At 45.9% G+C, this 60845-nt stretch overlaps 1 protein-coding gene across 4 annotated transcripts; it reads right to left on the bottom strand.

Annotated features, from left to right (window-relative positions):
- Positions 1-8871: 8871 nt before the first annotated feature.
- LOC136620449 (spectrin beta chain, non-erythrocytic 5-like) lies at positions 8872-57747 on the bottom strand. 4 transcript variants are annotated; one of them, XM_066595221.1, is made up of 31 exons: positions 57518-57747; positions 54286-54808; positions 47193-47324; positions 43969-44085; positions 43352-43543; positions 43143-43226; positions 42384-42502; positions 41778-41892; positions 40323-40400; positions 40115-40230; positions 38320-38455; positions 38164-38240; positions 37997-38057; positions 35903-36165; positions 34319-34436; positions 33820-33993; positions 33388-33543; positions 32937-33157; positions 29650-29824; positions 29394-29537; positions 26697-26987; positions 26317-26424; positions 16374-18026; positions 16072-16149; positions 15754-15840; positions 15409-15500; positions 14976-15061; positions 14767-14836; positions 14347-14450; positions 13956-14072; positions 8872-10698 (listed from the first exon to the last, which is right to left on the bottom strand). In XM_066595221.1, the coding sequence occupies exons 2-31, from the start codon at positions 54754-54756 to the stop codon at positions 10490-10492; spliced, it is 5844 nt and encodes a 1947-aa protein (XP_066451318.1). In that variant the 5' UTR covers positions 54757-54808; positions 57518-57747; the 3' UTR covers positions 8872-10489. The 4 variants fall into 4 exon arrangements, with proteins under 4 accessions (XP_066451318.1, XP_066451320.1, XP_066451321.1 ...); XM_066595223.1 differs by lacking the exon at positions 57518-57747 and adding an exon at positions 57337-57459; XM_066595224.1 differs by lacking the exon at positions 26317-26424 and having other exon boundaries at positions 57518-57746.
- Positions 57748-60845: the final 3098 nt, after the last annotated feature.

The raw sequence follows: 60845 nt of genomic DNA on the forward strand, positions 1-60845 counted from the left end.
TGTTCAGTTTATTGTAGCGGTCACTACAGATACCAAATACATGGGACTAAATTTTGTTTTTATGCAAAAAGTGGAAAGTGTACAAAAAAGGATTTTTTTAGTGTTGTTTTTTTACATGTTTTTTTCCCACAATTTTGAATTTTTGTAAAATTTTTTATGTCCCTGTAGTGAACCATAAGATCTATGATTGCTATGATACTGCATTGCAGGACTTCTCGCTTACAATAGTGATCATAGGCAACGTCATGCCGGGGCGCCAGTACTACATCGCGGAGGGCCGATACAGAGGGAGCACACTCCCCCTGTCAACCCTAGGGGGTTGCCAGCGGGGATCGCTGTGCTTATTTATCCCCAGTGGGAGTCCGGCTATTAGTGACAGATGACTCCGGCTGTGGGATGGCGTGGGCTCAGCTTCTTTACGTCCTGTTGCGTTAGGTACCACTCTGCCAAAATGTAAACTTACGCCCTGTAACGTTAAGGGTTAAAAATGAGGATATATCATTATTGGCGGGTTGGGCGATAGAACCTCTCTAGAGATTTCTACTCGTTCGCTAATACATGCACAATGTCTTGCGGATCAGATATCCCAACACCCGGAGTATCAGGAAGGACGGCTGTGCGGGTTTTGGCTGGACGGGTTTTGCTTGTTTCGCTAGTACAGATCCAGGATTATCGCTCCGCCAACCGTACATCATTTTTCATTTTCTCGGAGTGAAGCCGTGTCCTCAGATATGGAGCGCATGAAGTGAAGACGGATATCTCCTTGGCTCTATCTAAGGAACTAGGCCGGATACCCGGTACAGAACGTGTGCAATACAAAACGGGATGAACCTGGTCTGTTCATTCGGCCAATAGAAAGCTGGGGAGACCCTCGGAGTTATTGTCTGCATTGTATCTAAAAGCTTCCCCTCCAAGAATTTCTGAGCTGTTCTTCTCAAAATGGAGTCTGTCTCGGTCTGAAGAATGTCGGGCGTGCTTCGCTTTGTCAGTTTCTACAATTCGAGCGGCCGCTTGTCGCTAGCAGTGATTCTCCAGTCGGCCGTTAGTTTGCTCTCAGCTAGTCGAGCGCGTTGGTTCTGGAGTTGGGCGTTAGTTTGCTCCGGCGCTGCAGCTACGCGAGCGGCTGATACTTGAAGAGCGGCTGTTGTCCTTCGTTGCTTGGGATCTTATATCTAAAACAAAATATCTGTTTGCTTTGTGTCGTATACAAATCCCCAGTTCTGGTCCGATTTGAGCAAAATTTGGCTTTTTTTGTTACCAATAGCAACCAATCATAGCTCAGCTTTCATTTATTATTCTGCTGATGTAAAATGAAAGCTGTGCTATGATTGGTTGCTATGGGCAATAGTATTTAATCCTCTTAGTGCTGAGGTAAAATGAAAGCTGCTCTGTGATTGGTTGCTTTGGGCAACAGTATTTAATCCTCTTAGTGCTGAGGTAAAATGAAAGCTGCTCTGTGATTGGTTGCTATGGGCAGCAGTATTTAATTCTCTTAGTGCTGAGGTAAAATGAAAGCTGCTCTGTGATTGGTTGCTATGGGCAGCAGTACTTAATCCTCTTAGTGCTGAGGTAAAATGAAAGCTGCTCTGTGATTGGTTGCTATGGGCAACAGTATTTAATCCTTTTAGTGCTGAGGTAAAATGAAAGCTGCTCTGTGATTGGTTGCTTTGGGCAACAGTATTTAATCGTCTTAGTGCTGAGGTAAAATGAAAGCTGCTCTGTGATTGGTTGCTATGGGCAACAGTATTTAATCGTCTTAGTGCTGAGGTAAAATGAAAGCTGCTCTGTGATTGGTTGCTTTGGGCAACAGTATTTAATCCTCTTAGTGCTGAGGTAAAATGAAAGCTGCTCTGTGTTTGTTTGCTATGGGCAGCAGTATTTAATCCTCTTAGTGCTGAGGTAAAATGAAAGCTGCTCTGTGATTGGTTGCTATGGGCAACAGTATTTAATCCTCTTAGTGCTGAGGTAAAATGAAAGCTGCTCTGTGATTGGTTGCTATGGGCAACAGTATTTAATCCTCTTAGTGCTGAGGTAAAATGAAAGCTGCTCTGTGATTGGTTGCTTTGGGCAACAGTATTTAATCCTCTTAGTGCTGAGGTAAAATGAAAGCTGCTCTGTGATTGGTTGCTATGGGCAGCAGTATTTAATCCTCTTAGTGCTGAGGTAAAATGAAAGCTGCTCTGTGATTGGTTGCTATGGGCAGCAGTATTTAATCCTCTTAGTGCTGAGGTAAAATGAAAGCTGCTCTGTGATTGGATGCTATGGGCAACAGTATTTAATCCTTTTAGTGCTGAGGTAAAATGAAAGCTGCTCTGTGATTGGTTGCTTTGGGCAACAGTATTTAATCGTCTTAGTGCTGAGGTAAAATGAAAGCTGCTCTGTGATTGGTTGCTATGGGCAACAGTATTTAATCGTCTTAGTGCTGAGGTAAAATGAAAGCTGCTCTGTGATTGGTTGCTTTGGGCAACAGTATTTAATCCTCTTAGTGCTGAGGTAAAATGAAAGCTGCTCTGTGTTTGTTTGCTATGGGCAGCAGTATTTAATCCTCTTAGTGCTGAGGTAAAATGAAAGCTGCTCTGTGATTGGTTGCTATGGGCAACAGTATTTAATCCTCTTAGTGCTGAGGTAAAATGAAAGCTGCTCTGTGATTGGTTGCTATGGACAACAGTATTTAATCCTCTTAGTGCTGAGGTGAAATGAAAGCTGCTCTGTGATTGGTTGCTTTGGGCAACAGTATTTAATCCTCTTTGTGCTGAGGTAAAATGAAAGCTGCTCTGTGTTTGTTTGCTATGGGCAACAGTATTTAATCCTCTTTGTGCTGAGGTAAAATGAAAGCTGCTCTGTGATTGGTTGCTATGGGCAACAGTATTTAATCCTTTTAGTGCTGAGGTAAAATGAAAGCTGCTCTGTGATTGGTTGCTTTGGGCAACAGTATTTAATCGTCTTAGTGCTGAGGTAAAATGAAAGCTGCTCTGTGATTGGTTGCTATGGGCAACAGTATTTAATCGTCTTAGTGCTGAGGTAAAATGAAAGCTGCTCTGTGATTGGTTGCTTTGGGCAACAGTATTTAATCCTCTTAGTGCTGAGGTAAAATGAAAGCTGCTCTGTGTTTGTTTGCTATGGGCAACAGTATTTAATCCTTTTAGTGCTGAGGTAAAATGAAAGCTGCTCTGTGATTGGTTGCTTTGGGCAACAGTATTTAATCCTCTTAGTGCTGAGGTAAAAGGAAAGCTGCTCTGTGATTGGTTGCTTTGGGCAACAGTATTTAATCCTCTTAGTGCTGAGGTAAAAGGAAAGCTGCTCTGTGATTGGTTGCTATGGGCAACAGTATTTAATCCTCTTAGTGCTGAGGTGAAATGAAAGCTGCTCTGTGATTGGTTGCTATGGGCAACACTATTTAATCTTCTTAGTGCTGAGGTAAAATGAAAGCTGCTCTGATTGGTTGCTATGGGCAACAGTACTTAATCCTCCTAGTGCAGAGGTAAAATGAAAGCTGCTCTGTGATTGGTTGCTATGGGCACCAAAAATAGATTTTTTTTACTGTTTGTTGATTTCCTGTTAGACAGTTTTGATAAATGAGGGCCGCTGTTCATAATTTTCTCCATGTATTCCTGTCTGAGGACAGATCATTATCCACACGGACATCCAAGGTGGAATTAGGAAGGACAAGATGGGCCAATGATTGGTGGCTCCACCAGGGTTACACGGGGACTAAAAAGCAGTTGTGAAGCCCAAATTTTCAACGCTCAGGCTTCATTTCCACGAGTGCATATACAGCACGTGTTCACGCCCGGGTGTATATACACTACCATGTGAGGCATTGGTTCGCAATGCATTCGTTCACATGGGCAATTATATGGCACGTAAATACGCTGGCAGCGTGAAAAATAGAACATACCGTATTTTCCGGCATATAAGACGACGGGGCGTACAAGACGACCCCTGACTTTTCGTCTTATATGCCGGCAATACAGTGTGAAAAAAAAAAATCAATACTCACCTCCGGCGGTGCTACTGCAGGCTGTCGCTTCCCCGTGCACACTTGCAGAGCATTACTTTGTGCAAGCGGGGCTTGAATGCCCCGCCTCCAGAAAGCTAATGCTCTGATTGGCTAACTTAGTCTGGCGTTAGCCAATCACAGCCATTCAATGACGTCATGAATATATGACGTCCACAAATATATAGATGATAAGATGCTTTCTTTAATCCATGCCATGTACATCGTTGCGTCAGCGAGGACGGCGGTGAGGCGTTTCTACGCTTTTTATCGTGGGATGCTTGTTTTTTAAAGTGACCCCTAATAAAGGCTTTGTGGGCGCAACACAAAGGGGTAGCGCATCCTTAAAGGGGTTTTCCAGGATAGGTCAGCAATAGTCTATCGTCTGGGGTCCAACACTCGGGACCCCGACCTGCAGCCCATATGCAATTAAGATTGCACATAGGCTACGGATACGATGCCGCGGGAAATAAAACAAACAAAAGGCTAATATCCACGGGCATTTTTTCACCGCGTATTTCGCGTGCGTGACGTGCACGCGCGATACGCAGTGAATGGAGGCAACGAAAGTCAATGGACTCTCATTTTTCTTTACACACGAGCTTTTGGACACTGCGTGTCGATACGCACGTGAAAAAAATCTCGTAATGCGCTCGTGCAGCCCCCATTGAACTCTACGGATGCGTAAGCCTTGCGTGCGAAACGCTTGTTGCCTAGCAAAATGCTAATTAATCACTGTATATGCTTATTTCCCAGCCTGCATTTTTTTTCATGCGCATATGTAAACACGGTTACATACGCAGCCATATGCGCGCAAAAACCCACGCATATGCACTCAGAAGCAGGGAAATACGCAAGGAAGGCTTTGATACGCAGCATTTTATGCGTACGCCCGTGGACATAAGCCGTTGACTATCATAGCCCCCATTCACAGCGTGTCACTCACGCATAATAAGCGGTGAGAAAACGCCCGTGGACATCAGCCCTAAGTGAGCCTTCTATAAATCCATGTGTCAGTGCGAGTCACACGGGCCTCGTTCCACAACATCGCTGGAAGGGTGAATTTGGACAGTTTGCATTAATTTACTATCATTTTAGGTACCATAGTGTAAGGCGTTAGGTTCGTTCAAATCAGAGAGGGACCTAGAGGGTCCAGGAGACGCCATCCCCACTCCGCGGAGTCCCCCACCTGCCACTGTGCAGCCACAAAATAATTATGCATAACTGCATCCCAGACCAATTAGTGAAAGATCTTATTATACATTCAATAGAACAAACAGCTATGGCCCTTTTACATGGGACGATTCTCATTTAAACGAGCGAGTGAGGTCATCGCTAGTTGTTTGCGCTAATGCAGAATATTTAGTTAGGCAGATCATTGCTGAGAATCGCTCACTTCTTACTAGCGGGGAGCGTTAAGACGGAACGAGAAGTGAGTGAGCCAGTGATGATTGTTATGTAGGCTGAAACGGAGCGACAAATGAAAAGCAAACGAGAAGTGCAAGATGGCTTCGTGTTTAGACGTAACGATTATCACGCTAAAAGCGCTCACCGCTCCCCCCATCCACTCTCGGCTCGATTATTACAACTCGTTGCTGATCGGCCTCCCCCGCACCAGACTCTGCCCTCTCCAATCCATCCTGAATGTGGCAGCCAGGCTCATCTTCCTGTCCAGCCGCTACTCGGACGCCTCTGCCCTGTGCCAGTCACTGCACTGGCTGCCCGTTAAATACAGAGTTCAATTTAAACTCACTACCCTCATCCACAAAGCCCTCCATAGCAATGCCCCGCCCTATATTGCCTCCCTCATCTCAATCCATCACCCAGCCCGCACCCTCCGCTCTGCTAATGAAACCAGACTGAGTGCCCCTTTAATTCGAACCTCTCCTTCCCGCCTCCAAGACTTCTCCAGAGCAGCACCGGTCCTCTGGAACGCACTACCAAAAGCTACCCGAGCAATCCAGGAGTCGCAGAACTTCAGGCGTGCTCTAAAAACGCACCTCTTCAGGGAGGCATACCGCATTCCCTAAACAAACCCCTCTGTACTCCGCCTGATAACATGCTTCCTGACCTACTGACTGCAATCCCTTCTACCCATCATAAACCGCTCCTGCAGTCATACCGATTCTGCCGTCACACGGCTAAATGTCTGACCATTGTTTATGTGTATAACACCGCTCACTCTCCACCCCGCCATACAGTGCACATCTCCAGCCCTTTACCCTCTGTATCCCCCCATTACCTGTAGTATGTAAGCTCGTTGGAGCAGGACCTTCACCCCTATTGCTTCTATCAACTGATTACTATGTAACCGTGGTTTTTATATTTTTGTACTTTTCTCCTTCTGTATTCCCCCTGTCTATGTAAGCGCTGCGGAATATGTTGGCGCTATACAAATAAATATTATTATTTTGAGTGACAATTATTACGTGTAAATGGGCTATAACACAGACCTGAAAAGCCAACATAAATAAGTTAAATGACACGTATTACCAGCGGGGGACTGGATTTACTGGAGAGTCGCATGCCTGGTGGGCAACTTTATGAGAAAGACAACCTAAGTTAAGGAGAAGTCCTCAAGGTTAAAGGGCTGCAGAGTGTTGTGTTAGCAGGGGACTTGAACTTGTGAGCATTTCATTGCTTGTACTACATACTGCAGTACTTCAGTATTGCAGTGTGTGGCAATTTTAAATGTTGCCTAAGGGCTCCTGCACATTTGCGTTTTTTTTAGCTTTTTTTTTTTTTTAAATTCTTTATTTATCACCATTTTCAACTTAGTTAATCATACATTTGTAAATTATCTTCTGAGTAAACTGTTTACACGATATTGGGTATAACAACATAACATTAAGGTAATTTCCTTATTTTCCTGTCGTAACTTTGTCTATTAACGTTTAAATGAGCATTCAACTTTCTAGTCTAATTACGGACATGGGGGGGGGGGGGGGACACTAATGCCCTCCTTTAGTCCGTGATGGGCCTATTGTCCTAACTAAAATCAACATATTCTTCTTACTCACTGACGAGACACATTAGGGAAGCGTACATCCGTTTGGTCTGCCTGTGGGGTATGATGGAGGTGGGGAGAGAGAGAGAGAGAGAGAAAGAGAGAGAGAAAAGCAGAGGAGAGAGAAATAGGGGGAAGAACAAGAAGAGAAGAAAAAAAACCCCACAAGGGGGGGGGGGGGGGGGGGTAGGGTAGGGCATAGGGCAATGAGATTCCTCAGGCCTTATGGATTAATCAGGGATTTGAATTCACCTGAGTCACGGAACTGTATCCAGTGGTACCATGTTTTCCGGAACCTTTCTTGTGTACCTTTTAGCGAGGCTGTAAGGTCCTCCATCTCCATAATCTGGTCAATTGTGTTGAGCCACATTGTTATCGTGGGTGAGGACGTTTGTCTCCAGAGCCTCGGGATGCACGATCTCGCTGCGCCCACCATGAAGCATACCATAGATTTTTTGTATGTGGTCAGGGGAATATCGCAGTGATGCAGGAGGAAGAAAGCTGGTGTTTTTGGCAGCGGGTAGTGTGTAAACTTGGAGGTGATCCGCCACACCTCTGACCAAAAGTTGGTAAGCTCCACACACTCCCAGAAAATATGCAGCAAGGTCCCTTGTTCTGTTCCGCATCTCCAACACAGGGGGGAGACCGCAGGGAATATCTTGTGTAGTTTGGAGGGCACCCTGTACCATCTAGAGAGGACTTTGTAACCAGATTCCTGTACTTTACTTGATATGGAGGAGTGATGTGTAATAGTGAATATTTTTTCCTTTTCCTCCTGTGTCAGTGTCATCTTGAGATCTTCTTCCCATCTTTTTATGTATCCTAGCGGCTGGTTTTTATTTTGTGAATTAAGTATGTTATAAACCCTGGACAAGGTATGTCTGGTTGGGCCCTCTCCGCTACACATTATTTCAAATTGTGTTTTTGGTCTTGCGAATGTGTTGGGTCTAGGGAGTGATAGAAGAAAATGCCTTAGTTGGATTGTTTGCCACAGTGATATTGAGTTTGGTTCTGTTATTCCTCTCAGCGTGTCTACTGATAGCCACTGGCCCTCTTGTAGGAAGTGTTCCGCTCGGGATCTACCTCCTGCTATCCAGTTTCGGAAGGCTTTGTTCTCGTTCCCTGGCGGAAACGCCGTGTTGCCTAGGATTGGGTACATGGGGGATGGTTTAGGGGAGATGTCTGCGTTGGTGCTTATTTTGTTTATTATGCTCATTGTCGGGCCAATTGTAGGGTGTTTCGTGTAGTCCGTTGATGCTTGTCCCTGTGTTCACGTGAGGGCTGTCAGTGGCATTTGTACAAATGATTGTTCGATTTCCACCCATAGCTTAAGGTCAGAGTGTCTGTGCCAATCTACTGTTCGTACCAAATGTGCCGCTTGGTAGTATTTCAGGAAGTTTGGTAGTCCCAAACCTCCTTTTTTTGGGCTTGGACAGGGTGCTCCTCGCTATGCGAGCGGGCTTGCCTGCCCATATAAATTTAATCATGAGCGAGTGTAAGTTTTGGAAGAATTGCCTCGGGACCTGAATGGGGAGGGCCTGGAATTTTTTAAAGCAGTTGTCAATGGGACTTTCTAATGTTAAAAACGCATTGCAAGTATGTGCTTTGCGATTTTTGTGCAATGCGTTCTTAGCATTAGAAAGTCCCATTGACAATCGCGTGAAAAAAAACGCACAAGAAAAACGCAAGTGGGTGAGCACCCTAAGTATCTATGCCTGGCAGTGCTGGGGGCTTTCAGTAGGCTCCAGGCTGCCATGCTAGCCCATCAGCACCCCACAATCTTACTGGGGAGTCAGTACCAGTGTAACCTGATGACTGTACACTTCCTCGAAGAGCCGGATTGAGGCATTTACAGCGGACGACCGTGTCTGTAAATATTCTTTATTAATATTATAAACCATAATTGAAAATTACAGAAAAGTAAAAAAATGTAAAAAGATACAAGTCAGTCAGTGCAGGGGAGTGCGGGATGGTGGGGGTCAGTCTCTAATATGCATGGGACGGTGATGGCAGATGTGGATGGATCACTGAAGGGTAAGGCACCCCGGTGACTATATCCCACCTTAGTACAAGTATAGAGAGTTGTGCGCATGGTAAACATAAGTATAATATAAAGGTCACCACATCCACGACACAGTTAAGTGACCTGGGGAGATGTTAGGCATAGGAGTATATCACCCCTCGATCTGATCTGGTGGATGCTTTGTCAAGGACTTAAGAGATCCTATAGTAAAACCTACAGATACCACATTATCATGTGACCACCATGAAGACTACCTGTGAAAGGTGGACCCACACATACTGATCAGCAGGTGAATGACCATCAAATATGTATCCAGAATAACAAAAGTGGAGTCTCATATGTTCCCTCTGAGTTACATCCTGTATTATACTCCAGAGCTGCACTTGATATTCTGCTGGTGGAGTCACTGTGAACATACATTACTTATCCTGTACTGATCCTGAGTTACATCCTGTATTATACTGCAGAGCTGCACTCACTATTCTGCTGGTGGAGTCATTGTGTACATACATTACTTATCCTGTACTGATGCTGAGTTACAGCCTGTATTATACTCCGGAGCTGCACTCACTATTCTGCTGGGGGAGTCACTGTGTACATACATTACTTATCCTGTACTGATCCTGAGTTACATCCTGTATTATACTGCAGAGCTGCACTCACTATTCTGCTGGTGGAGTCATTGTGTACATACATTACTTATCCTGTACTGATGCTGAGTTACAGCCTGTATTATACTCCGGAGCTGCACTCACTATTCTGCTGGTGGAGTCACTGTGTACATACATTACTTATCCTGTACTGATGCTGAGTTACAGCCTGTATTATACCCCAGAGCTGCACTCACTATTCTGCTGGTGGAGTCACTGTGTACATACATTACTTATCCTGTACTGATCCTGAGTTACATCCTGTATTATACTCCAGAGCTGCACTCACTATTCTGCTGGTGGAGTCACTGTGTACATACATTACTTATCCTGTACTGATCCTGAGTTACATCATGTATTATACTGCAGAGCTGTACTCACTATTCTGCTGGTGGAGTCACTGTGTACATACATTACTTATCCTGTACTGCTCCTGAGTTACATCCTGTATTATACTGCAGAGCTGTACTCACTATTCTGCTGGTGGAGTCACTGTAAACATACATTACTTATCCTGTACTGATCCTGAGTTACATATTGTATTATAATCCAGAGCTGCACTCATGTCTTGCTACAGGGAGTGGGGAGGGGTGTATTCTTCCAGCCTCAGTAGTAATAAATACCCAGTGAATACTGTATAATGCTCTTTTTGCAGGTCTTCCTGAGCCTAGACTGACCAGGCAATGCAGGTCACGTGACCACTGGTCTTCATTCTGCAGTCCCTTTGTGTCCCATAATCCTCCAGTCCCATCCTCAGCTCTGGTTCCAGTTTTTCAGTAGCGGCAGTCCTGGGATTACAGCTCACATCTCTGTTATTCCTTCTTGCGGAAGAACTTTCTGAAGACAGATTTGTTCCGTGGCTTCAGGTCTGCTGTGTGTCTGCTGATCCACTCTCCCTGTGGGGCAGCAAAGGAGTGACAGCGCCCACGGGGTATGAGAGGTTCGTCAATATAAACGGTCACAGAGTAGCTTGAAGAGGTCTCCCGAGGGCTGGAAACTGGTGTCACTTTCTGATACACGACTGTAACAAAAAGCAGATCAAGGGAGCGAGCGCCAAAGTAATCTGGAATAACATTCTTACATCTGTAACAAATGCATTCTCAGTGATGTCACTGCTGCTCACTAGTGATTGGATAGGCTGTATTCTCAGTGATATCACCGCTGCTCTTTAGTGATTGGATAGGCTACATTCTCAGTAATGTCACCATTGCTCTCTAGTGATGGATAGGCTGTATTCTCAGTGATGTCACTGCTGCTCTCTAGTGGTTGGATAGGCTGTATTCTCAGTGATGTCACTGCTGCTCTCTAGTGATGGATAGGCTGTATTCTCAGTGATGTTGCCGCTGCTCTTTAGTGATGGATAGGCTACATTCTCAGTAATGTCACCATTGCTCTCTAGTGATTGTATAGGCTGCATTCTCAGTGGTGACACCGTTGCTCTCTAGTGATGGATAGGCTGTATTCTCAGTGATGTCACTGCTGCTCTGTAATGATGGATAGGCTGCATTCTCAGTGATGTCACCACTGCTCTCTAGTGGTTGGATAGGTTGTATTCTCAGTGATGTCAATGCTGCTCTCTAGGGATTGGATAGGTTGCATTATTAGTGGTGACACCGCTGCTCTCTAGTAAAGAATAGGCTGTATTCTCAGTGATGTCACCACTGCTCTCTAGTGATTGAATAGGCTACATTCTCAGTGATGTCAATGCTGCTCACTAGTGGTTGGATAGGTTGCATTCTCAGTGATGTCACTGCTGCTCTCTAGTGATGGATAGGCTGTATTCTCAGTGATGTCACTGCTGCTCTCTAGTGATGGATAGGCTGTATTCTCAGTGATGTCATCGCTGCTCTCTAGTGATTGAATAGGCTGCATTCTCAGTGATGTCACTGCTGCTCACTAGTGGTTGGATAGGTTGTATTCTCAGTGATGTCACCACTGCTCTCTAGTGATTGAATAGGCTGCATTCTCAGTGATGTCAATGCTGCTCACTAGTGGTTGGATAGGTTGCATTCTCAGTGAGGTCACTGCTGCTCTCTAGTGATTGGATAGGCTACATTCTCAGTGATGTCACTGCTGCTCTCTAGTGATTGTATAGGCTGCATTCTCGGTGGTGACACTGCTGCTCTCTAGTGATGGATAGGCTGTACTCTCACCGATGTCACTGCTGCTCTCTAGTGATGGATAGGCTGCATTCCCAGTGATGTCACCGCTGCTCTCTAGTGGTTGGATAGGCTGTATTCTCAGTGATGTCACTGCTGCTCTCTAGTGATGGATAGGCTGTATTCTCAGTGATGTCACTGCTGCTCTCTAGTGATGGATAGCCTGTATTCTCAGTGATATCACTGCTGCTCTCTAGTGATGGATAGGCTGTATTCTCAGTGATGTCACTGCTGCTCTCTAGTAAGGGATAGGCTGTATTCTCAGTGATGTCACCGCTGCTCTTTAGTGATTGTATAGGCTACATTCTCAGTAATGTCACCATTGCTCTCTAGTGATTGTATAGGTTGCATTCTCAGTGGTGACACTGCTGCTCTCTAGTGATGGATAGGCTGCATTCCCAGTGATGTCACCGCTGCTCTCTAGTGGTTGGATAGGCTGTATTCTCAGTGATGTCACTGCTGCTCTCTAGTGATGGATAGGCTGTATTCTCAGTGATGTCACCGCTGCTCTCTAGTGGTTGGATAGGCTGTATTCTCAGTGATGTCACTGCTGCTCTCTAGTGATGGATAGGCTGTATTCTCAGTGATGTCACCGCTGCTCTTTAGTGATTGGATAGGCTACATTCTCAGTAATGTCACCATTGCTCTCTAGTGATTGTATAGGCTGCATTCTCAGTGGTGACACCGTCTCTCTCTAGTGATGGATAGGCTGCATTCTCAGTGATGTCACTGCTGCTCTCTAGTGATGGATAGGCTGTATTCTCAGTGATGTCACTGCTGCTCTCTAGTGATGGATAGGCTGTATTCTCAGTGATGTCATCGCTGCTCTCTAGTGATTGAATAGGCTGCATTCTCAGTGATGTCACCGCTGCTCACTAGTGGTTGGATAGGTTGTATTCTCAGTGATCTCACTGCTGCTCTGTAATGATGGATAAGCTGCATTCTCAGTGATGTCACCACTGCTCTCTAGTGGTTGGATAGGTTGTATTCTCAGTGATGTCAATGCTGCTCTCTAGGGATTGGATAGGTTGCATTATTAGTGGTGACACCGCTGCTCTCTAGTAAAGAATAGGCTCTATTCTCAGTGATGTCACCACTGCTCTCTAGTGATTGAATAGGCTGCATTCTCAGTGATGTCAATGCTGCTCACTAGTGGTTGGATAGGTTGCATTCTCAGTGATGTCACTGCTGCTCTCTAGTGATTGGATAGGCTACATTCTCAGTGATGTCACCATTGCTCTCTAGTGATTGTATAGGCTGCATTCTCAGTGGTGACACTGCTGCTCTCTAGTGATGGATAGGCTGTATTCTCAGTGATTGGATAGGCTACATTCTCAGTAATGTCACAATTGCTCTCTAGTGATTGTATAGGCTGCATTCTCAGTGGTCACACCGTTGTTCTCTAGTGATGGATAGGCTGTATTCTCAGTGATGTCACTGCTGCTCTCTAGTGATGGATAGGCTGCATTCTCAGTGATGTCATCGCTGCTCTCTAGTGATGGATAGGCTGTATTCTCAGTGATGTCACTGCTGCTCTCTAGTGATGGATAGGCTGTATTCTCAGTGATGTCACTGCTGCTCTCTAGTGATGGATAGGCTGTATTCTCAGTGATGTCATCGCTGGTCTCTAGTGATTGAATAGGCTGCATTCTCAGTGATGTCACCGCTGCTCACTAGTGGTTGGATAGGTTGTATTCTCAGTGATGTCACCACTGCTCTCTAGTGATTGAATAGGCTGCATTCTCAGTGATGTCAATGCTGCTCACTAGTGGTTGGATAGGTTGCATTCTCAGTGAGGTCACTGCTGCTCTCTAGTGATTGGATAGGCTACATTCTCAGTGATGTCACCATTGCTCTCTAGTGATTGTATAGGCTGCATTCTCAGTGGTGACACTGCTGCTCTCTAGTGATGGATAGGCTGTATTCTCAGCGATGTCACTGCTGCTCTCTAGTGATGGATAGGCTGCATTCCCAGTGATGTCACCGCTGCTCTCTAGTGGTTAGATAGGTTGTATTTTCAGTGATGTCACTGCTGCTCTACAGTGATTGGATAGGCTGCATTCTCAGTGATGTCATCACTACTCTCTAGTAATTGGATAGATAATATGCTGTATCTTACCTGAGCTGAAGGACTGTGACCTCCTCCTCATTGTCAGGTTAGTATCAGGGTCTCCATCGTTATCAGACTCTGGGAGTCTACCTGGCAGTTGATGATGAGAGTTCGGTTTGGCAATTTCTGTAATGCAAATAGAGGAAACATATTACACACACACACATATAAGCATACACAGCAATGTGCTCTTGTGACTGTTATAATGTTCTGAGTGTGACTCCACCATTGACCCAACCTCCACTCTCCCTATCTGCGATTTATAGAACACTTTCTCCCTGACCCCAGTGACCTCCAATTCCCTGTAACATTATGTTATGACAGCAGTTCCCTGTAACATTACAGGACTAGTACAATACCCCTATAACAGCCCCTACCAAGGAACCACAGGATGTCTCACCAGATGCCACATTCTCCGCCTTCTTCCAATATGGTGGATTGACTACTGGAACCATAATTGCGGCTCGTGCTGGTGTAGGCGGGCACAAGTCTGGCATCAATGACCTTAAAAGAGCAACAATTAGACTCTATCAATATTCCAAAATAGCAAGACAGCCTACAATGATGATTACTGAACCACAAATATTCCACCAGTGCTATGTATGACCACCCGATACCACACAAGGACTATAGCTGAGCCCTAAATACCACCCAATGACCATAACTGACCCCCAGATACATAATGAGAGACAGCGAAATAAATGAGAAAGAATAATGGAACAGAGGGAAAATGATGGCAAAGTTTACTGTACCACACTCTGTCAGGGGTCCTATAGCCCCAGACAATACATACTATTAGAGATAATCGCCATGATCTCACCGAGACATGATTCTTGGGGATATATCGGAGGTCAGAGCTGCATTCCTGAGGAGATCTGAGTCTTCCATTCCTGCAGATAATATAAGGTCGCATAAGGATGAGTACAACTTCCTGGGACCAGTTCCTCCAGTCACTGCCCACTCCATGTTAGTATGACTTTAGTGGCCAGTCATGGACAAGTCAAGTACTGGGTAAAAGTGGTCACTCACCTGAGTTATGTCGCAGTTTTGTCACCCACTGCTGGAGAGACTCAAGGTTTGGGGCCCGAAACAGATATTCAGATCCATCCATTAATCTGCAGGATAAGATGTGAAATGAATGAACTATATACGGAGTATATAGTATAAGTGTATTGTGACCTTTTTTGCTGACTGTGAAAAGTGATATGAAGTCACTGCAATTTAGCTGCAGCAAAAATTAACCTGACACTGAGCGATTGTCAAAATTTGGTGGAGAATGCGGGCAACACTAGCCATCAGCTGCTGCTCAGCAAGATGGTACCAGAAAGCAACAGAATGCAAATAGTGTACTAGGAGCTTGAGGCCAACACCACCTCCCTATTACTGTCCCCGAATAAGGGTCTCATTATTCATATCACTATCCACTGAAGGTCATACGACCAGAGGTGGATTCTGCACTCACCGTAGCCGGAAACAGTTGTCTCTTTTGGTGTAGTCCAATTCCAATGAGCACACCGCTCCTGTGAGGTGCAACGGGGGAGCAGAAGCAGAACTCTATGGGAAGTGGAACGGAGGATCCATCAGTAGCACAGATATAAGAACAGATACGTCAGACACAGTCACCCGCAGAGCTGACAATCTAACAGCTTATAATCTCTATATAAGACATAGTAATAACCTTATAGGGTTCATATGTGGAAATCATAGCTATTGTTAATCAACATTGAATAATATAAAGAGTGTCTGCAACAGATGTGACTGTGTATTATGCAGTATTCAGACATTGCGTTGAAGAGCTCGTGCTCACCTTGGTGGAATGTTTGTGGTCATGGTAGAAGCAGAGGGTCTTCCTCACCAGCACAGCGTAGAAGGTTCCCCATGTGCGGCTAGAGGCCTGAAGACATAGAGACACATGAGTGATGGCAAAAGGGGATTATGAATTAAAACTGGTATCAACAGAAGATGTCGCCCACAGCATGAGATACCACCCGCTACGACAGGCAGTATCAAGTACCATTGCGATAGGCAGCTTCAGGTACCACCCACCGTGACAGGCAACATCCTGGAACCTCCTGTATGTAACCCTGCCCCCATACCTTCCTTGATCACTTAATGAGCCACTCACCTTTTTGCCCCCCACCTGTAGTACATGTTTCTTCTCCAAAGGGCCCTCCATCAAATGAAAGTCCAGCTTCCGAGTCACCTGCAGTAAAAGACAAGGCCATATGCAAAAACCATGAAGGATAGAGGCAGAGGAGTCATAAAATACCCAGATAAGCTATTATACCCACGATATAGGCAGAACAGTCATGTAAGCACCCAGCTTATCTACTACACCTGGATAACAGGTGGAGGAATCATATTAACACCTAGGTAAACTATTTGACAGAAGATACAGGCGGAGGAGTCATAAGAATACCTTCTCACCTTCAATGTGGGTATTTTCTCCAAAGTCTCAGTTGGAGGAGTCTGTGGATTTGGCCTTGATTTTTCTCCACTGATCTCCTCTGGATAACAGTCTGCGGGGACCTTGACTGTACTTTGACTGTTTTCCTTCCAGGCGTTGGGGCTTTTATCCATCACTAACTCTGTAGATAACATGGCAGAGGCTGGCAGAGTGAATGTGGCCACCAACATGTTTGGTTCAGTTCCCATTACTACCTGGCCATATTGTTCTCTATGAGAGTTTTGTTTCACTGGAAGCAAATTAACCCCCACCATCTCTTTTGGAGCCACGCTGTGAGGCGCCTGTACTGGGCACACTTGTGGAACCTTCTTGGCATTATTCCAAATGCCTTCTAGCTCCTCATCATCGTTCTCCAAAAAATCATGGTCTGGATGAAGGACATCTGGAAGTGAACTAGTCTTAGTGAATATCCTTTTCTCAGGTGGGGTCTCTATGGGACTGTAAGGGTCCTGTAGGTGGTGGATGGAGTCATATGTGTGGAGGACACAGTTGGAGGAAGGCGTTAAAGATGGTTGACCCTTAACAGAATGCTTCTTCACACAGTAAGCCACTCTTGTCTCTTGTACGACTGAAGAATGGGTGGTAGATCCTTCTGTTTCTTGGAGGATTGGAGATGAGATGGTAGCTCCTTCTTGTGTCTCTTGGAGGGCTGGAGATGAGGTGCTTGCTCCTTTTGTCTCTTCTTCTGTAGTTTCTCCACCTCGACAATGGGAATCGGAGACATCACAGTTTGATGAAGCAGCTTCAAGGCTCTTGAGTGTACTCAAGACTTCATCTTGTGTGCCCCAGTCAAGGTCAAGATGTTTTAAGAAAATAGGGGAATGTCTGTCTATCTCAAAGTTATCAATAAAGTCCTCGAAATCCTGAGACTCCTGTGCATTGGCCATTGACTTCCCATATCCATGAATGTTCTGCCTACAGTATCCAGAACTACTCGTCAGGGCTTCTAGCCATGCCCTGGTGCCCGGCCAATGGGTGTCTTTTCCAGTGAGGGATGAGTGTTCTTCTGTCACCTCCATCTGATCGGCTGTTGGCTTTTCTTGGGCATCTCCAGAGTCATCCATGGATATAACTGTAATTGCATCTTGGATATTGTCCAATACGTGTGGCTCCTTAGAGATCTGTAGAGTCAAGACACTACCTACAGTAAGACGTGGGCAAGAACTAGACATGGCTTGTGGACTAGCACTAAGGGTTTTCAGCACTGGTTTCTTAGAACCAGAACCACATTCGGCATCAATGTCCTTGCTGAGAGGGTTTTCTACATAGTTTAAAAATGTTTCAAGCTCCGTATTTCTCCCTGAAGTTGTAAATTTCATCTGCTGCTTTGGAGGCCACGTAGAGGACTGGTATATGGGGGTGTCTTTGGTGTTGGGTTTTGTGTCCGTGCAAAGTCCCATAATCTCTTGTATTGTAGATCTCTGAGCTTTCTCCTTCCTCCTGAGGCTCTTCAAGGATATGTTGGATCTGATCTTAGGTGAAACATCAGAGGAAGACTCACAGGAAGGAAACAAGTTGTGTTCAGATGAAAGAGTGGTCTTGGAAAGTCGTGGCACTGTCAGGCTTTGGTATTTATTTTGTGTTTCTTCTTTGGTGTTTAAATAAGTGCTTACCTGGACACGAAGGAGACAGAGAGATCTCAACATCAGGGACATACACGAGGCGCGTGGGGATGGGGACAGTGATGAGGGAGGGAGATGTGATTGTTCTCCACAAGAGAAACCAAGTAATCTTGTAGATATGATACCTTTTAATGGCTAACAAAAATACATGATGTTATAGCGAGCTTTCGGACCTCCCAGGGTCCTTCCTCAGGGAGATATCTGGGACTGAAAGTAATCAGTAAGATATCTGAGTATGAGGGTGGTAAGATAGATATCGGAGTATGAGGGTGATGAATGAGATATCTGGGCATGTGATATCTGGGTATGAAATTGATCAGTAAGATATCTGAGTATGAAGGTAACAAATGAGATATCTAATTGTGAAGCTGATGGATGATCGAGATATCTGAATGAGGACGATATCTGAATATTAAGGTGATGGACAAGATATCTGGGTATGAAACTCAAGAGTGATATATCTGGGTATGAGGGTGATGAAGGAGGTATCTGGTTGTGTGATATCTGGGTATGAGGGCGATATCTGGGTATGAAAGTGATCAGTAAGATATCGGAGTATGAAGGTAACAAATGAGATATCTAATTGTGAAGCTGATGGATGATCGAGATATCTGAATGAGGACGATATCTGAATATTAAGGTGATGGACAAGATATCTGGGTATGAAACTCAAGAGAGCTATATCTGTGCACGAGGGTAATGAAATATCTGGGTATGAGGGTGATGAAGGAGATATCTGGTCGTGTGATATCTGGGTATGAGAGTGATATCTGGGAATGAAAGTGATCAGTAAGATATCGGAGTATGAAGGTAACAAATGAGATATCCAATTATGAAGCTGATGGATGAGTGAGATATCTGGATGAGGACAATATCTGTGTATTAAGGTGATGAGCAAGATATCTGGGTATGAAACTCAAGAGTGATATATGTGGGTATGAGGGTAAGGAGATATTTGGGTATGAAGGTGCTGAGTGAGAAGTTTGGATATAAGGCTAGTTTCATACGAGCGATCGCGATATCGCTGCGTGAAAAACGCGGATTATTTTCCCACGATTTTTGAGCGTAAGCGCTGCTTTTTCTCACCAAAACATTATTTGCTATCATTTGCAACTTTCTCGCGCGTTTTTTTTCTTGCGATTTTGCCGCTTTTTTTGTGCAAAAATCAAAAGGACTTTGTAATGTTAAAAATGCATCGCATGAAAATCGCAAGTTTGTGCTTTGCGATGCAATAAAAAGAAGGCTCCATAAGGAAACATGGGAGAAACCCCCCCCCCCCGCAAAACGCAGAACAATAGAACACGCTGCGATTGTTTTCTCTCGCAACATCGCATGAGTCAAAACATCACAAATGTGAAGAAAACCATTGAAAGACATTGTTTCCATAATTCAACATTTTCGCTTGCATCATGCGAAAATCGCGCAATTTTATTGCCCATGTAAAACCACTCTAAAGGGCGCCCTCACACTTGCGAGAAAATCTTGCGTTCTTTGAACGATGTGAGAGTGAGTGAAAATGCAGAATAATGAAACCAATGACTTCCTTCACATTTTCGGTGCTTTCACTAATGCGATGTTGCGAGAAAAAAAAATGGTGGCATGTCCTATCTTTCTGCGTTTTTAAAAATCTCCCATGTATCCCTGTGCAGCCTCCTTTTTATCGCATCACAAAGCTGCGATTTACATTAAATGCGTTTTTAACATTAAAATGTCCTATTGACTATCATGCTTAAAAAAAAAAAAAAAAAATGCTGCAAAAATTGCACGAAAAAACGCGCAAGAAAATCGCAAGTGGCAGCAATGGTTTGTGTTTTTTTTTAGAAAAAGCAGCTATGGCGCTCAGAAGTCACGGGAAAAAAGTTGCGATTTTGCTGCGATTTTCACACGGCAATATCGCGATTGCCAGTGTGCAGGAGCGGATATATGCTGTAAAATAGAACATGCGTTTTATTTTCCGCTCAGGGATTACGCAATTCTGACACTATTGTGAGGTCATATCAGCGGAAGGGCGTAATTCAATGCATTTGATTGATGTATGTATCACTGCAAATCATACGCTTTCGGAATCCCCAATTCAAATCCGGTTGTGTGAGACTGGCCTTGGACCGGTGTCACACGGGCATAAGCGCATTTACACGTGCATTTACTGCGCACGCATCTGTATGCTTTGGGGCTCCTTCACACACCCGCATTTTTCATCAATCTTTTGTGACTCAAAACCAGAAATGGAATCCACAGAGCGAAGGTTTAGCGGAAAGATTTGCATTCCTTCTGTTTTTCGGACCTGCTCTGGGTTTGGGCTCACAAAATACTGATAAGAACACGCCCGTGTGAAGGAGCTCTTACTGTACTTTTTGAATACGCAAACCGTGCGCATTTGTGTACGCAAAAAAGCACACAAGTGCGCTCCCATTTATAGAAATGGGCAATTAAGTTAATTAGTTCAATATGCGCTATTTTTGTATGCAAATGTGCAGGAAGAATAGAGGATGCTGGGTATTTTGTGCGCGAATAAAATATACGTGAAAAATACGCACATGTGAACAAAGTAACTGAAATCAATGGGTTCTATTCACTGCGTATTGTGTACGTAAAATGCTGCTCGTGTGACGCAGGCCTTAGGGTGCTTTTACACCTAATGATGAATCGCTCGCATGATCGCTCGTACAGCCTGCTTACACAGGCGTATAAATCATTCGCTCGCTAAACCGTTCAGCTATTCACATTCGCTGTATAGGTGAGGTTTCTAGGTATGAAGGGGATATTTGGGTACGAGTGAGGTATCTGGGTATGAAGGGGATATTCAGGTATGAGTGAGATATCTGGGTATGAAGGGGATATTCAGGTATGAGTGAGATATCTGGGTATGAAGGGGATATTCAGGTATGAGTGAGGTATCCGGGTATGAAGGGGATATTCAGGTATGAGTGAGGTATCCGGGTATGAAGGGGATATTCGGGTACGAGTGAGGTATCTGGGTATGAAGGGGATATTCAGGTATGAGTGAGATATCTGGGTATGAAGGGGATATTCAGGTATGAGTGAGGTATCCGGGTATGAAGGGGATATTCAGGTATGAGTGAGGTATCCGGGTATGAAGGGGATATTCGGGTGATGAGTGAGGTATGTGGGTATGAAGGGGATATTCGGGTGATGAGTGAGGTATGTGGGTATGAAGGGGATATTCGGGTGATGAGTGAGGTATGTGGGTATGAAGAGGATATTCAGGTATGAGTGAGGTATCCGGGTATGAAGGGGATATTCAGGTATGAGTGAGGTATCCGGGTATGAAGGGGATATTCAGGTATGAGTGAGGTATCCGGGTATGAAGGGGATATTTGGGTACGAGTGAGGTATCTGGGTATGAAGGGGATATTCAGGTATGAGTGAGATATCTGGGTATGAAGGGGATATTCAGGTATGAGTGAGGTATCCGGGTATGAAGGGGATATTCAGGTATGAGTGAGGTATCCGGGTATGAAGGGGATATTCGGGTGATGAGTGAGGTATGTGGGTATGAAGGGGATATTCGGGTGATGAGTGAGGTATGTGGGTATGAAGGGGATATTCGGGTGATGAGTGAGGTATGTGGGTATGAAGAGGATATTCAGGTATGAGTGAGATATCTGGGTTTGAAGGGAATATTCGGGTGATGAGTGAGGTATCTGGTTATGAAGGGGATATTCAAGTATGAGTGAGGTATCTGGGTATGAAGGGGATATTCAGGTATGAGTGAGATATCTGGGTATGAAGGGGATATTCAGGTATGAGTGAGGTATCCGGGTATGAAGGGGATATTCAGGTATGAGTGAGGTATCCGGGTATGAAGGGGATATTTGGGTACGAGTGAGGTATCTGGGTATGAAGGGGATATTCAGGTATGAGTGAGATATCTGGGTATGAAGGGGATATTCAGGTATGAGTGAGGTATCCGGGTATGAAGGGGATATTCAGGTATGAGTGAGGTATCCGGGTATGAAGGGGATATTCGGGTGATGAGTGAGGTATGTGGGTATGAAGGGGATATTCGGGTGATGAGTGAGGTATGTGGGTATGAAGGGGATATTCGGGTGATGAGTGAGGTATGTGGGTATGAAGAGGATATTCAGGTATGAGTGAGATATCTGGGTTTGAAGGGAATATTCGGGTGATGAGTGAGGTATCTGGTTATGAAGGGGATATTCAAGTATGAGTGAGGTATCTGGGTATGAAGGGGATATTCAGGTATGAGTGAGGTATCTGGGTATGAAGGGGATATTTGGGTATGAGTGAGGTATCTGGGTATGAAGGGAATATTCAGGTATAACTGAGGTATCTGGCTTTGACGGGGATATTCGGGTAATGAGTGAGGTATGTGGGTATGAAGGAGATATTTGGTTGATGACTGAGGTATCTGGGTATGAAGGGAATATTCCGGTGATGAGTGAGGCATCTAGATATGAAGGGGATATTTGGTTGATATGTGAGGTATCTGGGTATGAAGGGGATATTCGGGTGATGAGTGAGGTACCTGGGTATGAAGGGGATATATTCGGGTGATGAGTGAGGTACCTGGGTATGAAGGGGATATTCGGGTGATGAGTGAGGTACCTGGGTATGAAGGGGATATTCGGGTGATGAGTGAGGTACCTGGGTATGAAGGGGATATTCGGGTGATGAGTGAGGTACCTGGGTATGAAGGGAATATTTGGGTATGAGGGAGGTATCTGGGTATAAAGGGGATATTCGGGTGATGAGTAAGGTATCTGGGTATGAAGGGGATATTCGGGTGATGAGTAAGGTATCTGGGTTTGACAGGGATATTCGGGTGATGAGCGAGATATCTGGGTATGAAGGCGATGGGTGAGATATCTCAGTATGAGGGAATATGTGGTATGATGGTGATAAGTGTATTATCCGGGGATGAGGGTCAAGAGTAAGATATCTGAGTGTGAGGGTGATGACTGAGATATCTGGATAGGAGTATGATATGAGGTATCTGGGTATGATATGAGGTATCTGGGTATGAAGGGAATATTCGGGTATAACTGAGGTATCTGGGTATGAAGGGGATATCCGGGTATGAGTGAGGTATTTGGGTATGAAGGGGTTATTTGGGTGATGAGTGAGGTACCTGGTATTAAGGGGATATTCAGGTATGAGTGAGGTATCAGGGTATAAAAGGGATATTCAGGTATGAGTGAGGTATCTGGGTATGAAGGGGATATGAGGGTGATGAGTAAGGTATCTGGGTATGAAGGGGATATTCGGGTGATGAGTAAGGTATCTGGGTTTGACAGGGATATTCGGGTGATGAGTGAGGTATCTGGGTATGAAGGAGATATTTGGTTGATGAGTGAGGTATCTGGGTATGAAGGGGATATTCGAGTGATGAGTGAGGTATCTGGGTATGAAGGGGATATTTGGGGTATAAGTGAGGTATCTGCATATGAAGGGTATATTTGGGTGAGAGTGAGGTATCGTCGTATGAAGGGAATATTCAGGTATGAGGGTGAAGAGTAGGATATCTGAGATTTTATGGGTATGAAAGTTATGAGCGAGATATCTGGGTATGAAGGCGATGGGTGAGATATCTCAGTATGAGGGAATATGTGGTATGATGGTGATAAGTGTAATATCCGGGGATGAGGGTCAAGAGTAAGATATCTGAGTGTGATGACTGAGATATCTGGATATGAGTATGATATGAGGTATCTGGGTATGAAGGGAATATTCGGGTATAACTGAGGTATCTGGGTATGAAGGGGATATCCGGGTATGAGTGAGGTATTTGAGTATGAAGGGGTTATTTGGGTGATGAGTGAGGTACCTGGTATTAAGGGGATATTCAGGTATGAGTGAGGTATCAGGGTATAAAAGGGATATTCAGGTATGAGTGAGGTATCAGGGTATAAAAGGGATATTCAGGTATGAGTGAGGTATCAGGGTATAAAAGGGATATTCAGGTATGAGTGAGGTATCTGGGTATGAAGGGGATATGAGGGTGATGAGTGAGGTGAAGAGGGTGATGACTGAGATAACTTGGTGAAAGGATGATGAGTGTGATATTTGGGTGTGAGGGTGATGAATGCCATCTGGGTTAGAGGATGAAGAGTGTGGTATCTAGGTATGAAGGTAAAAAGTAAGATATCTGCAGAGACACAAGTAAGAAGAGCGATAGCGCCCTCCAGTGGCCATGCAATTATAAATCACAGCAAACCAGCAGGTAAAACACAACTGTACAAGCCTAAGGGGGATTATACCACCTGTGCATGGACTCCACTACATGAGCGTTTCCCCTTTAAGGCCCGGCTCTTCTGTCAAAGAGTTACATATTCTATCTAGTTGTTTATTAGTTTCTATCGTGGATAAACATTTGTACCCCACGATCTGTCCGAGAAAAAGGACCTTACATCCTGTAGGGCAGCAATGTTTCTCCATGGCGCTCAGGACTGTAGGAAAGCTGGGTGACAACCCCGTGTGAGGCGTGACGGCGGCCATATTGCCATTACAGCTTACCTAGAGATGAATGGAACTAATGCTGCTGACCATTTATAACCCCCTGACATCAGAGGACGAGGCCGGGGGGTCCCTAATCATCCCAATACTCAGGCTGTATCACAGCGGTGGCCACGTTATCGCACCACATGGGATGTGAATTTGGCATTCAACCGCGATGCCGGGGTAGAACCGCCAGGAGAAGAGACATGGAGCACTGGAGACTAAGGAGTCTCTAGGATGGTACACCCCCACCCCAACCATCCTGTACTGATCATAAGGCCATGTCACGTCTTTTACTCCAGTCACAGCCAGAGCTGCAGTCACTGTTCTGCTGTTGCATCATGTCTTGTACTCCAGTCACTTCCAGAGCTGCTGCTACATCAGATCCCATAGTCCAATTATATCCAGAGCTCCTATCACAATCCTGCTGTTACAGGAGGTCTTATACTTCAGTCACATCCAGAGCTGCAGTCACTATTCTGCTGTTGCATCACCTCTTATACTTCAGTCACATCCAGAGCTGCTGCTACATCAGATCTCATAGTTAAGTCATATCCAGAGCTCTTATCCCAATTCTGCTATTGCATGATGTCTTATACTCTAATCACATGCAGAGCTGCAGTCACTATTCTGTTGTTGCATCATGTCTTATCCTCCAGTCACATCCAGAGCTGCAGTCTCTATTCTGCTGTTGCATCATGTCTTATACTACAGTCACTTCCAGAGCTGCTGCTACATCAGATCTTAGTCCAGTTATATCCACAGCTCCTATCACAATCCTGCTGTTACATGAGGTCTTATACTCCAGTCACATCGGGAGCTGCAGTCACAATTCTGTTGTTATTGTCATGTCTTAAACCCCAGTCACATCCAGAGCTGCATTCACAATTCTCCTGTTATGCAGCATTTTATCTTCTTGTCACACACAGAGCTGCATTCACAGTTCTGCTGTAACATCATGTGTTATACTCTATTCACATCCAGAGCTGCAGTCACAGTTCTGTTATATGGAATCCATCAGACATGATCGGGCAGACGTACATGGTGGGAGTTGTTGTCTTTGGCAAGCACTACAGCTACCAAAATGCACCATCAGAAAGTACGCTTTATACATACACTGGAGCAGCAGCAAGGTGCGAGGTCCTGAAGCCTGGGAACTAACGAGCAACCTACAAAATTGTGAGTGCAGCTCTGGATGTGGCTATAGTATAAGACAATGCAACATCAGAATTGTGAGTGCAGCTCTGGATGTGGCTATAGTATAAGACAATGCAACATCAGAATTGTGAGTGCAGCTCTGGATGTGACTGGTGTATTAGACAATGTTACAGTAGAATTGTGAGTGCAGCTCTGGATGTGACCGTAATATAAGCCATGATATAAAAATAGAATTGCGATTGCAGCTCTGAATGTAAATGGAGTCTAAGACATGATGCAATAGTGGAATTGTGACTGCGGTTATAGATGTGGCTAATGTATAAGACACAATATGAATTAACTGTAGAATTGTGAGCGCAGCTCTGGATATGACTGGAGTATAATATATAACAGAATTGTGATTGCAGCTCTGGATATGACTGGAGTATAAGATATAACAGAATTGTGATTGCAGCTCTGGTTGTGAATGGAGTATAAGACATGCTGTAACTCAGGACCAGTACATGATGGCATATGGAGATGTATGCTGTGAAATGGTGTTGGGGGGCAAGTCAGACCCCCATCCTCCGTATCCCACGGGTTAGTGTATTAGCCGCCACGCCACAACAAGCCATCACATGCTGCACTCTGACAGGTCGGTTACCTCGTCCACAACTGGAAGCGAAACGCGTTTCTTTCTCTTTAAGCTCCCAAATGTGCCCTCTAGGAAGCCCTGACAGCGCCTCCAGAAGGACTTGTGGGGTGAGGGCAGCTGGGCACATGGAAGAAAGACACACAGTTACATGACGGGGCGGCGGGTGGACCCCGGGGCCACACCTTGACATTTGTTGGGGTCACACGTGACCGTAACGGGGTGAACCAGGCTGTTGGGTAACGGCACAGATTGAGGGTCTATGAATCTGGGGCAGATTACGGGGTCCTGCCCATCCCCCGTCTCACTATATGTATACTCTCCTCCAAGTGGGAGGTGCCCCCCAGTTCAGGTGCCCCCCAGTATCCCTCCCATCCCCGGCACCTCCTTACCATGACTGCTTCCTCCTGGGGTTCTGGGCTAGCAGATTCTGTCGGTGGGTTCTTGGGCTCCAACCACAGGGGCCCTTTGGCGCACTTCCTGGAGCAGTCTTCTGGCATGTGTACCCCCTCCACCATGTCTGTGCCCACTGGGGGCCTGCCGGGCGGAGGTTGGTACAGTATAGGACTCAGCGCCCTCCTCCTGTACTTGCGGAGTATGGGGCCCCTGGGGGCTGGACGGAGGGTCGCGTCCTCATCCTCAGGACACTCGAACTCCTCGAAGGCCCCAGAGCTGGGAGTGACCTGCAGAGACAGAGGGACGTCATACACAGACATACTACTCCCGTCATGTGTGGGGCGTGTGCCATGTGAGTATAATGTCACGTGTGATTATAAGATGGGGGCTACAGGACGCTCAGACTTCGTGATGTCACATATAAAGGCTGACAATAGGGTCGCGTTGCAAACCAGGACATGACTGCTGCAAAAAAGTCGAACACTGTTGGATTTTTGGTCGCGGGCTGCAACGCATGCGCAACATTATCAGCATAAACCGCAACATGCGCCACGTGCGACCGCTGGTGACCAGTCTGCAGTCTGGAGATTTATTACAGCAAAATCGCAAATCTTAATTAAACTCAGTGTTCAAAATAATTACGCACCCGGGAGGAGGAGTCGTTTCACTGCAAAACTCAGCGGATTGGTCTTTACAATGGGTCATGTGACAGCAAATTGTAGACAAGTCAAACCAATGTTTTTGGATGCAAACTCGCCATCACGCGCCCCGAGTCGACAGAAAAAATGCGCTGCTGTTCGGGAATTCAGGGACGAGAAAGAGATCGCGGGAACAGCCCCAAATCCCGCAGAATGGCAGGTTTACACTTTTTAAAAGTCTTGCTGTAAACTCCTGTTAGTCCCTGCAGGGATGAAGGGAACCTCTGCAGGGGACTTCCTTCATCCCTGCCGGGGCTTACCTTCATCTCCCTGGGGGTTCCCTTAATCACAGGGGGTGAAGGGAATCCATGGGGAGATAAAGGGAAGCCCCAGGGAGTCCCCTCATCCTGCAATGAAGGGAACCCCCAGGGGAATCAGGGAAACCCTGGGGATTCCCCTCATCCTTGCGATGAAGGGAACTCCTGAGGACATGAAGAGGATCCTCTGGGGTTTCTCTTCATGTCTCTCCGATGAAGGGAAGCCCTGCCGCAGGGATGAAGGGAGTCCCCCGCCGTGGGCTCCCCTTCATTGGAGACACAGTGCTTCTGGGTTTAGCAGTGCAGCAGAACTCACTCCCCCTCCCTTTTTTCCCAGCTACCATAGAAGTCTATAGCCACTCTTGCGGTTTGCGTACCAAAGATAAGTCAAGAGCATAGCAGGAAGTTGGAAGGGACCTTCGGGGTCATCGGGTCCGACCCCCTGCTCAGTGCAGGATCACTAAATCATCCCAGACAGATATCTGTCCAATTTCAGTCGCCGATGTCCTTTCTTTTTTAGGCGCGGCCTAAATTCCTTCCCCTGAACGTTTCCATAGGAAATCATTGGTTCTAATAGTCCCTTTTTTGCGCGTGTAAGCTAGCTGCGCACACTCCCTCGTGTGAATGAGCCCTCAGCCAGCAATTGCTGGGGACACATGAGCCACTAGCGTTCATGTAGTAGCACCCCAGGGGTATGTCTCACGGGCGGATGTGCCACAGATTACAGTAGCAGCAACGGGAATAATATTTTCAAAATCTCGTCCACACGCTGGGGAAAAAATCCGGATTCCACATCTTCAAATGAGGGGCGAATTCTGCACCAAAATCTATGTTAAAATCCACGCTAAAAGGTGTGGAGATTGACAGCAAATTCCAGCAAATCCTGTGGACTTCCCAGCAAATTCTGCCCCGTGTGGAAATACCTCTAAGGAGGCGGCTCACACGGGGCGGATTTGTCGCGGAATTCCTGTGCAGACCCGCGAGCGTTAGCGGCTGCTCCTAGCACTCCTGTAATAGCAGCCTAAGGCCGGTCTTCCACAAACGGATTAGAATTGCGGGTTCCGTGGTCGCTGTCCGTGTGTATGATACACAGTGATACACGGTCTATCAAATGCAGTGACCTTTGCTGGTTCACTCACACTTGCAGGTAGGAATTGCGGATTCCGTGAGCGGAAGATAAATTGCGGCATCTACGGATGCGTTCATTGCGTGTGGATGGAGATTCGTACGCAAATTGCTTAGAGACCAGATAACAAATGCAATAAAGAAAGCAGGAATTTGTGGGCAGACAATGTAGGACCGAGTCTGGGGAGCGGCTCACCATCCAGACTGTCTGCAACCTTCACTTCTGGGCTCTTCCTCCAGAAGAAAGCATTGGTTTTTTTTTTAAAGTGGTTTCTACTACTTCCAAAAAAGTAGTATAAACCAGCCGAGCTGAGAGAGCACTTACAATAGGTTGAGAAAAATGCATCGCATCTCTGCACATGCGATTTTCACGTATGTAAAAAAAAATGAAAAAGTAAATCGCATATTTTCATAGCAAAAATAAACATAAGATATATAGAAACATAATAAATATAAGCAAACGTGGGAGTCACAGAGTGGGAGGAGCAAAAACATTACGTTTGCAAACATCTTAGCGCCTCCTTGGTTCTTTACACGTGACGATACAGTGATGGGTGACTATTATCTGATGCACGGTGATCATGTTTAACGCGTCGTCCTGCTCCTTACAGACCTTTGGTGCGTCCATGTAGTCGTCCGCCTCGCTTGTGATACTTTTTTGCGTCTGGTTACCCATAATCCTCTGCCGCTTCTGGCACCTCCACCTCATGAGTAGCCAGCTGAGCAGCCCCTGCACCTCCTCCAGACGCTGCCGGATCTGTGGGATTATCAGTATGATCAGTCTAAACACGGGACACGTGTAACGTGATCGCACTGCTGAAGCTGCCATGACAGTGTGACCGGAACACGACAGGAACAACTACTCTCACCATCTGCGCCAGGAGATGATCTTCACCAATCAGCTTCCAGCCAATCCCAGCCAGCGCTTCAAAGTCCTTCAGCTTCCCCTCCATCATCCTCTCTAGCTCCTCCCTCTGCGCAGGGCTGAGACGTCCCCTCGGACTCTCTGACAAGATCTGACCTCGGGTGACCTCCGTCCATGATCTGCGCAAAGAGGAAAGTGACAGGGACAAGAGACAGCGGAAGAGATTATACAGAGGAGATACAGAGGATAGGAGGGGGGGGTGGGGAATACAGAGGACAGGGGGGATAATACAGAGTAGATACAAAGGACAGGGGGGATAATACAGAGTAGATACAGAGCACAGAGGGGGATAATACACAGGAGATACGGAGCACAAGGGGGACAATACAGAGAAGATACAGAGGATAGAAGGAGATTATACAGAGGAGATACAGAGGACGGGGGGGGGGGATAATATAGAGGAGATAGAGTATAGGTTGGGATTATACAGAGAAGATACAGAGTATAGGAGGGGATTATACAGAGAAGATACAGAGTATAGAAGGGGATTATACAGAGGAGATGCAGAGTATAGGAGGGGGATTATACAGAGGAGATACAGAGTATAGGAGGGGATTATACAGAGAAGATACAGAGTATAGGAGGGGATTATACAGAGGAGATACAGAGTATAGGAGGGGATTATACAGAGAACATACAGAGTATAGGAGGGGATTATACAGAGAACATACAGAGTATAGGAGGGGATTATACAGAGAATCTACAGAGTATAGGATGGGATTATACAGAGAAGATACAGAGTATAGGAGGGGATTATACAGAGAAGATACAGAGTATAGGAGGGGATTATACAGAGAAGATACAGAGTATAGAAGGGGATTATACAGAGAACATACAGAGTATAGGAGGGGATTATACAGAGGAGATACAGAGTATAGGAGGGGGATTATACAGAGGAGATACAGAGTATAGGAGGGGATTATACAGAGGAGATACAGAGTATAGGAGGGGATTATACAGAGAATCTACAGAGTATAGGAGGGGATTATACAGAGGAGATACAGAGTATAGGAGGGGATTATACAGAGAAGATAGAGAGTATAGGAGGGGATTATACAGAGAAGATACAGAGTATAGAAGGGGATTATACAGAGAACATACAGAGTATAGGAGGGGATTATACAGAGAACATACAGAGTATAGGAGGGGATTATACAGAGGAGATACAGAGTATAGAAGGGGATTATACAGAGAACATACAGAGTATAGGAGGGGATTATACAGAGGAGATACAGAGTATAGGAGGGGATTATACACATAACATGCAGAGTATAGGAGGGGATTATACAGAGAATCTACAGAGTATAGGATGGGATTATACAGAGAAGATACAGAGTATAGGAGGGGATTATACAGAGAAGATACAGAGTATAGAAGGGGATTATACAGAGAAGATACAGAGTATAGGAGGGGATTATACAGAGAAGGTACAAATGACAAAAGGAGATTATACATAGAAGATACAGAGTATAGGAGGGGATTATACAGAGGAGATACAGAGTATAGGAGTGTATTATACAGAGAACATGCAGAGTAAAGGAGGGGATTATACAGAGGAGATACAGAGTATAGAAGGGGATTATACATAGAAGATACAGAGTATAGGAGGGGATTATACAGAGGAGATACAGAGCATAGGGGAGGGGGATTATACAGAGGAGATACAGAGTAGAGGAGGGGATTATATAGAGAAGATACAGAGTATCGGAGGGGATTATACAGAAAAGATACGGAGTATAGAAGGGGATTATACAGAGAAGATACAGAGTATAGAAAGGGATTATACATAGAAGATACAGAGTATAGGAGGGGATTATACAGAGAAGGTACAAATGACAAAAGGAGATTATACAGAGAAGATACAGAGTATAGGAGGGGATTATACAGAGAACATGCAGAGTATAGGAGGGGATTATACAGAGGAGATACAAAGTATAGGAGTGTATTATACAGAGAACATGCAGAGTAAAGGAGGGGATTATACAGAGGAGATGCAGAGTATAGGAGGGGATTATACAGAGAATCTACAGAGTATAGGATGGGATTATACAGAGAAGATACAGAGTATAGGAGGGGATTATACAGAGAACATACAGAGTATAGGAGGGGATTATACACATAACATGCAGAGTATAGGAGGGGATTATACAGAGAAGATACAGAGTATAGAAGGGGATTATACAGAGGAGATACAGAGTATAGGAGGGGATTATACAGAGAAGATACAGAGTATAGAAGGGGATTATGCAGAATATAGGAGGGGATTATACAGAATATAGGAGGGGATTATACAGAGAAGATACAGAGTATAGGAGGGGATTATACACATAACATGCAGAGTATAGGAGGGGATTATACAGAGAAGATACAGAGTATAGAAGGGGATTATACAGAGGAGATACAGAGTATAGGAGGGGATTATACAGAGAAGATACAGAGTATAGAAGGGGATTATGCAGAATATAGGAGGGGATTATACAGAATATAGGAGGGGATTATACAGAGAAGATACAGAGTATAGGAGGGGATTATACAGAGAAGATACAAAGTATAGGAGGGGATTATACAGAGAAGATACAGAGTATAGGAGGGGATTATACAGAGAGCATGCAGAGTATAGGAGGGGATTATGCAGAGAAGATATGGAGTATAGAAGGGGATTATACAGAGGAGATACAGAGTATAGAAAGGGATTATACAGATAACATGCAGAGTATAGGAGGGGATTATGCAGAATATAGGAGGGGATTATACAGAATATAGGAGGGGATTATACAGAGAAGATACAGAGTATAGGAGGGGATTATACAGAGAAGATACAGAGTATAGGAGGGGATTATACAGAGAGCATGCAGAGTATAGGAGGGGATTATACAGAGAAGATACAAAGTATAGGAGGGGATTATACAGAGAAGATACAAAGTATAGGAGGGGATTATACAGAGAAGATAAAGAGTATAGAAAGTGATTATACATAGAAGATACATAGTATAGGAGGGGATTATGCAGAATATAGGAGGGGATTATACAGAGAACATGCAGAGTATAGGAGGAGATTATACAGAGAAGATACAGAGTATAAGAGGGGATTATACAGAGTACTGGAGGGGATTATACCGAGTATAGGAGGATATTATACGGAGTACAGGAAGGGATTATACGGAGGAGATACACATTGCAGGGTTGAGAGATTGTTAGTTTTCTGGTACACATATATAATTTGATACTGACATCATCCCCAGGTAGCGCAGGAAGAATTCCCGGAGCCGCTCCGTCTTCTGTAGTCGTGCCTGGTTCTCCTGGATGAGGGTCTGTAAATCGGCCCATGTCCTTAGTGCATCCTCAATGCTCCTTCCTGCTGACAGGCTCCGGTTCGGACATAAGTCCTGCAGCTGTTCCTTCTGCTCCTGCAACTTCCTCACCTCCATCCCAATCCTTCCAGACATGTCTGTCTATGAAAGAGATAATCCGGGTCAACCTGTACCCTCTGCCACCAGGTATGATGCCACTCAGCCACACCTGCTCTACCCACAATGCCTCTGCCACTTAGGGCAGCCACCACGTTTTCACAATATTTGACTGCCATAATTTGCTAATAATCAGAGTAGGTGACCATTTTTGGCCATCATGCTCCACACCGCTACTTTCTGTATCCCACCTAGTGGCGGTTTAGACGCCTCACCTCCACCTGCTGCTGCTGACTGAAGACTCCCTGCAGATCCCTCAGATCCGTCTCGCTCCTCACAGCCACAAACTCCTCCTCTACTTCCTCCAGCTGGGAACGGACGTCTAAGAGTTTGGCGCGGGTGGCCACCATCATCTGGGACAAGGCTAAGACCTGTGAAGAAAAAACAGAGTTGTCCAGGCAACCAAGTACATCAGTACATCATGAGAGGATGTCACCTGGGGTAAAAGAAAAATCCCATGCCTGGTGCTGCCCCCTGGTGTCTCATTTAGGAATTGCAGTCGGAAGGGCGTGCAAATATGGCACCAAATAATTCATATACACAAAGTGTGCTACACAAAGAGTCCAGGTTATATATCTGGCACCCCCTGGTGCGGGTACCCTCTAATCACCCACTATATAAGACAGAAGTTGTGCTTCGGCCCTCACCCTGCTCTCTAGTTCCGCGGCCTCTCTGCTAACCGCCAGCGCTCGCTCTCTCTCCTTGACGGCGTCGTTCAGCATTTCCACGGCTTCCTGCAGCTCCTCTAATGGGGTAAACGACTGTGTTCTGCCTGCGGCCGGGCCATGAGGGTCACCTCGGGCCGTGCCTCGTGTAGCTATCTGAGCCAAGAGAAGAACTGTGCGTTACATGTGCGCAATATCATAACATATCACCCTGTAGGATACAGACATAAAATATGCAGACCGGCGGTTTTTACTGCTCCCACAATGGTTGACGCTCAGCTTTCCTGAGCTACTGAATGGCCCAACTCCACAAAAATGGAGGCTGTATCGCCAAGTAAGCCAGTCACTAGGAAAGCAGGGCGACTCCGCCTGGACGGTCATATTCGTTATCACTTCGGACAGGACTTCTATTTACTGGAGCAGATTCTGGGTCGGGGGTCTGGTCCGCTCGCGCCTTGCTCCCCGTATTTCAGGCTCTCACCGTTTCCTTCTTCTTTCGTTCTTCCTCCATTTGTACGACCTTCATGAATTCAGACAGCACCAGCGTGTCCCTTAGATCAGAGACACGGCGCCGGAGAGCGTCCTGGAGCGTCTGAAACCTGAAAGAGGGCAGGAAATGTTCTAAGCAGACAGTAATGGAGGACAGGTTCCTGCGGCCGCTGAGCCTCAACTGCACATAACATACCGCTCTATACATGGCGGCATATAGGGCGGTCGAACGGGGAAGATGCCCACCGTCCTTCACCAAATGGGGTCTCCACCACCCTAATCGGGAGGATTATTACTTCATGGCAGTGTTATAGGAGCACTATGGTGGTTATGCTTGTCCACCACTTTGGCTACTAGATGGTGATATAATTTGGGTACTATATGGTGATATAATTTGAGCATAATATGATGGTATTATTTGGGTGCTATGTGGTGATTGTGCACTGTATGGTACGGTAGAATTAGTTGGGTATTATTTGGGTACTGTATGGTGACATCTGAGTGTAGTACGGTGACATCTTGAGCACTGTATGGTGTTATTAGTTACAACATGGTTGTACTATATGGTAGTATCATTTGGGTAATGTATGGTAGTATTATTTAGGTACTAAAGATTGTATTATGTGAGTACATGGTGATGTTTGAGTACTGTATGGTGAAAATATTTAAGCACAGTATGACGGTATTATTTGTGTACAGTGATATTTTTGGAAAGATTGGAAAACGCTCAATAAAAATTATTTAACTAATATTTAAACGCAGTATGGCGGTATTATGTTGGTACTATATGGTGACCTTATTTAAATACTATATGGTGGTATTATTTGAGTACTTTATGGTGGTATTATTTGAGCATTGTATGGTGGTATTATTTGAGCACTGTATGGTGACATTATTTAAATACTCTATGGTGGTATTTCTGATTGTGCTACTTTTTGCAACCCTGTAATAGATTGTACCTGTAACTTTCATTCACCTGGCCAGTGCCCCTTGTTTAAAAAATACAAGGTTGGGTTTGAGGCCTGTGAACAACATTTTGCCCTGGGGCATCCAAAGATAGTGATCCTACCCTGGTTTTGTAGACAATGCTCTGACATATATGTCCCTGTAGTCTAATACATATGGAATCACAAACTCTATTCTGCTGTTACATCAGACCTTTCGTGTCTTATATGCCAATAACATCCAGAGCTGCATTCATAACTCTGCTGTCACATCATGTCTTCAAACACAACAAAAGTTATATTCCAGATTTCTGTTTGCAATCCATTAACACTGTGTTGCTAGAAGCCCCGTACAGTTTAGACGAACTCCTACTTGTATTTTTACATTTTATTATGAGACGCAATTGTGTGGGTTTTTTTTTCGACATCAAACAAATGTTGTAACTGGAGCTCTGGAGGTGACTGGAGCATGACGTGATGTAACATTAGAATTATAGCAGCAGCTCTGGATGTGACTTGTGTATAAGATATGATATAATGCAATGACAACAGCTCATTAATAGCTCTTGTCTGGTTTCCTGGTCCTGACATATTCTATATACTGTCTACTATGTGCCGCGGCTGTGCCTCACCTCTCCTCCACCTCCTGGACCTTCACCTTCACCTCCATCTCCTCAGTCACAGCCCAGTTCGGCTTCCGACATCTTTTAGCTTTTCCTCGGAGACATTGCAGAGCCGATCCCCGAGATCTCACCTCTCTCTCCAGCAGCGACACCTGCTTCAGGTCCTTACGGATCAGTTCCGGACTTCTCATGGCGGCCGGCTCCGAGAGCAGCAGCTCCACATCCTGCAGCCACTGTGTTGTAGAGGTAAGATCCTGGAGAAGATGTCGGACCTGGGGATGAATGTGTAAGGAGGTTATTACAGGAGTATCTGGTGTCTAATGTGGATAGACTCTAAGGTGGGAGGTGGTTACTAATGTCTATAGACTCTGAGGAGGGAGGTAATAAAGTCTATAGACTAAGCGGAAAGGTGGCTAATAATGTCTATAGGCTCTGAAGTGGGAGGTAATAAAGTCTATAGACTCTAAGCAGGGAGGTGGCTAATAATGTATATAGGCTCTGAAGTGGAAGGTAATAAAGTCTATAGATTCTAAGCAGGGAGGTGGCTAATAATGTCTATAGGCTCTGAAGTGGAAGGTAATAAAGTCTATAGATTCTAAGCAGGGAGGTGGCTGATAAGGTCTATAGGCTCTGAAGTGGGAGGTAATAAAGTCTATAGATTCTAAGCAGGGAGGTGGCTGATAAGGTCTATAGGCTCTGAAGTTGGAGGTAATAAAGTCTATAGACTCTAAGCAGGGAGGTGGCTGATAAGGTCTATAGGCTCTGAAGTTGGAGGTAATAAAGGTCTATAGACTCTGAGCAGTTCCTAGTGTAAAAAAGTTGCACCTCTGTGCAAGTGGGGATTTGCTCAAATTGTTTTCTGTTTGTGTCGCAGTTCGACATTTAAATGTTCACATTTAAAGAATGGGGCGTGGCTTGTCAGGAGGGGGCATGGCCACCCCAGATTGACATATTTATGTATAATTTACACCAGAAATTGATGTACATTATACTAGAAAGCAACACCAGCTCAGATCTGGTGTACATTTCTGCGTAGGTGCATGGAGAAGCCGAGGTGTGCCTAATATATGAAGGCATACTTCTCTTCATATATTAAGCACATTGTGGAAATATTATTAAGAGCAGTATTTGAAATGCCAATCTTAATAAATTTCCCCCATAGTGTCTATAGGGTCTGAGGTGGATGGTAACTAATAATATCTATAGGTCCTGAAGTGGGCGGTTATAAAGTCTATAGACTATAAGGAAGGAGATGGCTTAAAATATCTACAGGTTCTGAAGTGGGCAATGACTGGCAACATGTATAGACCCTGAAGTAAGCAGTAATCTAAAAGAGCTATAAGCTATGAAGTGGGCTTTAATAAGGTCTATAGGCTCTGAAGTGGGGGGAAATAAGGGGAGATGGCTACTAATGTCTATAGCCTCTGAAGCAGGCACTTACTAACAGCATCTATAGGCACGGAGCTAGGTGGGAACTAATGACATCTATAGGCTCTAAGGTGGGAAGTATATAATAATATTTATAAGCTCTGATGTGACTGGTAACTATTAACATCTATCAATTCTGAGGCGTGTAGCAAGAATTATTTATAGGCTCTAAGGTGTGCAGTAAGACATATCTATAGGCTCTGAGGTATGTAGTAACAATCATCTGTAGGCTCTGAGGTGGGTGGTCACTGACAGCATCTATAGGCTCTGGGGTGCTCAGTAAGTAATGATATCTATAGGCCCTGAGATGGGCCGTAACTAATATCATCTATAGGCTTTGAGGTGTGCAGTAGGACACATCTATAGGCTCTGAGGTGTGTAGTAACAATCATCTGTAGGCTCTGAGGTGGGTGGTCACTGATAGTAGTATCTATAGGCTCTGGGGTGCTCAGTAAGTAATGATATCTATAGGCCCTGGGATGGGTGGTAACTAATATCATCTATAGGCTTTGAGGTGTGCAGTAGGACATATCTATAGGCTCTGAGGTGGGTGGTAAGTAATAACATCTATAGGCTCTGAGGTGGGTGGTAAGTAATAACATCTATAGGCTCTGAGGTGTGTAGTAACAATCATCTGTAGGCTCTGAGGTAGGTATTTGACCTCCTGGCACTCACCTCCGGGGTCTCGGATGGTCCATGTGGTCGGTGACCGGTTTCTGGCTCGGAGGTCAGTGACCTGATATAAATGGGAAATAGATGAAGAACATACCGCCATATAAGTGCCTGGCACCAGTATATAACACAGCAGGGCCGGCTTACGTCTTATTACATATTACAGGTACCTTGTGGGCTCGGGCGAACGCAGGCCGCCGTCCGGACTCCTAGTTTGTCGCTGCGGCCCGCTGTTCATCTTCTCTGTCTGCAAACAAACAAATCTGCTGCTTTAAAAACGGAAAATGTTAATAAGGAGGAACAGCCGAGCCCCATCCCCCACTGACCTGGGGGCCACCACTTCCCAGGAGGCTTTGCTCTTGGTTTCCCACGCTGCTGTGCTCGGGGGTCCCTGAGGTCAGACAGTCGCCCGGTTCTCTGGTGGGAATGGTGGACGGAGCAGTTCTTGAGGTTTTCTCGCTCCTTGGGGACAAGACATTAGAGGGATCCAATTATAGTAATTCTGGGAAATGCAGGCGGCGAAGTGCAGGAAAATCCAGGACTCGGCGCAACTGCGGGACCTTGGGTAATGGCGCCTACAACCCATCCCGACCTTGCGGATACAGGAGGCGTTGCGGACTATTTTCCACCACCGTCCTATCGTTGCCACGAGCATCACAAATCTTTACACCTATGAAAAGTCTGAACTCTTCTACAGTCACATCTAGAGCTGCATTCACGACTCTGCTGTTATATTATGTCTTATGCTCCAGTCACATCCAAAGCTGCAGTCAAAATTCCACTGTTTTCCTGTTAGGCCTCTGATGTCACTGATCAGTTCCATGTCTGTAGAGCGCATACTATGATATAGTACGTAGTGGAAGGGCAATATAGTTTAATACTATGTAGAAACCATTACATCTCCAACAATGCAGTGCAGCCCAGCACAATGTGTCACCGACTGGCTTGATCAGGGAAATGCGGTGGATATAGTTTAACTTGACTTTAGTAAAGCATTTGACAAAGTATCTCATACCATACTTATTGAGAAAACGACCAAATCTGGGATTGACAAGGCAACTATTAGGTAGATTCACAACTGGCTGAGTGATCGTACTCAAAGAGTGGTCATAAATGGCTGCACATCCAAGTGGAAGAATGTATCAAGTGGGGTACCACAAGGCTCTGTCCTGGGCCCAGTGTTGGTCAACATTTTTATAAATGATCTGGAGGAGGGAATTCATGGAAAACCGATCAAATTTGTAGATGATACAAAGCTAGGAGGGATAGCCAACACTAGGGAAGAGAGAGAGGGGATTCAAAAAGATATAGAAAAGCTTGCACAGTGGGCAGCGGCTAACAGAATGGTATTTAACAAGGAGAAATGCAAAGTCCTACATCTGGGCAAGAAAAATGAAAAAAGGACATACAGAATGGGAGGAATTGGGCTAAGCAGCAGCACATGTGAAAAAGACTTCAGTATACTAATAGATCATAGACTGAACATGAGTCAACAATGTGATGCAGCAGCCAAAAAGGCAAACACAATTCTGGGATGTATTAAGAGAAGCATAGAGTCTAGATCATGTGAGGTCATTATCCCCCTCTACTCTTCCTTCAGACCTCATCTAGAATACGGTGTCCAGTTCTGGGCACCGCACTTTAAAAAAGACATAGACAAACTGGAGCAAGTTCAGAGAAGATGGTGAGCGGTCTGCAAATCATGTCCTGTGAAGAATGATTAAAGGATCTGGGAAGGTTTAGCTTGCAGAAGAGAAGGCTGAGAGGAGACTTAATAGCTGTCTACAAATAGCTGAAGGGCTGTCACAGTGCAGAGGGATCAGCCCTATTCTCATCTACACAAGACTAGAAGCAATGGGATGAGATTGAAAGGGAGGAGACACAGATTAGATATTAGACAGTGAGGGTGATCAATGAGTGGAGCAGGTTACCACAGGAGGTGGGGCGTTTTCCTTCAATGGAAGTGTTCAAACAAAGGCTGGACAGATATCTGTCTGGGATGATTTAGTAAATCCTGCACTGAGCAGGGGGTCGGACCCGATGACCCTGGAGGTCCCTTCCAACTCTACCATTATATGATTCTATGTGTCATGGGAAGATGGAGCGGACGCTATACTGTACCTGAGTGTGTGCTGGAGACGGGCCCACCCCTCCTTCACCTGTCGATGCTTGTGCAGGGCTCTGGATGACAGCAGAGGATGCAGATTGGACACTTGGGAGACGGTGACATCCAGCATCTGCAGGACAGAGGGGAGACTATGAGATACCACCCAGAGAGGGCGCCACTGCACAGAGCGTCTCCAGGCATCTGCCGAGTGTGTCCTCATACCATGATCTGGCTGGCGATGTCCCTCAGATCCTGATCACCACGTCCATCGTCTCTACTCTTCACCCAAGTACAGCAGCTCTGAGGGAGAAGGGGGAAGAAGGGAATACATGGAGAACCCCAACTTTATGTTACACAGTGTACAATACGCACACCATCATACACCGCGCACACGCTGCACCCTCCTCATACACAGCGCATGGCGCACCCTCCTTGTACACAGCGCACCCTCCTCGTACACAGCGCACCCTCCTCGTACACAACTGCACCCTCCTCGTACACAGCGCACGCTGCACCCACCTCATACACAGTGCATAGCGCACCCTCCTCATACACAGCGTACCTTCCTTGTACACAGCACATGCCACATTCTCCCCATATACAGCATATATTGCACTTTCCTCATACACAATACATACTGCACCTTCCTTATACACAGAATTCACTGCACCCTTCTCATACACAGCACTTTTCTCCTACATGGGGCACGCTGCACCCATAAACAACAGACGCTGCACCCTTTTCATACACAGCCTACACTATAATCCTAATAGACATATATAGTGCACGCTACACCCTTCTCATAGACAGCGGATACTGCCCTGTGCTCATACACAATACCCTCCTCATACATGGGGCACGCTGCACCCTCCTCATACATGGGGCACGCTGCACCCTCCTCATACATGGGGCACGCTGCACCCTCCTCATACATGGGGCACGCTGCACCCTCCTCATACATGGGGCACGCTGCACCCTCCTCATACATGGGGCACGCTGCACCCTCCTCATACATGGGGCACGCTGCACCCTCCTCATACATGGGGCACGCTGCACCCTCCTCATACATGGGGCACGCTGCACCCTCCTCATACATGGGGCACGCTGCACCCTCCTCATACATGGAGCACGCTGCACCCTCCTCATACATGGAGCACGCTGCACCCTCCTCATACATGGAGCACGCTGCACCCTCCTCATACATGGAGCACGCTGCACCCTCCTCATACATGGAGCACGCTGCACCCTCCTCATACATGGAGCACGCTGCACCTTCCTCATACATGGAGCACGCTGCACCTTCCTCATACATGGAGCACGCTGCACCTTCCTCATACATGGAGCACGCTGCACCTTCCTCATACATGGAGCACGCTGCACCTTCCTCATACATGGAGCACGCTGCACCTTCCTCATACATGGAGCACGCTGCACCTTCCTCATACATGGAGCATGCTGCACCTTCCTCATACATGGAGCACGCTGCACCTTCCCCATACATGGAGCACGCTGCACCTTCCTCATACATGGAGCATGCTGCACCTTCCTCATACATGGAGCATGCTGCTCCTTCCTCATATATGGAGCATGCTGCACCCTCCTCATACAAGAAGCCAGAGCTGCTGCATAGTCTGACACTTCAGACCTGACATCATGGAGGCAGAATCTACCTCTCACCTTCTCCTCTATGGCTCTCAGGATGGTGTCTGCTTGATGCCACAGTGATGCCGCCTCCAGTGCCAACTGCAGACTCTGGTGATGTTCATGCAGTGAGGTCTGGAGACGCAACCACCTGTCACGGGAGAGAGAAAACAAGTCAATGTCTTCTGATGGGAAGATCCGGGGGTCTCAGCCAAGTCACGGGGTGTCCTCGCCTCTCACAACATCGGGCACCTTAGTGACCTGAGACCAATGTGGCTGCAGACAAGATGTGCCCTCCTGATACCAGCTGTTACTGGGTAGCTGCTCTTACTGATATCACTAACTCGCAAAGCTGGGTGACAACCAATATGGCCACCAGTACAGCTTCCAGTCCTGAGGGGCAAATCCCCAAATATCAGGGGACACACGCTACAGCATCTGAAGGGGTCACCCAGATTTCCCTGGTTTACTAGAATCAATGTATCTCTACTCTGCCATTCAGGACTTCGGGACAATTGGGCGAGGACCCCTGTGAGGACTGTGGTGGTGGCCGTATTGGTAATCAACCAGTTCTCCCAGTTGCTGGCTGAAGAAAGCAGGTGACACAAGACGACTCAAGGGAGGATTTGGGGATCACTTTACATGCGGTTGAGGTGTTTGCGACGGGTTGACGCTGCTCTGCTCTCCGGCCGCCCTTGTTTCTCCAGCTTCTGGGCGAGGCTGTTAATGTTCTCCTGTAGGGTGCAGTAATGGATCTGCTCCTGGAGGAGAAGCAGAGAGTCACTGATAAGCGGCGCCTCCTCTACTTTTTGGAGCGATGTTCTGATCTCGGGGACCACTAACCTTGGGAAGCACTAATTCGGAGGACTAGTGACCTCAGGGACCAGTAATCTAGGGGACCACTGGCCTCAGGGCCCACTATTCTGGGTGACCACTGACCTCAGGGACAACTAATCTCAGGGTCCACTGGTCTTAAGAAGTACTAGCCTGGGAGAACACTGACCTTGGGAACTCTAATCTGGGCGACCACTGACCTCAGGAAACAATAGTCTGGGGTCCACTAAATTCATAGACCATGATGAGCACTAATCTGAACAACCACTAACCTCGGCGAGTACTAATCCAGGGACCACGGACCTTGGAGAGCACTAACCTGGGTTCGACTGACCTCAGGGACCACTTACTCCGGGGAGCACTAACTTTAGAGACCGCTGACCCTGGAGAGCGCTAGTCTTGGAGATCACTGACCTCAGGGAGTGCTATCTGTGAGCCTGGGGACTTGAGCTGCAGGAGCCACTTATTAAATGGACAGTCACACTTATACAGAGAGGTGCAAAGGTGGGTGCCAATATTTTCGCAATTTTATAATTCATGTGCCACCATCACCACCGCCGCTCTCACCTGTTTCAGATCCAGGATCCTGCGGGTTATCTGCACTTTGTCATTGCTCTCGTCCAGGAGGACGTGCAGAGGGGGGATCTCCTCCTGCAGAGACAGTAAGTGTATGTTACATACCGCAGTATATTCTGTCTTGGCCATGTACACATATAAACATGTGGGATTGGCAGCACTGAGTTACAGTTTGGGTTGCAGGTCATGTGATCTCTCACCTTCTCCCTCATCCATATCTCCAGCTCATCCGCTTTCTTATTAAACTCCAGTAGAGTTGTAGCCCCGCCCACAGCGCAATTCTCAATGACAGCTTTTTGCTTCAGCAGTTGCCATTGGACCCGTAGAGTCTGTAGTTGGGAGTGAACGGAGGCTGCAGCGGCGGGATGAGTCCTGGACATGTGACCAACCATCTGCAAAGAGGAGGATGACGAGACTGATGGGCACAGGTCATCAGAAATATGGGTACTGTGCTGGTTGTGGGGTAACGATGTCACATAATTGGGGGTGAGGCTTTATGGTGTATTAGGGAGTATAGTTATTATGTACTTGAGGGTTACAGTTCTGTAATGAACTGGAGGTTAAAGGGTACCACTATAATGTACGGAGGGTTGTAGGTCACAGCTATAATGTACAGGGGGTTGTAGGGTGCAGTTATAACTACTGGAGGTTATAGGGTACATTTATAATGTATGGGGGGTTGTAGGGTGCAGTTATAACTACTGGAGGTTATAGGGTACATTTATAATGTATGGAGGGTTGTAGGGTACAGTTAGAATGCACAGAGGGTTTTAGGGTGCAGTTAGAATGTCATAGGATGGCATTTTTATGTACGCACTTGGCTCAGCTTTATGACTGTGCCCTCGAAGGCCTGGATGTCTCTGTGGATTAGGTTTGGGCACACGGCGCCCCCATCTGTCAAGTCTTGCACTTTACATCGCACCCAGCTCTCTGCCTGCAGAAGATAAAGTTCTATGAGGGTGCGGAGGAAACTGACAATGGAAGAGAAGGGAAAGAACTCACAATCCTATGAAATATTAGACTGCCTGACCCCAAGATAGAGACCTCTCCACGTAATGATACACCTCCTACTGGCACATAGTATCCCCCTCTTACCTATTATTGACACATACTATCCCATCCTTTCCTTACTGACACATAGTATCCTATCATCTCCTCTTACTGACACTTATCTCACCCTCCCCTTACTGATACATAGTATATAATCTTCCCCTTACGGACATGGTTCAGGTAGCCAGCTCAAGGTTGAATCAGGCTTCCATCCTTCGGAGGTCGGTAAAATGAGTACCAAACTTGCTGAGGGGTAAAGATGACTGGGGAAGACAATGGCAAACGACCCCGCAAAACAGTCTGCCGAGAAAACGTCACCCTAGGAGTCAGCCATGGCTCGGTGCTTGCACCAGGGAACTTTGCCTTACCCTTACACATAGTATCCCACCCTCCCCTTACTGACATATAGTATCCCACCCTCCCCTTACTGACATATAGTATCCCACCCTCCCCTACTTACATATAGTATCCCACCCTCCCCTTACTGACATATAGTATCCTCCCCTCCCCTTACTGACATATAGTATCCCACCCTCCCCTTACTGACATATAGTATCCCACCCTCCCCTTACTGACATATAGTATCCCACCCTCCCCTTACTGACATATAGTATCCTACCCTCCCCTTACTGACATATAGTATCCTACCCTCCCCTTACTGACATATAGTATATCATCTTCCTCTTACTTACATATAGTAATCCCACCCTCCCCTTACTGACATATAGTATCCTACCCTCTCCTTACTGACATATAGTATATCATCTTCCCCTTACTTACATATAGTAATCCCACCCTCCCCTTACTGACATATAGTATCCTACCCTCTCCTTACTGACATATAGTATATCATCTTCCCCTTACTGACATATAGTATCCCACCCTCCCCTTACTGACATATAGTATCCCACCCTCCCCTTACTTACACATAGTTTCCTACCCTCCCCTTACTGACATATAGTATCCCACCCTCCCCTTACTGACATATAGTATCCCGCCCTCCCCTTACTGACACATAGTATCCCGCCCTCCCCTGACTGACACATAGTATCCCACCCTCCCCTTACTGACATATAGTATCCCACCCTCCCCTTACTGACACATAGTATCCCCCCCTCCCCTGACTGACATAGTATCCCACCCTCCCCTTACTGACATATAGTATCCCACCCTCCCCTTACTGACATATAGTATCCACGCCCTCCCCTTACTTACATATAGTATCCACGCCCTCCCCTTACTTACACATAGTATCCTACCCTCCTCTTACTGACATATAGAATCCCACCCTCCCCTTACTGACATATAGTATCCCACCCTCCCCTTACTGACATATAGTATCCCACCCTCCCCTTACTGACATATAGTATCCCACCCTCCCCTTACTTACACATAGTATCCTACCCTCCCCTTACTGACATATAGTATCCTACCCTCCCCTTACTGACATATAGTATCCTACCCTCCCCTTACTGACATATAGTATCCTACCCTCCCCTTACTGACATATAGTATCCCACCCTCCCCTTACTTACACATAGTATCCCACCCTCCCCTTACTGACATATAGTATCCTACCCTCCCCTTACTGACATATAGTATCCTACCCTCCCCTTACTGACATATAGTATATCATCTTCCCCTTACTGACATATAGTAATCCCACCCTCCCCTTACTTACATATAGTATCCCGCCCTCCCCTTACTGACACATAGTATCCCCCCCCCTTATTACACATAGTATATCATCTTCCCCTTACTGACATATAGTATCCCACCCTCCCCTGACTGACATATAGTATCCCACCCTCCCCTTACTGACACATAGTATCCCACCCTCCCCTTATTACACATAGTATATCATCTTCCCGTTACTGACATATAGTATCCCACCCTCCCCTTACTGACATATAGTATCCCGCCCTCCCCTTACTGACATATAGTATCCCACCCTCCCTTACTTACATATAGTATCCCACCCCCCCTTACTGACATATAGTAATCCCACCCTCCCCTTACTTACATATAGTATCCCACCCTCCCCTTACTTACACATAGTATCCCACCCTCCCCTTACTTACACATAGTATCCCACCCTCTCCTTACTGACACATAGTATCCCACCCTCCCCTTATTACACATAGTATATCATCTTCCCCTTACTGACATATAGTATCCCACCCTCCCTTACTTACATATAGTATCCCACCCCCCCTTACTGACATATAGTAATCCCACCCTCCCCTTACTTACATATAGTATCCTACCCTCCCCTTACTGACACATAGTATCCCACCCTCTCCTTACTGACACATAGTATCCCACCCTCCCCTTATTACACATAGTATCCCACCCTCCCCTTATTACACATAGTATATCATCTTCCCCTTACTGACATTTAGTATCCCACCCTCCCCTTACTGACACAGGACAGCTGGGATATGGCATCTGTGAGCAGGGAGCTCCGCTCTCTCCAGGCTGAGGACCTTGGGAAGCTCCATAGGAATCTTACAAACACTGCCAGCTTCTCCAGCCCAGCCCAGCCACTCCTTGTCCCAAAGGCTGACACTCCACTATTATATGCTAATGAGGGTACCAAACTCATGGGAATTAACCCCTGCAGCACCAGAAGCCTCCCCAACCTTGCAAGGTCATGGACGAAGTGTCGGTGAAGAGATAACAATGGTGCCATGTCCGAGGTGATCAGAACATCCTAGACATCGGTGACAGGCGGAGATTTCACGGACAATCCGGCGTCCAATGGGAAATCTCCCCCAGATCATTCAGTAACAGCTGGAGTTTGTTACAGTTGTATCCAGTGTAGGCAATCCTCTCTGGACTCTATAATGAGACTATTACCTTCACTGATACATTGTAACAAAGCCTCAGAACACCACAGAAAAGGAGGAGGGATTCACTGCTGTAACAGGAGACATGCAAACACAAAAGCGGAGAACCCCTTTAATAAAGCGAACGCAATCTACATTATACCTGCTGGATCTCCCGGCTGAGCCGTGCGATGTTGTCACTGGAGGCTCTTTCTGATCTGATTAGAGGGCTTCCAGCAGAGGGCGCTGTCCTCACAGCGTCACTCAAGGTAAAATCACTGAGGGGTCCAGGACACTGCAAAAGACAAGCACCCCAAGTGACTGACACCCCAGTACTGAACCCCAAAACGACCACCATACTCCATAAAAAGACGTGATGACAGGAATGTTCCATCCCTCAGATATGCCAAACTCTGCCAGCCCTGTGTGATGCAGACTGGGGTGTGACTAGAGGAAAGCAAATATTTATATCATGACAAATGATGAACCCCAATATAACTATGCGCACCCTATATCTATCTGGTCCTATACTGGTGGCAGGCACTATACTGAAGTTTTATCACATCTTATACTCCAGTCACATCCAGAGCTGCAATCACAATTCTGCTATTACATCAAGTCACATACAATGTTCAGAGCTGCAGTCACAATACCTTCTGCTATATGGAAAGTGAGTGACTGGAGTAACAGCAGAACAAACTGCTGCTTTGCATATGACTAGAGCATAAGAGACATGACATAACAAGAACATTGGGACAGCAGCTCTGGGTGTGGCTGGAGTATACATCATGATGTAACAGCAGAATTGCGATTGTAGCTCTGGATTTGAGTGGGGTACAAGACATGATGTAACAGCAAAATGAGTATGATCGGGTGTGACTGGAGTATATGAGATGGCATACTGGCAGAATTGTGACTGCAGCTCTGGATATGACTGGAGTATAAAGCATAATGAAGCAGCAGAATTAGAACTGCAAATGGAGTGTAAGATATGATGTAACACAGAATTGTTGCTGCTCTGGATGTGACTAGATTTAGCTCAGGGTGTGTGGGCCTGAAATACAGGGTGTAGTCACAAAGCGGGTTCAGCCTTATATCTCAGTACTGGGATCCTACTATGAAATAACAATAGTGTACTTTAATGGGAAGGCATGGATGTGCTACATGACAGTATGGTGCACGGACCCCCGGGTACCCCACAACATGGATTTCAATTTTGTGTTGCAGACCCTATAATGGAGATTAAAACCCAATTGCAAAGTTGAAGAGTAGCATGTGAGAAGGAGAAATCCACTTTGGAGGTCATCACAGGCCTTAATATGGGGTGCATAGTGGGAGGCATCGGAGGGGTTAACACAGGAGTGCACAGTGCAAAGCATCAGATGTGTTAACATGAGGGATGTACAGTCAGAGGCATTGAAGGTGTTAACATGGGGGATGTACAGTGGGAGGCATCAGAGGGGTTAACATGGGGGATGTACAGTCAGAGGCATTGAAGGTGCTAACACGGGGGATGCACAGTAGGAGGCATCAGAGGGGTAATATGGGGGATGTACAGTGGGAGGCATCAGAGGGGTTAACATGGGGGATGTACAGTCAGAGGCATTGAAGGTGCTAACACGGGGGATGCACAGTGGGAGGCATCAGAGGGGTTAACATGGGGATGTACAGTAGGAGGAATCAGAGGGGTTAACATCATGGGGGATGCACAGTGGGAGGCATCAGAGGGGATAACATGGGGGGCACAGTGAAAGGCATCAGAGGGGTTAACATGGGGGTGCACAATGGGAGGCATCAGAGGGGTTAGCATGGGGGTGCACAGTGGGAGGCATCAGAGGGGTTAGCATGGGGATGCACAGTGAGAGGCATCAGAGGGGTTAGCATGGGGATGCACAGTGGGAGGCATCAGAGGGGTTAATATGGGAATGTACAGTGGGAGGCATCAGAAGGGTTAATATGGGGGATGCACAGTGGGAGGCATCAGAGGGGTTAACATGGGGGATGTACAGTGGGAGGCATCAGAGGGGTTAACATGGGGGATGTACAGTGGGAGGAATCAGAGGGGTTAATATGGGGGATGTACAGTGGGAGGAATCAGAGGGGTTAATATGGAGGTGCACACTTCCTGGGTGAGGTTCGGCTGCACCCAGTTTCAGACACAAGAGGAGCTTTGTCCAGTATGAGGCAATGGAGGGTTATGGGGCGGCCGCCCCCGGGGTGATGAAAGGATTCACAGAGACGACTCCAGACCCTCTCAGACAGGACGCCCAGCGCTGATCTCATTATAATGAGAGACGTCCGGAAAATTCTACTCAGCTGATAGGAAGTTATGTGTGTCATATACAGGAGTACAACCGCAGCTGTGTGTTATATACAGGAGTACAACCGCAGCTGTGTGTTATATACAGGAGTACAACCGCAGCTGTGTGTCATATACAGGAGTACAACCGCAGCTGTGTGTTATATACAGGAGTACAACCGCAGCTGTGTGTCATATACAGGAGTACAACCGCAGCTGTGTGTTATATACAGGAGTACAACCGCAGCTGTGTGTTATATACAGGAGTACAACCGCAGCTGTGTGTTATATATAGGAGTACAACCGCAGCTGTGTGTCATATACAGGAGTACAACCGCAGCTGTGTGTTATATAGAGGGGTACAGCCGCAGCTGTGTGTTATATACAGGAGTACAACCGCAGCTGTGTGTTATATACAGGGGTACAACCGCAGCTGTGAGTCATATACAGGAGTACAACCGCAGCAGTGTGTCATATACAGGAGTACAACCGCAGCTGTGTGTCATATACAGGAGTATAACCGCAGCAGTGTGTCATATACAGGAGTACAACCGCAGCTGTGGGTCATATACAGGAGTACAACCGCAGCAGTGGGTGATATACAGGAGTACAACCGCAGCTGTGTGTCATATACAGAAGTACAACCGCAGCAGTGTGTCATATACAGGGGTACAACCGCAGCAGTGTGTCATATACAGGAATACAACCGCAGCTTTGGGTGATATACAGGAATACAACCGCAGCTGTGTGTCATATACAGGGGTACAACCGGAGCTGTGTGTTATATACAGGAATACAACCGCAGCTGTGGGTGATATACAGAAGTACAACCGCAGCTGTGTGTCATATACAGGGGTACAACCGGAGCTGTGTGTTATATACAGGAATACAACCGCAGCTGTGGGTGATATACAGAAGTACAACCGCAGCTGTGTGTCATATACAGGGGTACAATCGCAGCTGTGTGTCATATACAGGGGGACAACGTCAGCTGTGTGTCATATACAGGGGGACAATGTCAGCTGTGTGTCATATACAGGGGGACAACGTCAGCTGTGTGTTATATAGAGGGGTACAACTGCAGCTGTGTGTTATATAGAGGGGTACAACCGCAGCTGTGTGTTATATAGAGGGGTACAACCGCAGCTGTGTGTTATATAGAGGGGTACAGCCGCAGATGTGTGTTATATACAGGAGTACAACCACAGCTGTGTGTTATATACAGGGGTACAACCGCAGCTGTGTGTTATATAGAGGGGTACAACCACAGATGTGTGTTATATACAGGAGTACAACCGCAGCTGTGTGTTATATACAGGAGTACAACCGCAGCTGTGTGTTATATAGAGGGGTACACCCCCAGATGTGTGTTATATAGAGGGGTACAACGTCAGCTGTGTGTTATATAGAGGGGTACAACCGCAGCTGTGTGTTATATAGAGGGGTACAACGTCAGCTGTGTGTTATATAGAGGGGTACAACCGCAGCTGTGTGTTATATAGAGGGGTACAACGTCAGCTGTGTGTTATATAGAGGGGTACAACGTCAGCTGTGTGTTATATACAGGAGTACACCCGCAGCTGTGTGTTATATAGAGGGGTGTCTGATGGAACTGATGACAGTGAAGATCACGTTGTAAACACACGGCATTTATTGCGCACAGCACAGATCACCTCCTCCCCACCAGAAGTCGCCTTCCGGCCTCCTTATTATTTCATTATTTGTCACTTTACAAACTTAAAATGTTAAGAACAAAGTATAAATACAAAATATAATCATCATTTCAGTGTAAGCGGTCAGCAGTCGGCGCTCGCCGCAGAGCTTACACTCTAATGCCCTGAACATCTGCTCTCATGTGAAGCACATTATACCCAATGAGGCCATCGGCGCTGCAGGGAGCGCTCCCCATTACTAGAACAATGGTGTTATGGTCTGACTGTCCTCAGCAGTCCGGGGGCCTTCACTCCCTTCCCTGAGTGACTGGGGGGCTCATCACACGGTCAGCTCTCCCCGTGACCTCACCATCCCCATGATGTATGCTAGCGACCAATTAACTTTTTCCTGCCCGCCGTGCAGCCAGGTAGGCGCTGCAGACATTACAGGGCACAAGGTAATAGAGGTCACCAACGGAAATATCCACCGCTGCTCGGAAAATATACCACCAGACATTATTGTATCAGTAGGAGAGAGGAAGTTATAAGGAAGGATGGATGGATGGATATGCGATAGTCAATACATGCTGGTAGATAGGGACATAGATATGAGAGAGAGGATAGATACAAGACAGATAGATAGATAGATAGATAGATAGATAGATAGATAGATAGATAGATAGATAGATAGATAGATAGATAGATAGATATGAGATAGATAGATATGAGATAGATAGCTAGATAGATATGAGATAGATAGATAGATAGATAGATAGATAGATAGATAGATAGATAGATATGAGATAGATAGATAGATATGAGATAGATAGATAGATATGAGATAGATAGATAGATATGAGATAGATAGATAGATAGATAGATAGATAGATAGATAGATAGATAGATAGATAGATAGATATGAGATAGATAGATAGACATGAGATAGATGGATAGATAGATATGAGATAGATAGATAGATAGATATGAGATAGATAGATAGACATGAGATAGATAGAGAGATATGAGATAGATAGAGAGATATGAGATGGATAGATAGAGAGATATGAGATGGATAGATAGATAGATATGAGATGGATAGATAGATAGATAGATATGAGATAGATAGATAGATAGATAGATAGATAGATAGATAGATAGATAGATAGGAGATAGATAGATAGATATGAGATAGATAGATAGATAGATAGATATGAGATAGATAGATAGATAGATAGATAGATAGATAGATAGATAGATAGATAGATAGATAGATATGAGATAGATAGATAGACATGAGATAGATAGATAGATATGAGATAGATAGATAGATATGAGATAGATAGATAGATAGATAGATAGATATATGAGATAGATAGATAGATAGATAGATAGATATGAGATAGATGGATAGATAGATATGAGATAGATAGATAGACATGAGATAGATGGATAGATAGATATGAGATAGATAGATAGATAGATATGAGATAGATAGATAGACATGAGATAGATAGAGAGATATGAGATAGATAGAGAGATATGAGATGGATAGATAGAGAGATATGAGATGGATAGATAGATAGATATGAGATGGATAGATAGATAGATAGATATGAGATAGATAGATAGATAGATAGATAGATAGATAGGAGATAGATAGATAGATATGAGATAGATAGATAGATAGATAGATATGAGATAGATAGATAGATAGATAGATAGATAGATAGATAGATAGATAGATAGATAGATATGAGATAGATAGATAGACATGAGATAGATAGATAGATATGAGATAGATAGATAGATATGAGATAGATAGATAGATAGATAGATATATGAGATAGATAGATAGATAGATAGATAGATAGATATGAGATAGATGGATAGATAGATATGAGATAGATAGATAGATATGAGATAGATAGATAGACATGAGATAGATAGAGAGATATGAGATAGATAGAGAGATATGAGATAGATAGAGAGATATGAGATAGATAGAGAGATATGAGATGGATAGATAGATAGATATGAGATGGATAGATAGATAGAAGATATGAGATAGATAGATAGATAGATAGATAGATAGATAGATAGATAGATATGAGAGCAATGTGGATAGATATGCAATAGTCATAAGACATGCTGGTAGATAGGGAGATAGATATGAGATAAATAGAAGACTGATAGATATGAGACAGATGATAAATAATAGATAGATGATAGATAGATACGAGATAGACCAATATGTATAAGATAAATAGTAACTAGTGAGACGGAGAAAGAAACATGGATAGATATGCGATAATCCTAGTACATGGTGGTCGATAGATATGAGACAGATGATAAATAGATGATAGATATGACAAAGACCAATATGTATAAGATAAATAGTAACTAGTGAGACGGAGAAAGAAACATGGATAGATATGCGATAATCCTAGTACATGGTGGTCGATAGATATGAGACAGATGATAGATATGACATAGACCAATATGTATAAGATAAATAGTAAATATGGAGAGAGAGAGAGAGAGAGAAACGTGGATAGATATGCGATAGTCATAATACATGCTGGTAGATAGATAGATACAAGACAGATGATAGATATAAGATATACCAATATGAACAAGATATATAGTAAATAATGAGACAGAGAGAGAGCAACGTGGATAGATATGGGATAGCCATAGTACATGCTGGTAGATGGATAGATATGGTATGATAAGACGCCTTCTAAGTGATCTTGAGTGTTCTGGTTATATTAGTCTGCACAGTATATGATTTGGTAGAGCAGCAGTTTGTGCTCCAGAGCTGCTCTTCATGATGTAATGTGAAGTTACAAACACTGTCTGTCATGAGGGATATCTTGGCCGTCAGTATACAGAAGGCTGTCCTTTACCTTGTATCTCCTCTCCCTTCAGCCCCTAATAATCTGAGTGCGCCCCCTCCTCCTCTCGGGGTCTCCCACAATGCACCCCACTTCCTGACCTGTACTTTCAGGGAGCTCTCTTTCAGCTGGAGGCGGATACAACAATGTATCACTCATTCTATTTGTTATGTCGGGTTGTGTTTGCTGACAGCAGGTGTTGTTACAATGTTTCCTTCATCACTTCTTCTTCTAGTCTATGCCTGGTGGTGGATTGTAAGCTCTGCGGCCGGGAGATCCCCACCAATCCAATCAGCTCATTGATGTCCAGTTATGAGACGTTCATGGTATGGGGGAGGGAGGGGGGTAATGTCATACTGGCGGCCATCTTGGCTCCGGGAACAGAACCTGGAGTACATGGAAAGCCCTTACCTTGGCCGTTGTATGACATTCTGCCGCACCAATGATCATCCTCGGATCTGTCACAGACCAATCATGAGGGAAATCAGCGGCGTCCGGTAAAACGGGTCTCAGTCCTCGACTGTTATTATTATTACAGTTCCCGTGCGAAGTTTTGGCGAGCGGCCGGGAGCTCGTGGCCGCAGTCCCCTCCCTCAGCGCCGCGCCCTCTGCCTGTCTGGACAGGGTGATCTTTGTGATGGAACGCACCGGAGATCCAGAACTTAAGTGATCCCTATCAGTCAAACAAGCGACAGGACTGCGAGAGTGGGCGGCCCTCCGAGGAGGCGACGGCGGAGGGACCTGCAGCAGGTAATGAGAGACGCGATCGCTGACGTTCCGAGACTCTGAAGCGCCGTCCGCGCCGCCACTGGGGAGCGACAAATCTGGGCACTTGGGGATGGAGAGTCTGGTCCCGATAGTGAATGGCTGTGGCTTCCTCATGGCGGTCGCTTGCACGGTCAGCGGGGATTTATGCTCGGCTTCTTGCAGGGTCCTGGAGGAAAAGAGCATAGAAACGATGAGTCCAGACATAGGGTGCGGATACCCCCTTCCCGCTACTACTCTCTGGTGTCGCCTCCCACCTTCTGTTCTAACATGACTGACTGACGCTCACTTATGTGTCGGTGACCTCAGCCATTAATATACGTGATCTCATTGTCAGCAGATCCCTATAGATTAGGATCCATTCACATGGGGGAGTCTGTGGTAAAGACTGAATTGGCAAAACCACATACGTTTTCGCCGCAGTTATCACGTTTTACGGCAAAGGCAGCAAAAACGTTTGTTGTTTAGTCAAAGCAGTTTTTGGTGCGGCAACCAAACTTCGCAGTGTGAAAGGACCCTAACATTGACAGGACCGCAGATTTCCAGAGGATTCTTATAGATTACACTAACGGCATAGTCATGCGTCAGTGGATCCTTATAGATCCCCATAGATTACAATGCCTGCAAAAGGCAGATCTCCATAGATGACACTGTAAACAGATCCCTAACAATTATATGACCAGCACAGTAGATTACAAGGTAGGCAAAAGAGATAGTCAGAAGATTCCTATAGATCACACTGTCAGCACAGCAGATTGTCAGCAGATCCCCAGAGATAAAACTGTCTTCAACTCCTGATTGCAATGTCTGTACAAAAGATTGTTAGCAGATCACTTTAGATTACATTGTACACACACAATAGATTGCAAGAGGATCCTTATAAATTACACTGACAGCACAGCAGATTGTCAGAGGATCCTTATGGCAGATCTCGAAAGATTACAATGTCTGCACAATCGATTATCAGCAGATCTCTTGGATTATATTGTTGGCAGAGTAGATTTTTCGGCAGATCTCTATAGATTATATAGCCTGCACAGTAGATTCTAGATTATAAAATTGACTAAATAGATTGTCAAAAGGTCTCTACAGATCATGCTGTCAGCATAGTAGATTGTCCCACAGATAAAACGGTCATCAAATCTCCATAGATTACAATGTCTGTAAAACAGATTGTCACCGGATCCCTGTAGACTACACTGCCAGCACAACCGATTGCCAGAGAATCCTTAGATTACACTGAAGGCATAGTATCTAGTCAGCAGAGCTTTATAGCAGATCCCCATAGAGTACATTGTCTGCCCAAAAAATTGTTAGCAGATCTCCATAGATTACACCACTCTCATGGCAGATTGTCAAAAAATTCTTATAGATTACAGTCATCAGATCTCTACAGAATATATTGCCAGGCTAGCAGATTATACGTTACAATTGATGACAATTTGACCTCTGGGAATTTGCTGAAAATGTGCTGTGATTACAGTGTGATCTACAGGGATTTCCAAACAATCTGTTTTGCCAATTTTGTAAATTCCCAGAGATAAAATGGTCATCCAATCCCTGTAGGTTACAAGGTCTCTACAACAGACTGGCAGCATATCCCTATAGATCACATTGTAAACTAAACTGGTTGTCAGAAGATCTGTATACAGTAGATCCCTATTACATAATCCATCAGCAAAACAGGTTGTCAGCAGATTCCGACAGATTGTATTGTCAGTACAGTGGGTTATAGAATACATTGCTGGCACGGTAGATGACCAGAAGATACCTATGGATCACATGGTCATCAGATCCTGACAGATTCTATTGAGGTATAGATTACACTGTCAACACAGTAGATTGTCAGAAGATCTATATAAATTACACTATCAGCATACTAGATCTCCAAAGATTATATTGTCATCAGATCTTTATAGTTTATTCTGCCAAAACCACAGATTACCACTGAATCTGTATAGATTATACTGACGACACAGTAGATTCTCAGTGGATCTTTATAGTAGATTCCCAAAGATTACAATGTCTGCACAACAGATTGTCAACAGAATCCTATAGATTACACTATCAGCGCAGTAGTCAGTCAACAAAACTCCATGCATGCCATCAGGTCCCTATGATACTGTGGACAGCAGATTGTGAGTAGATCCCAATACATTATATGGTCAGTGTCGTAGATTATAGAGTACGCTGTAGGCAGAGTAGATTATCAGGAATTCTGTATAGATTACACTGTTAAAATATGACTATGCTAGATTGCTGCATACAGCATCAGCAGAGTTATTAGATTACAGTCAGTAGATCCCTATAGATTCCCTGAAAAACCCAGTAGGTTGTTATCAGACCCCTATAGATCTCATTATCTGCACATTAGATTGTCATCAGTTCCCTATAGATTACACTGTCAGCAGATCCACACAGATCAGTCTTCTGATCTCTATAAATTAGATTGTCAGTAGATCCCTACAAATAAAATGACAAAGTAGATTCCTTGTCATATCTCTACAGAATTGGTTGTGAGCAGATCCCATAGATCACATTGTCATTAGCTTGTCAGTAGATTCTTATGGATATGATAACCACAGCGGATTGCCATGAAATCCCTACAGATTCAACTGTCAGTAGATCCCTATAGATTAGGCTGTCAGTAGATCGCTATGGATTAGACTGCCAGTAGATCCCTATAGATTACACTACCTCACATCAGACCGTCACCAGATCCCTACAGCTCTCCAGTTGTTCTACGTCCCTCCATCTCGGTACTCCGGCAGATCTCGGCTGCACTGTCCTCCTCTCTCTCTCTCCCCGCCCGGCGTCCTGTGCCTACGGTAGTTCTGCCTGGCACTAGTCTGCTCCCACCCCCGGGTCCCGCACCCACCTTCCTGGCCAGGCTGAGCAGGCAGAGGACACAGCTGAGCACGGCTTCCCGGAACTGGTCGGACGTCAGATAGTCCCAGAGCCGCCGGAGCAGGAGGGAGAGGCGGCCCCCAGCCCAGCGCGCCCCCCGCCTCAGCTGCCGGCCCCTGGACACCGCCGCCCGGCTGCCCAGAGCCCGGAGCAGCGCAGAGCGGAGGAGGAAGAGCGGGGCGGGCATGGCGCGGGGGCGAACCTGCAACACAGGAGACAGGGGGTCAGATTATAACAGCTCTGCCTGCAGGGGGCGACACACAGCATTCATTATACCCCCATATCACCCCTACCTGCAGGGGGCGACACACTATACATTATACCCCCATATCAACTCTACCTGCAGGGGGCGACACACAGTGTACATTATACCCCCATATCACCTCTACCTGCAGGGGGCGACACACACTATACATTATACCCCTATGTCACCACTACCTGCAGGGGGCGACACAACGTACATTATGCCCCCATATCACCTCTACCTGCAGGGGGCGACACACACCGTACATTATACCCCCATATCACCCCTACCTGCAGGGGGCGACACACACTGTACATTATACCCCCATATCACCCCTACCTGCAGGGGGCGACACACCATACATTATACCCCCATATCACCTCTACCTGCAGGGGGCGACACACACCGTACATTATACCCCCATATCACCTCTACCTGCAGGGGGCGACACACCGTACATTATACCCCCATATCACCACTATCTGCAGGGAGCGACACACACCGTACATTATACCCCCATATCACCCCTACCTGCAGGGGGCGACACAGCGTACATTATACCCCCATATTACACCTACCTGCAGGGGGCGACACACACCGTACATTATACCCCCATATCACCCCTACCTGCAGGGGGCGACACACACTATACATTATACCCCCATATCACCCCTACCTGCAGGGGGCGACACACTGTACATAATCCCCCCATATCACCTCTACCTGCAGGGGGCGACACACACCGTACATTATACCCCCATATCACCTCTACCTGCAGGGGGCGACACAGCGTACATTATACCCCCATATTACACCTACCTGCAGGGGGCGACACACACTATACATTATACCCCCATATCACCCCTACCTGCAGGGGGCGACACACTGTACATAATCCCCCCATATCACCTCTACCTGCAGGGGGCGACACACACCGTACATTATACCCCCATATCACCCCTACCTGCAGGGGGCGACACAGCGTACATTATACCCCCATATTACACCTACCTGCAGGGGGCGACACACACCGTACATTATACCCCCATATCACCCCTACCTGCAGGGGGCGACACACACTATACATTATACCCCCATATCACCCCTACCTGCAGGGGGCGACACACTGTACATAATCCCCCCATATCACCTCTACCTGCAGGGGGCGACACACACCGTACATTATACCCCCATATCACCTCTACCTGCAGGGGGCGACACACACTGTACATTATACCCCCATACCAACTCTACCTGCAGGGGGCGACACACACTGTACATTATACCCCCATATCACCACTACCTGCAGGGGGGCGACACACACTGTACATTATACCTCCATATCACCTCTACCTGCAGGGGGCGACACACACTGTACATTATACCCCCATATCACCTCTACCTGCAGGGGGGCGACACACACCGTACATTATACCCCCATATCACCACTACCTGCAGGGAGCGGCACACTATACATTATACCCCCATATCAACTCTACCTGCAAGGGGCGACACACACTATACATTATACCCCCATATCAACTCTGCCAGCAGGGGGCGACACACACCGTACATTATACCCCCATATCAACTCTACCTGCAGGGGGCGACACACACTATACATTATACCCCCATATCAACTCTGCCAGCAGGGGGCGACACACACCGTACATTATACCCCCATATCAACTCTACCTGCAGGGGGCGACACACACTATACATTATACCCCCATATCAATCCTGCTTGCAGGGGGCGACACACACTATACATTATACCCCCATATCAACTCTGCCAGCAGGGGGCGACACACACCGTACATTATACCCCCATATCAACTCTACCTGCAGGGGGCGACACACACTATACATTATACCCCCATATCAATCCTGCTTGCAGGGGGCGACACACACTATACATTATACCCCCATATCAATCCTGCTTGCAGGGGGCGACACACACTATACATTATACCACCATATCACCACTACCTGCAGGGGGCGATACACACTATACATTATACCCCCATATCACATCTACCTGCAGGGGGCGACACACTATACATTATACCCCCATATCACCTCTACCTGCAGGGGGCGACACACTATACATTATACCCCCATATCACCTCTACCTGCAGGGGGCAAAACACTATACATTATACCCCCATATCACCTCTACCTGCAGGGGGCGACACACTATACATTATACCCCCATATCACCTCTACCTGCAGGGGGTGACACACTATACATTATACCCCCATATCACCTCTACCTGCAGGGGGCGACACACTATACATTATACCCCCATATCACCTCTACCTGCAGGGGGCGACACACTATACATTATACCCCCATATCACCTCTACCTGCAGGGGGTGACACAGTATACATTATACCCCCATATCACCTCTACCTGCAGGGGGCGACACACTATACATTATACCCCCATATCACCTCTACCTGCAGGGGGCGACACACACCGTACATTATACCCCCATATCACCTCTACCTGCAGGGGGCGACACACACCGTACATTATACCCCCATATCACCTCTACCTGCAGGGGGCGACACATACCGTACATTATACCCCCATATCACCTCTACCTGCAGGGAGCGACACACCGTACATTATACCCCCATATCACCTCTACCTGCAGGGAGCGACACACCGTACATTATACCCCCATATCACCTCTAACTGCAGAGGGCGACACACCGTACATTATACCCCTATATCACCTCTACCTGCAGGGGGCGACACATACCGTACATTATACCCCCATATCACCACTACCTGCAGGGGGCGACACACACCGTACATTATACCCCCATATCAGCCCTACCTGCAGGGGGCGACACACACCATACATTATACCCCCATATCACCACTACCTGCAGGGGGCGACACACACCGTACATTATACCCCCATATCACCTCTACCTGCAGGGGGCGACACACACCGTACATTATACCCCCATATCACCTCTACCTGCAGGGGGCGACACACTATACATTATACCCCCATATCACCTCTACCTGCAGGGGGTGAC

This window comes from Eleutherodactylus coqui, chromosome 3 (assembly GCF_035609145.1).
Source record: "Eleutherodactylus coqui strain aEleCoq1 chromosome 3, aEleCoq1.hap1, whole genome shotgun sequence".
In the NCBI taxonomy this organism is placed as follows: Eukaryota; Metazoa; Chordata; class Amphibia; order Anura; family Eleutherodactylidae; genus Eleutherodactylus; species Eleutherodactylus coqui.

What these genes read in the sequence shown, in the direction of transcription:
- LOC136620449 (XM_066595221.1), bottom strand. Translation starts at nt 54,756, where the DNA reads ATGAGGAAGCCACAGCCATTCACTATCGGGACCAGACTCTCCATCCCC. An exon ending in AGATATGGATGAGGGAGAAG is followed by an intron (nt 43,227 to 43,351) that starts GTGAGAGATCAC and finishes CTGTCTCTGCAG; the next exon opens with GAGGAGATCCCCCCTCTGCA. An exon ending in AAAACTGCGACATAACTCAG is followed by an intron (nt 14,837 to 14,975) that starts GTGAGTGACCAC and finishes TATTATCTGCAG; the next exon opens with GAATGGAAGACTCAGATCTC.